This window comes from Girardinichthys multiradiatus, chromosome 2, assembly GCF_021462225.1.
Source record: "Girardinichthys multiradiatus isolate DD_20200921_A chromosome 2, DD_fGirMul_XY1, whole genome shotgun sequence".
NCBI lineage: Eukaryota > Metazoa > Chordata > Actinopteri > Cyprinodontiformes > Goodeidae > Girardinichthys > Girardinichthys multiradiatus.
This window is the reverse complement of record NC_061795.1, coordinates 46167260-46239348: the sequence shown is the minus strand read 5'-3', so window position 1 is coordinate 46239348 and position 72089 is coordinate 46167260. Positions and strand designations below refer to the sequence as shown.

The 72089-nt window shown below is 41.2% G+C and overlaps 1 protein-coding gene across 1 annotated transcript; it reads left to right on the top strand.

The window, feature by feature from the left end:
* The first annotated feature begins 21766 nt into the window (after positions 1 to 21766).
* Positions 21767 to 54660, top strand: cbln1 (cerebellin 1 precursor). The gene is made up of 3 exons (XM_047355282.1): positions 21767 to 22387; positions 23367 to 23486; positions 50557 to 54660. Exons 1-3 carry the CDS (start codon positions 22130 to 22132, stop codon positions 50752 to 50754), a joined length of 576 nt encoding a protein of 191 aa, XP_047211238.1. The 5' UTR covers positions 21767 to 22129; the 3' UTR covers positions 50755 to 54660.
* Positions 54661 to 72089: the final 17429 nt, after the last annotated feature.

Below are 72089 nucleotides of genomic sequence, written 5' to 3'. Positions count from 1 at the left end.
GGAAGGCGGATGATATGGTCCAATGTTGAAGCTTTCATCGTGCTCAGGAGAGAAGTGGATCTCTGCTCGGTGGTTGTAGAGATCCCTGTATGGTGTCGGTCCACTCATTCTCATGATACGATTCTCAGTGTCTGTGAGCTTGCAGTTATCCCCCCGTATATATATCATAGGAAGGGGCGTGTCCTCAGAAGAGGGTTCGTTCTAAACGTAAAACAGGAAACGTCAGCGTTTTTTTCACTGACATGACATCGATCCAACTTCGTGACTTTTGGAAAAGGTCGGAAAGACGATGTCCAATTTCACTCATCTTCTCTGCCCAAGCTTCAAACGGCAGAGCCAGCATTGTTTTGAATACGCCGCAGTCTTGATTGAAAGCCTCCAACACAAACAGATCTGAGGGACTCGTCCGGTTGTTCCTGCGTCTGCTTGCCCGAAAAGACCAGCGGCCATTTGCTGTGGTTTTTGACCCCCACACTGCGCTAAAGAGAGGTTCTCTCTCAGCTATTTCAACATCGGATGGTATATGAAACATTCTCGCCCGTTTTACAGGTTGAGGAGACAGTTAATTTTCTTCTTCTTCTTCTTCCTCTCTCTCCTGCCTTGAGACTGTTTCAGGGCTATCATTAAGGTGCGGGATTGCAAGCATTAACACAGCCCAGTCGCTGTGGGTGAGTGTACACAGAGCCAGTGATCCATTAAATACCTCATCTTGATCCAATTGATACAGGCAAAGCTCTCCTATTTCATACATGAAAATATAACCCCAGCTGCCAACCAGGCCATATGGCTCCAAAGACCATTCTTCCTGCAGAGTGTCGAACGGGGGTCTTTGTACCCTGCAGATGTAGTATGTTGATTTCTTAGGAGCATTCAATTCACGGGATGAATACTGGTAGACGGTCACTGGGGTTTCGCACAGAACTGACATACCTCTTGGCCGAACCGAGGTCTGATTTTCAACCATGGTTGTTGAAGTTGATGTTGGATCCTCATCATCGGTAGAGTATGTCACGACGGGAATTCCGATAGGTATCTCCGTTGAGGAAGTATATGATGCAGTTGCTTGTTCATCATCATCATCTTGGCACGCGTTGCGTTTCTCCTCCGCTTGACGATAAACTCTCTTAACTCTAGCCATTGTTGAACGGGTGTTCTTTTTTTCCAACGAATGCTGCATGTAAAGTGCAGAGTTTTATCTCTGTATTTAAAGTAAACACTAAGGCACGCCCTATTGTTTTCATTGGGTTATTCAAGGTTTAACGATGCTTACAAACACACCCCCTCTATTTTTAATTGGTGCTGATGCCAAACAGTTTCCGATAATACCATATTTGTCTTGTTCTATTTATAACAAACACACCCCTGTGTTTTAATTGACTCATTTAAGGTATTGCCCCTAATGACGACAACCAATCAGCATCCACTGTTACGCCCCCTTGGACACACCACCTGCTTGACCACGTGACCTCCTGCCCACATGGCAACCACATGGCACCCATATGGCGCCCACCGGAAATCCCGCCCTCACCGGAAGTCCCACCCACCTGTCAAAAAGTTTGATGAAAGGGTGTACTTAAATTCTCTATCGGGATTTAAAGCTTCATGCAGTAGATAGGAAGTTGGGTTTAACTGTGTTTCATTTAACTTTTTCTATGGGTTTTACATTATAATGACATCATCGTACTGTTGCTGATTCCCATAAACATTGTATTTTATTTCTACTTGACAATTAAAAAAATTAAAAAACGTTGATTAAATTTAAACTGTGTAAAAAGCCTGAAAATTAATCTTTTACTGCTGCAACATAAAAATCAAACCTTTACTATGAATAAACGTACATTCAACAAATACCATGTTAACAAATTGCTATTGACAAAATAATTCATGCTTTAAGTTGAGCTGAGTTTGTAGAAAACCTTAACTAGTAATCCATGATTTCCTGTTTCCATGGGATATAAATATGTAACATAGACGGTGGCTTCTGCCTGGATTAGCAGAAGCACTGAGACTTTGCAGCTCAAGTCACAGTGCAAAGAGACTTGAGCTACACAATATCAGATTATTGTGCATCTTGCGATTGCGATAATATTGGTAAGTATTGTTATGATGATATCAGTTGCGATATCTGCCTATTTTCTTCTCTCCTCTCTTTCCATCACTCTGTGACCTTCAGCATTTTAATCATTAGTATCTAGGGTAAGCATCTGCTGCCCTGAGGCTCTGTTGCCCTGGCTAAATATGACATTATCATGTAAAATGCGAGTTTATGACACTTATGCCCTCCAAACAGTCCTTTCGATATGAATATTGCACACACTGATGTTGCGATGACGATATATTCACAATGTATTGTGCAGCTCTAAATGAACCGCTGTTGCCCTAGCTTCTATAAATTTCTCTGTAAAACCCTTTGAAAAAGGATCAAGATTATTCCATCCATCCATCTGTTTTCTATACCCACTTCTAACGTACAGGGTTGCTGGGGCGTTGGTCTATCTCCAGAGGTGGGTACACCCTGGACAGGTCGCTAGTCCATCTCAGGGCACCACAGAGACACACAGGACAAACATGCAAAGTCCATGCACTGCAGGCCAGGAGTCAAACCCAGGACCTTATTGCTGCAATATACCAACTGCACCACCGGGCAGCCCTCAAGATCAATATATATTACTATATTTAAATTGTATTTGCTTTGCAGTTAAATTTAAGGAACAGAGTTGTATTTCTATGTTGGGGTTTTAGAACAGTGAAAATTCAACTTTTACAATAAGCAGATCCATCAGATCTCTACTAAGCCCCCAACTCCGGCTGTTAAAATGCTGAACTGGTGTTAAGACCTTGGCTTGTTATATAAACCTTTTTTATTCAACTATTTTGTGTTTATTTTCACTTAAATCTAAGATCCAAGTGAAACAAGTTTGTTTCTGTTGTTTAACATCAATATCACAACAAAACAAACATTCATTTTATTGAACGAAATTTTTGTCTTTATGGAAATGAAGAAAAGCATGTGGTCTGCAGCCTAATAAAAAAAGAAATTTTTTTCTGCCATTATTCTCATTCTGTTGTTGAGTTTCTATGCAGGTATTGACCCGAACCACAAAGAAAACCTGCTATAAATGTGCTTTTATTAGGATGGCACTAGTGGCCTTTTTAGGTGTGGCCAAATCATTAAGAGCCAAATGGGGTTCTGGAGCCCCAGGTTGAAGACCCCGGTCTCAGCCTCTGGCCTCTAGAGAAGACAAGGATCAAAGTTAATTTTACTGAGTCTTTACCTGGAAACGTAGGCTTTGGTCCCATGAGACTAATGCCCTGTGCCACACCCCTGCATGTCTGGCATGGCATGATTACCGGGAAAATAACACTCCAGCATTGCTATACAATACATTTAACACTACTGTAAATAACATGTAATCACCAGATGTCACCAAATCACCATAATTCATGTAGCCTTCAAATTAGTTCAAGAACAATGAAGGGAAACAATGAAGAGCTTTATAGGATGGGTTTCCAGCAGCTGCATCCCAGCCTTATGTCACCAAGTGCAATGAGTTAGTTCCAGTGGTATAAAGGATGACGCCACTAGTGACACGTTCTCTGGAGTGACGAATCATGCCTCTCTGCCTGGCAATCTGTTGGATTAATTTGGGTTTGGCAGTTGCCAAAAGAATGGCACTGCATCAGTGGTAAAGTTTGGTGAAAGGAAGATTATGATGTGAAAGCTTTTTGGTTCTTGTGAAAGAAACTCTTAATGCCTCGACTTACCAAGACATTTTGGATAATTCCATGCTCCCAGCTCTGTGTGGCAGATTGGGAATGACCCCTTCTTGTTCCTATATGACTGGTTACCAGTGCACTAAACAAGGTTTATAAAGACATCCAACATCAGTGTCTGATTCTGCCTTTGGAAGAATGGCCAAAAACCCCTATAAACACACCTTGTGGAAAGCCTTCATAGAAGAGCAGAAGCTGTTGTAGCTGCAAACGGTTTGTCTTTTTGGACCTGATGTCTTGGATAAATGGATGGAGATGGATGGTTGGATGGATGTTTGCTCTGCTGATTGCTGGCTGGTCATAAATATTTACTCTGAATACCTGTGAATTCCTGCGCTAAGCAGACCTACTCACAGCTGTACACTTGTCTGAGGTCTGAACAGATTCATATTGCAGCTCCTTTGGGGGGTGAAAACCAACAGGAGCAGCAATGATCCAGTAAGTCTGACACTTTGAAGTAAGGAGGAAGGAGTAGCTGCAGAGGTGAGGAGGAGGACAGTCAGGGAGGAGACAGAGAGGGAATGAAGTGATGACAGGTTATTTTTCACCTCGTCCCTCCTGACAGCTGATGTTATTTCCCATCCTCCTCGGACACATGGCAGATTCAATCTAAGGCTTTCCTGGAAGGCCCTTCTGACGCCGTGTAACCAAATGAAAACCTTTATTGCATACAGCGAACACAGACACACACACACACACACACACACACACACACACACACAGGGAGACAGTGGACTCTCTATGAGATAAAAATAAAACCACACTGCATGAATGCAAAGCATTCATCAGGCACCTTATCACGTGGACATCTTTTAAATGTGCCCCACAACTGAAACACTGAGCATTTTCACTTTTTATCTCGTTTTTACCCCAGAGTTTGATGTGTTTTATTGGGATTTTATGTGAGAGAACAGCACAAAGCAGTGCTCCGTTTAAAGTGTAAAGTGAAATGGTACAATGTTTTCAACCCCTATACTCTGATACCTTAAAATGAATTCCAGCTCAACGAAACCATCTGATTACCAAGTAGAGTCCAGCTGTGAGTAATTTAATCTCAGTATAAATCCTGCTGCTCTGTGAAAGCCTCAGAGGTTTGTTAGAGAACATTAGCGGACAAACCGCATCATGGAGACAGGTCAGGGAGAAAGTTGTGGAGAAGTTATAAGCAGGATCAGGTTCTAAAACAATATACAAAGCTTTAAACATCTTACAGAGCTCCGTTCATTTCATCATTGGAACATGAAGATAGGATGGACCAACTGAAGACCTAACAAGACATGGACATCCACCTAAATTGACAGGAGATCATTAATCAGAGAAGCCCCCAAAATGCCATGGTACCTCTGGGGGAGCTGCAGCTTAGGAGGAAGAAACTGTTGACAAGTAAACTGTTTGTCCTGCTTTCAAGAAATCTGGCCTTTATGGGGGAATGGCGGGAAGAAGATAGCAACTGCTGAAAGAAAGCAGGAAGAGGTCCTGTGTGCAGTTTTCCACAAACCATGTCGGAAAATGTGGAAGAAGATGCTCTGATCAGATGAGACCAAAACTGAACTTGAAATTATTCCAATTTTAGATTTAGATTTAAAATGTATTTCTTTGAATCAATACATTTCTGATAGGACTATTCATGTCTATTAATATTTTAACAAATTTCAAAGAAAATTATTATTTTTCTCAATATTTAATAAAAAACCGTTTTTGGCATTACAGCAATAAAACCCTTCTTATAATTGCTGAACAGCTTTTTGAATGTTCCCTTTGGTATTTTGAAGATTTATCTTTGGTGATGATAATCTTCAGCTGCCTCCACAGATTCTCCATCAGATACAAGTTGAGACTCAGGCTGGGCCATAATATTAAAACATGGTGGTGGCAGCATCATGCTATGGGGATTCTTCTCTTCAGCAGGGACACAGAAGCTGGTCGGAGTTGAAGGAAAGAAGTACAATAAGGTTTGTGGTTGTGAAGATGATGGATTGTTTTTGAGGAACTGTATTTCTGTGGGTGGAGTGCTTAGTGTAACCTGGCTGCCTGTACTCATCCTGAAAGCTGCTGGGACTCGGATCAGCTGAAAGTTTGAGTCTTTGGCTGTTTGAGATCTTTCTTACTGCAAACACATAGAAACACCCGCGACCATGAAGCTGCAGAGCCATAAAAATAAAAGCCGTACAACAGAGCTCCACCGTTGGGTCTTTAAATGATTTTTATTCATCTCTTTATCCGCCCGTTCCCCCTGCAACCTCCATTAAACCTCACAGTGTTTCAGCCAGCTCCTCAGAGAGAAACACAAAAAGGAAAACGTGACAACTTGGAGAAACGGAGATACAGACGAAGGTGAAGATGGGGTGATGACAGGTAATCAGATGAGTGTTAGGGAGGAGGGTCAAGATGAAAGTTCTTCTTAATATGATCCTGTCGGGTTATTTCAATCTATTAATGCGACAAAGGAGAAGTCTCACCCTGGGAACTGTGGGAAATTTAGTTTCTGCATGCGCCACGCTTTGGAGTGGAAATGAGAGGAAAAGGTAAAGGTCAAAATCAGATTTCCTCCTGAGACGTTTCTCTGCAGTGTCTGCTATACTTCACACCGTCTCAGATTTGGTCCAGCAATTTATCAGCGGAGGGAAAAATATTCAGTCCAGGAGATCATGTTGAGTTTCTGTATTGACTCATGTTCATCAGACTGTTATTTAAGGAAGTAAATGAGTAAGTTTCCAGAAAGTATGGGGGCTCAATCTTCTCTTCATAGCAGGAGACAAAACCTTGTGCAAGAAAATAAAAATATGCAGATTAGTAGCTAAAAGTGAGACTTTTTCTGTGCTCTTTGCATGGTGGTTGAGGAGTTTTTGCAAAAAATTGTTAAAATTATTTCTGCAGGGATTTTCAGTGAGAACAATCGATCCAGTTTCAGAGCTTCACGGCTAAGCTGTACTTTACAGCAGAAACATCTGTCAATGTTTAAAGAGCTCAAAGAAAGTAGGACATTACAGCTCCAAATAATTCGTATCCGTATCTGCAGGATCTTTCTAATACTCCGCCATGGCTGCTCGTGCAGAGTCTGCATAATTTCTGCAACTGTGTCCTTTTCAAGCAAAACATCTGAAAGTGTCACACCGTATGTACAAACTCCCTTGAGGATTTCTTCAGAAATTTTCTGGTTTGCCTCCACCAGTGAGGTTCTGTAGTTGGGATCACCTTATGTGTTATTAGAGGGACCAACACACAAAAAAATAAATGGTCTGCAGGAATTATCGACACTAGTAAAGGAATCGGTTATGGTGGGAAAATATTGTTCTGTAGCATCAGGGATTACAATTTTTTTTAATTTTAATTAAATTGAACCTTTTAATAGGACACAGCAACTCAGTAGAAATATCCCAATACAAACTAGACAGATCCGCTTTACATATGCATAGAATGAGCTACTTTTCCTTGTATGTGTGTTGGTGGGTGTAATTTAGACATTTATGTAGAAGTTAAACAATGTGCTGTTTATTTTTGCCAAACGCGTCGTCGTACTCATAGTCTTCCGCTTTATCCGGGACTGGGTTGCGGGGGCACCAGACTCAGCAGAGACAGCCAGACGTCCCTCTCCCCGGACACCTCCTCCAGCTCCTCCAGGGGGAGCCCAAGGTGTTCCTAGGCCAGCCGAGAGACATAGTCCCTCCAGCGTGTCCTGGGCCGTCCCCTAGTCCTTCTCCCGGTGGGACGTGCCTGGAACACCTCCCAAGGAAGGCGTCCAGGAGGCATCTGGTATAGATGCCCGAGCCACCTCAACTGGCTCCTCTCGATGTGGAGGAGCAGCGGCTCTACTCTGAGCTACTCCCGGATGTCCGAGCTCCTCACCCTATCTCTAAGGGAGTGCCCGGACACCTTGTTTAGGAAGCTCATTTCAGCCCATGTATCCGGGATCTCGTTCTTTCGGTCATGACCCAAAGTTCATGGCCATAGGTGATGGTAGGAACGAAGACCGACCGGTAAATTGAGAGCTTCACTTTTCAGCTCAGCTCTCTCTTCACCACAACAAACCAGCACAGCGCCCCATTACTGCGGCAGCCGCACCGATCCGTCTGTCGATCTCCCGCTCCATTCTTCCCTCACTCGTGAACAAGACCCCAAGATACTTGAACTCCTCCACTTGAGGCAGGAACTCCCCTCCAACCTGAAGAGGACAAGCCACCCTTTTCCGGTTGAGTACCTTGGTTGAGGACTTGGAGGAGCTGATCCTCATCCCAGCCGCTTCACACTCGGCTGCGAACCACCCCAGCGCATGCTGTAGGTCTTGGATAGAGGGGGCCAGCAGGACCACGTCATCTGCAAAAAGAAGAGACGAAATCCACTGGTCCCTGAACCGGACCGCCTCCGGCCCTTGGCTGCGCCTAGAAATTCTGTCCATAAAAGTTATGAACAGGACCGGTGACAAAGGGCAGCCCTGCTGGAGTCTAACATGCACCGGGAACAGGTCCGACTTAGTGCCGGCAATGCGGACCAAACTCCTGCTCCGCTTGTACAGAGACCGGAAGGCCCCTAGTAAAGGGCCCCCGATTCCATACTCCTGGAGCACCCCCCACAGGGCATCACGAGGGACACTGTCAAATGCCTTCTCCAGGTCCACAAAACATATGTGGCCAGACATATGGGCAAACTCCCATGAACCCTCGAGTACCCTGTAGAGGGTATAGAGCTGGTCCAGTGTTCCACGGCCGGAACGAAAACCATACTGCTCCTCCTGAAGCCGAGGTTAGACTATCGGCTGGACTCTCCTCTCCAATACCCTGGCATAGACCTTACCAGGGAGGCTGAGGAGTGTGATCCCCCTGTAGTTGGGACACACCCTCCGGTCACCCTTCTTATGAAGGGGGACCACCACCCCAGTCTGCCAGTCCAGAGGCACTGTCCCCGACCGCCACGCAATGTTGAAGAGGCATGTCAACCATGACAGCCATACAACATCCAGAGACTTGAGGTACTCAGGGTGGATCTCATCCACCCCCGAAGCCCTGCCACTGCAGAGCTTTTTAACCACCTCGGTGACTTCAGCCTGGGTGATGAAAGAGTGTAACCCTGAGTCTCCAGCCTCTGTTTCCACCAGGGAATGCGTGATGGCAGGATTGAGGAGATCCTCGAAGTACTCCTTCCACCGCCCGATAATGTCCCCAGTTGAGGTCAGCAGCCTCCCACCCCCACTGTAAACAGTGTTGGCGAACCACTGCTTCCCCCTCCTGAGGCGGTGGACGGCTTGCCAGAATTGCTTCGAGGCCAACCGGTAGTCCTTCTCCATGGCCTCACCGAACTTCTCCCAGGCCCGAGTTTTTGCCTCTGCCACCGCCCGGGCCGTGGCACGCTTGGCCTCACGGTACCTGTCAGCCGCCTCAGGAGTCCCACAAGCCAACCACAACTGATAGGACTCCTTCTTCAGCTTGACAGCGTCCCTTAATGCCGGTGTCCACCACCGGGTTCGGGGATTGCCGCTACAGGCCCGCAGACCTTACTGCCGAAGCTACGGGCAGCAGCATCGACAATAGATGCGGAAAACATGGTCAACTCGGACTCTATGTGTCCATCATCCCCTGGATGTGTCCATCATTCCCTGGAATCTGGTAAAAGCTCTCCCAGACGTGGTAGTTGAATACGTCCCTGGCCGTGGGGTCTACCAGACGTTCCCAGCAGACCCTCACTATGCGCTTGGGCCTGTCAAGTCTGTCCGGCTTTCTCCTCCTCCAGCGGATCCAACTCACCACTAGGTGGTGATCAGTGGACAGTTCAGCCCCTCTCTTCACCCGAGTGTCCAAAACATGCGGCCGACGGTCTGACGATACGATAACAAAGTGGATCATCGACCTCCTGCCTAGGGTGTCCTGGTGCCAAGTGCACTGATGGACACCCTTATGCTTGAACATGGTGTTCATTATGGACAATCCGTGACTAGCACAGACGTCCAATAACGAAACAATTCAATTCAGTTTATTTATATAGCGCCAATTCACAACACATTTTGTCTCAAGGCACTTCACAAAAGTCAGGTTCATACATTCCAATTAATCCTAACCATTGAACAGTGCAGTCAGATTCAGTTATTTACTCAAATTGGATAAAAAAAAATTCTGTCCAAGGAAACCCAGCAGATTGCATCCAGTCAGAGACTTGCAGCATTCACTCCTCCTGGATGAGCATGTAGAGACAGTGGACAGTCACTGGCGTTGTCTTTGCAGCAATCCCTCATACTGAGCATGCATGTAGCGACAGTGGAGAGGAAAAACTCTCTTTTAACAGGAAGAAACCTCCAGCAGAACCAGGCTCAGTGTGAGCGGCCATCTGCCACGACCGACTGGGGGTTTGAGATAACAGAGCAGAGACACAAAGAGAACAAAGAAGAACTGATCCAGGAGTACTTTCTATGGGAAGGAAAAGTAAATGTTAATGGATGTAGCTCCTTTAGTCGTTTCATCTAGAAAGAAAGAACAGATAAACTCTGAGCCAGTTGTTAAGGTTAGAGTCTGAAAAAGAGCACATAGAGTTAGTCACAGTAAAAGCTCAGTCAATGGCCATGTCTAGGAGAGAGAAAGGGTTAAACACTGAAAGACAGGGCCATGTGGGTACTCAAAACACCACTCGGGTTCAGATCGGGGAGGCCATTCCTCCCAATCATGCCCTGTCAGGTGTCACTGTTGTTTCCCACGTGGGCGTTGAAGTCCCCCATAATGGAGTCCCCAGGAGGGGCACTATCCTGCACCCCTGACAAGGATGCCAAGAAGGCCGGGTACTCCGCAATACTGCCCGGCCCATAGGCCGAAACAATAGTCAGAGACCTGTCCCCAACCTGAAAGCGCAGGGATGCGACCCTCTCATCCACTGGGGTAAACCCCAACACGAGACGGCTGAGCTGGGGGGCAACAAGCAAACCCACACCAGCCCGCCGAGATCTCCACCTTTGTCCGCCGCCCAATCCTCTTTACACCGGTCCCTCACGGTTCCTCCTGCAGGTGGTGGGCCCACAGGGGGATGGCCTCGCGTCTCTCCTTCGGGCTTGTCCCGGCCGGGTCCTGCAAGGCGCAACCCAGCCACCAGGCGCTCTCCGACGGGTCCCGACCCCAGGCCTGGCTCCAGGGTGGAACCCCGGCTCTGCCGTACCGGGCGACCTCACATGCCTCGATTGTGTAGTCCTCATTTTTGCCAAACACAATATTTAAGAATTCACTGCTAACCTTTTAGGCAGATGCTATTTACATTTTATCAGTGATCAGAAATCTTATGTTTTCTATCACAGTAAACCTGTGCAGTAAGAATCTGAAGTGAGCTGGTTGAAGCAGTAGCTTCTTTTCCTTTTTTAATATGTTAATCTAGTGATGTATAGAATTACTAATTCTTCGTGCTCAGCAGGAGGGATTGCCACAACGTTAACGGCTCAATGCCATCAACTCTCCACTGTTGGTACATGCTACATTCAGAGGAGGGATTGCTGCAAGTCGGTGACTCGATGCAATCAGCTGGGCATACTTAGATAAAAAATGTTTTACCAATGTGCACAGTAGTTGGTAGCACTGCAGGAAGAAGGTCCTGGGTTCAAATTCAGGCCTGGATTCTTTCTGCATGTAGTTTGCTTGTTCTCTCTATGCATGTGTGAGTTCTCTCTGGGTATCCCAGCTTCCTCCCACAGTTCAAAAACAGGACTGTTAGATAAATTACTCTCTCTAAATTGTCGTTACGTATGAGTGTGTGCATGGTTGTGCACTTTGTGATGGACTGGCGACCTGTCCAGGGTCCAGTCTCCTTCTCTGTGTTGTGCATGCTCTTCATCTAGTGTTTTTCAGTAGGATTACAAAAGATCTTCAAAGCTACTTATTAACACCGAAGTAAATCATTAGACTTTGCTTTGGATCTGAATCATTTATATAAAACCAGGAACATAAACCATTCATCCTCGGCTCAGGTGCTGTCCTTGAAGGGATGTTGAAAAATATTTGAAGTATTTGAAATAGGGGCTACACTGCTCTGCCCAATCTTTCTTCCCATCGCATTGGGACAGTAATGTTTAAAAGCAGTAATTCAGGTCTGCTGAAACCTTTAACCTTCGATTTCTGGTAAGTTGTTTAAATGGGTTTACTGAAAATTAAGTATTTTCTTTCTCAGAATGACAGAAATGTCGGAAAAGAAATAATAAAATTTTTTTGCAGAAACTAAATTAAACCTGCTTTTAACACTTTTGCTAAGCTCGCATCCTGTTTAGGAAACTCCAGTTTGCTGATGTTCCTCACTGACACTTACCTCTTTTGACAATTATCTTTTTAGTATTTAGAATGTGGCCTTGGTGAAATTTATAATATTTTGATTTGTGTTCACAAAAAGCATTTAAAAGATCTCTCCACAATGAAGAAAAGAAAGAAACCAAGGAAATCCTTAAGGTGTTTGGCGCAGGTGAGGTGTCCTCTACTGATACTTCCTGTTAATTTCATTTAAGTTTCAGATTTAAAAATATTCTCTTTCCAGTAGCTTTCCAGAACCTGCTCAGCCCGAATACCACTTATGATTACATACTGGGATTATTTGTGGTCAGATCCACAGTGGTGTCTGATCATCTCTAACTTCTGATCTTGAGCGATAATTTGAAACTGGGATCTCTGGGTTTTCTTTTATGAAAGACCGTCATGCAGTAATATCCGTCCCAATTATCCTCCCTTATCCCCGATACGTTGCTCCAGCTCCAAGTTCCTTGAATGTTTCTCATGTTGTTGTTTTCTGTGATGAAGATGAACCAGACGGCATAGAAACCTTTGTGCTGATACCCACTTCCTAAGTATTCAGAGAGTTTCAAGAGTTCAAACCTTAATACCAAGCAATAATACCCATGTGCCAAGCGTGCACCTTAGACAAGGCGGCATATATTGTTTTGCTATTGTTTGTTTTGTTTGCATATTTCTAGCAAGAACAGAAGTCTTTCACTTTCAGCTCTACGCAAACTTGCATTTATTGATAAATAATCAATGAAAAAGCCATTGCCATTAGGTTTCACGCATGTTTCCACTGGTATTATTGAGCATAAATGTTTTGTAATGAGCTTGTGACATGGTCTTGGTCCTACAGGGGCATTCAACTATCAACCAATGAGGACAGCGTTCTTTATGATCTAAAGTCTAAAAATAGACTTATTTTTTGGCTAGGCAATGCTTATTTTTCTTTGTTTTTCATGGATGTAATAACTGGTGTGATGCTGAGCCACATTTTAGTACACATGTCGTACCCCAAGTACAAAAAGCAGTGAAATATGTTCACCAGATCCTCTCATCTAATAACAGCAACCTGAAAGAACAAACATGCTCCTAGAACAAAGACTGGGAAAATTTCTAAAAGCTCAAACGAGAGGGAGGACAGATTTCATGGTAAGAGGAATGCAACAGAAACTTCTCAATTGTTCGGCAGGACTGTTTGAGGCAGATGTTTCAGGGTGCTTCTTAGCTGATCCTTCATACAGCTTTAAATAACTTGGGTCTGGTTTTTCATGTAAAATCTAAGCTTTAAACATAGATATGAACTAATGGTCCAGTTTCAGGCATTGCTTATGTCTGTTCCTGAGTGAGTTTACTTTGTTGCTGATAGTGGATGGAGGTCATGCAATATTTAGAGAAGATTTTCCTGAGATTTTGTAGCTTGTTCCCTCTGAGTGCTTCCTCCTAGCCAAAAGGCAGGATAGCTACAGCACACCCAAAATAACTATTTTCCATACACTGCCTGACAGGCATTTCTCTAAATCAGAAGCCCTGCATGAACATGTAGATTTGTCTGCAGCTGAGGACCTTTAAGGACCTCTTTCAGAGCTAAAAATAAGTCTTCAGGAAGCAAAATGCTTATGCAAATTTTACATCAAGGACCCTTTAAATTAAACAGAACAGTGTTGCATGTAGCAGGGGATCAAATTAAGTTATAGACAACAAGATGATGTGGTCCTGTGCAGAGACCTTCAACAGGAACGTCAGGGGTTTGCAGCCTGGTGGAAGAATCCCATTGTGAGCAGTGGTTCCTTAGGGTGAGGACTTCATCTAATCATGAGGAGCTTCGAGTAGAGTCACTGCCTCTCCTCATAGCAAGAAGCCCGTTTGGTTGGTGCGATCATCTGTAAACAATTTTGCTGGGGAGGCACCTTGTCACATGTCCCTCCAAAAGGCCTTGGGACAGACCCAGGACCGTTCGGAAATGATATGAATTCGGACTTGGAGTGGCGAGACGTCGCCTTGGAAGAGCTAAAGCTTAACTCTTAAATCTAGATCAACTTAACATCACACAAGACAGTTGCTTTTGAATTAATTTAGGGTCTCGATGAACATCTCAGTATTATTTTTTATTTATTAAGGGAAAAAAGCAGGTGGCACATGAGGTCTGTTGAAACCAAGAATGTGTTACTCCTTGTGAGGATGACCTTAGTCAGACTTTAGTAATGATGTTAGAGGCCTTCATGGGTCTTAAATAATCCTCACCTTCTTCTAACGAGGCCAAAAATCTCTGCAGCTGCAAACATTTTTTGAACGTCTAAGCTCCAACAATTGTATTTGCATGCAGCTTCAAGACAGAACACACAGAAACAGCTGTTTTGTGTTTTTTCAGACGTCTCTTTTTCACTGCATTCGGTAGGATGACTGTTATAAACAGGACATGACAACCTTGCTGTGCACTTGGCAGTCTAGAACCAGCAACCGTCACATTCACCAATATCTTGTCAACAAAATGCAATCATCTTCTGAAAAATCAGATTACAGGCCGTGCTTCACATTTCTAATTTGATTATTTCATCAGATCACTTGATCCGGTGACAGACGATAATTCACTTAATGGCAGCCACACTTCAAAAATACGCCCGTAAATGCAGGAGGATATGGTAATTAATCTTATGCCAGGAAAAGCGTTTTAAGTGACCTATTAGATTTGAGACGGCCTGTCGCATCACAACATGATGAAGCCGATACGTCAATATGAGGATTAGGAAAAATAGAGCTGCTTCTACAAGGTGTGACAAATAGGTCAAGAGGCAGGGAAAGTCAGTAACTCCTTCATTATGGTCTAATTTTCCATAAAAACATAAACACAAGATGCTGAAATATTATAAAGAATTACGACAGTCCATTTTAAGTAATACATGCATGAACTTTTTAAAGAGAAATGTTGCTGTTATCCAGACATGGTTGCCTGTAGCCTCTTTGGCGGCACAAAGTTTATAGCAATCACAAACATACCTTTATTATCTTTATTTTTTTGTAGTTTTTATACTGTTCTTGTATGTCTTTATTTTTAATTATAAGTTTTTTATAGCCTCTTTCCCCTTCTCCCTTAAGACACTGTGCCTTTTGCAAAACTGCAGTTGTAAATAAGAATTGTTCTTAATCTGTCTTGCCTTTTAAATAAAGGCTGAGTGATGAAATAAACAGTCAATAACAAACAGGACAGCAAACACCTGAAAGATTTGGTGACTGCTTCTAGGTCTGCTCCACTGGCATCTGGAAAATTTGTCGCAAATATCCAGAGAGGATTTGTTTTCTTCTAGTTTTCTTAGTGATGCAATACAAAAATCAGAGCACAGTAATGGATAGAACACTGTAGACAGAAAACAGAGGTGTGGCTTCATTATTCTGCGCTATTTTGTTCTATTGGATGAGAATCCAGCATAAAACATGCTAGCATGATCCCAGGAGGCAAGCCTCCGATCATCAGACAGCTTTACCTGCTGGTTTCTGGTCGAACCTTCTCGCTCTGTGTTTACCTGCCTCACTGTGCTCGAGTCGATCTGAGCATGCTCAGTGCATCTGTGTGGATGTGTGGTGATAATGCGGGTTCTGAAATTTCTCCTCTGAGATGTTCTGTTAAGCCAAAAGAAAAATCTGAATATAACAGGAAAAATAAACAGTTATTTGGTTTTTCATTAAAAAATGCTGTGTAATGTTTTTTTTGTTTTTTTTTTTCTGGAAAAGAAATGATTTAATTACAGGAAAACATACAAAATTAGCCTACCTGCTCATAGCTACTGATACGCCTTCTACTGAATTAATGTCAGTATAACACTTATTGTTGTCATATATGGGCTGATCAAAGCAGGATTGTTCTATTGGGTCTAAGAGCTGCAGACCCCCAAACACCAGATTAAAGCCACATGTGAACAATGGTGACAGAGGCATCATAATATGGCGGTGATTCTTATACCGCAGTGTCGGGTCCATTTAGTGCATACCATTGATCATGGACCAGACTGAATATTTAAAAGTACTTGAATATGTCATGCAGCCTTATGAGGAAATGTCCCACACACGTCAGTAAGCTAGCAACATCTTGGTTCCAGACTTATAAGATTAAAGTTATAGTTATAGAGTGGCCAGATCAATGCTTGGGCCATAATCCAATAGAAAGGTTGTGGAGTGACATCACATATGCTAAACCAGGAAGTGCAGATGAACAATGGAATCGGGCCCAACCTTCCTGGGCTGGATTACCTGTTCACAGGTGTCAGAAGAAGGTTGACTCCATGCAGCTCAGATACGAAACAATCTCATATTTGCTCAGTGATTCACAGGAAAGTTAGATCTTGAAGTATTTTCTCAGTATATACAGCAAATGTTGGGGTTTGTAAATAAAAATGCTAACATTGCTTATTTTAAAAGTCTAATAAATAGTTTTCCTCACTTTCTGTAGAATGAGAACATATTGTTTTGCAGTGTTCCCAACAGATTTGCATGGTATGAAATATAAGCTTTTATAGGTATTGAGCATAACTAACTTTTCTGAACATATTACTATTATTTTAAACACAATTGTGCGTCTTGTTGATATCAGTGACAAGGTTGATGCTGTTCATGGACATCTGGTCTCACACAGCACCCCCACCAAATGAACCCACCAAAATGACCCAATCTGTTGCTTTATGCTATATGGCCATCACCATATATTTTTGTTCCTTTCATGAAATTCAAGTCTGTACCCAGTACCGGCCACTCCAAAATCTTAATAGTACTTTCAGTAGGAAGCATGTTGGTAAAATTATAATATTACTTCAAACCTAAATCTGGCAGGGGCCTGAACAACATTGTGCTTAACTGTATAGGCCAGATATAGTTGATCTTTTTATTATTAAAAGTATATCAACTATTACAATGGTATTGGTGATATTCTCCACATGGGACAGAGACCCTGTACTCCGACTGATTCAGGCCATTCGGACACGCTGAAGGATGTCAGGGGGTCCAGATAATCCATCCTTTGTGTGGGTTGTTTTAGGCCCCCAGCTTGTGTGTAGGTGCCCTCAAGGACCCACTGATTCAGGTATCAGTTAATGGTGGCATCTCCATCCAGTGCTGGCAAAGGTGCCTACTACACTCTGTGTCTGCTGACCTTCACTCACTTCTTTGACTGAATGTTGGTTGCTCCAGTAACTGCCTGATAACGCTATCCCTCTCACTCCTGACCTGCCACTAGCCTCTGACTGCTGTTTCAGACAAGCCAGCTACTTTTCCATCCCCACTGCTGCATGTGATCCAGATTACATCCGAATTGGACCATTCCTTCTGGGTGCTGAAGAGGTTTTGTCAGTGAGTTTCTCTTTAGTGTTGTCCATGCAGAGTCTTGATCAGTAATGGCAGAGATGTTTTACAGGTAATCAGGGGGACAGAAGGAGACACATGCAGAGCTAGGACAGCTCTTATGATTCAGAAGCAATAGATGTGATGTTCATGATGTCATCACAAGAACACTTCCATCTACAGATAATACCACACCATCCAGTTTAATTCCAGTAAGACTAGTGTCTCCATCAGTAACACTGAGCTTTGTGTAACTTTGACAACTGAGACACAGTGAAGCCATAATGCCAACAGAGCAGCATGATCCTGGGAAAGAGGAAGGAAATGGGGATTTGTGTGTCTTCTGCAGCAGAAAAGACGGACAGACGGAGAGTAGATGTGGCTCGTCCCCGGTGCCTGGCATCACACAGAAATCTTTCTGGCCTGTCACTCACCGTCAGCCTGTATTAGAAGCTGAGGGAAAACCCACTGGGATAGAGACAGGGGTGACAACAGCAGGAATTACAGCAGAGAGGAAAACCAGAGAGAGAGAAAGCAAGACAGAGACTGGAATGACATGGAAAAATGATTAAATCCCAAAAATAATGGAACAGAGTAGAAAGACGGACGGAAATATAATGAGTGAGATGACTTTAAAATATGAATGAGAAAACTGAAAACAAACTCACAAAAGCATTTTCCTGTGGTCAGAGAAGCTCTTCTATTAACAAAAAATGTACAATTACTAAAAAAATCCACCAGGATACAAAAATGATCAGTTTCCAATGCCGGATTTCATCAAGACACCAAATGTGTCTGTGAAGTGGCCATCCAGATCACCCCAGCAGGGTTCACACTGGACAGGTCCATTCCTTTCACTTGGCTATTGAAGGCTGTTTGGACATTTGAATAGGACATTCAGGACAGACGAAGAAGTTGTTGATTGGAAAATATATTAGGGATGTAACAGTGGACAGTACCTGGCTTTATAATCATGGTGTGGTCCATTTTCAGCATGTTTCAATCGAGAAAAAAAAATACTATTTATGCTACAGTGAACAAAGAATATAAAATGTTCCCAAATGTATTGTGATACATTGTGATACATCCTACTCTTTGCTTCATTTTGGTGTTGCTTTTTAAAGTTGCTCGGTAAAACTTAGAGTTCTGCACTTTAGTTCCACACATAAATGTTCTGTGTTGCTAGATTTGTTCGGTATGCATGATGGTATGCGTGAGCTGAACCAGAATCGTTGTTATTAAAATCTTTGTCAGGAATAAATGTAGAGTTGCATCCCTGATACATACCCATCAAAAAAACAAAAACTAAATATACTTATTTGGTTTCACAGCAGAGTAGCTGACTACACTGACTGTTAGGTGTTCATTGAGTTCATCAGAGAGGCAGTCTGGGTGAGGAAACTGTCTCTGTGGTGGCTAGTTTTAGCAGACAGCGCTCTGTAGTGCAGACCTGAAGGTAAACGTCTAAACAGCTTGTGTCCAGGGCTCTGGAGAGATGCTAGCCTCCCTTTTCTTGACCATAGACCTGTACATGTCCTAGATGGAGGAAAGGTCAGCCAGGGTGATCCTCTCTGAAGAACTGATTGTTTGTTGCAGTCTGGACCTGTCCTGTTTTGTGGATGAGCCAAACCTCACTTGATGGAGGAAGATAGGACAGACTAAATTATGGCAGTGTAGAAAATGACCATCAGCTCCTGTGGAAGCTTGCACTAATTGAGTTGCTGCAGGACGTTCAGTTATTACTGGTTCTTCTTCTAAGCAGTGTAGCGTCTATGTGTGAGGACCATCTCAAATCAAGAGACAGGGTGTTTCCTTGGAACCGCAAGTAATCAACAGTAGACACTGTGTTGAGGATAGTGAGGGATGGGAGTGTGGGGGTGTCCTCTGGAAATCTACCATCATCTCCACTGTCTTGTTCTGGGTAAGCTCAAGGTGGTTTTGAAGGTGCCAGTGGACCAGCCATCTACCATCTGCCTATATGCAGACTAGTCACTGTCCTGGATCAGACCAGACCAGTCATCTGGGTACTTCAGGAGTTTCACAGACGGGTCGAGAGAAGAGGGCCATCAGGAGTGATGGTTCTTGTTCAGGAGAAGATGTTCCCCATCTTCACCTGCTGCTGGTTAGTCAGGAAACTGGTGATCCAATGACACTGACATCTGGAGGAGAGTGGTGTCTGGCTTTGCCTTGTTGACCTGTTACCTCCATGACCAGTTCTGAGAATGGTGTAGAAAAATAAGTTGATGGATGGGATGGATTTATCAACAGACTGATTGGGAAAATCTATGCCATCAATAGTCTTTGAATGGTGTCTCTGTGATGTAGAGTCTGCTGTGTAGCAACTATCAGCTACTTTGAGAGTCTTTCAGTGTTTAACCCTGTCTCTCCTGGACATAGCTACTGGCTGAGCTTCTGCTGTGACTGTATGTACTCTCTTTCATACACTAGACTTGAACACTATCTTAAAGTTCATCTGCTTAGATGTATTTCTCTCCTAGGTGAAGCCACTAAAAGAGCTACAACCATTAACGTTTTACTTTTCTTTCCCATAGAGGGTACTCCTGGATCAGTGCTTCATGTTCTTTTTGGGTCTCTTCCCTGTCTTCTTTAACCCCCAGTTCGTTGTGGCAGATGGCCGCTCACACTGAGCCTGGTTCTGGTTCTGCTGGAGGTTTCATCCTGTTAAAAGGGAGTTTTTCCTCTCCACTGTCACTACATGCATGCTCAGTATGAGGGATTTATGCAGTCAATGCCAGCGGACTGTATCCAACTTGAAATCTGTATGATTGAATTGACTTTGTAAAGTGCCTTGAGACCACGTGTTGTGAATTGGAGCTATATAAATAAAACTGAATTGAATTGAATTGAATTGAATTGAGAGAACTTGATTGGTTAAGATAAGATAAGATAAGATAAGATGGAGAAATTCACTTGTCATAACATCTCTTTGTAACACACAAGTGGGGTGAAGATAGTCAGGAAAATGTGGAATCAAAGGAGAACAAGGTAATTGTACAAAAGCAAGTAGTAATAATAGAATAGAATAAAATTAAATGAAAATAAAATAATAAGTTCACCATCAGTGTTATAACTCATCGGTACCATGAATGCCATCTGAAACACCTATTCATTGAGTTAACAACTTGATGTTTGGGTTTTTGTCAGCTGTAAACCATAGTCATCAAAATGATCAGAAATAAACACTTGATATACAGGTCTGCAAAAAGTATTAGCGCCCTTTGAGATTTCTTCTGTTTTTGCTTTTTGTCACAGTTAAATGTTTCAGATCATCAAATAATGTTTATTTCCAGACAAAGATAACCGTAATAAATGTGAAAAAAGTAATTGCCCCCTAATCCTAATAATTAGTAAGCCACCAGGTAATGAGTCTTAAATCTCTGTGGAGGAATTTTGGCACTCTCTTTTTTGCAGAATTGCTTTAATTCAACAAGATTGAAGCAACAAACTAGCACCAGACCATCACACTACCACCACCGTGTTTGACAGCATGGTGTTGCCTATGTAAAATGCTGTCTTAGCTTTATGACAGATGTTATGGGACACACATCTTCAAAAAGGTTTCCCTTTTGTCTCACTAGTCCCAAGTCTTTGAGAATCATCAAGATTGTTTTGGAAAGTGTGAGATGAGCCTTTGTGTCCTTTTTTTCACAGCAGTGGTGTTCACTCTTTCCCATTGATGTTTTCTTTGTCTACTCTTTGGCAAGTGAGTCTTTCAGTGCTTTAGGGGATGTCCTCAGTTCTTTTTTGACCTCCTGGATGAGTCGGAGGAACTTTGGAGTAACTTTGGTCGATTTTGGCCTTTTTCTGGGAAGGTTCGCTGCTGTTCTACATTTTCTCCATTTGTGAAGTACCAACGGCCAATGGGTGTCAGTTTGTTTCTGATTTGTACTAGAATTTCTTTAGACTGGGCCACGATGAGTGGCTTTTCGAGATCTTTCAGCCTACTTCCTGTTGTTATACAGGTTCTGTTTATTTGATTTCTTGATTCTGCAGTTCTGATGGTTTCATGGGGTCAGGGTATGGTTATGTCGTTAATATTATTTATTTAACTGTATCTAAGGTGGGCAATTACTTTCCCACATAGGGATAGCTTGGATAGTACCAAAATCCTCTGTTCACTCAGGTTAGATTTGTTTGTTATTAAAATGTGTTTGATGATAGATAGATAGATAGATAGATAGATAGATAGATAGATAGATAGATAGATAGATAGATAGATAGATAGATAGATAGATAGATAGATAGATAGATAGATAGATAGATAGATAGATAGATAGAACGGGGAGTCCGGGGTTGACTTAAGGGGGGTTGAAGGGCGGGAGAAGGAGCGGTCGGCACGCGGTGATTGGAAAATCTCGCAGACGCGCACGCGCCAATCCGTGATGAGTGTCGGTTACCGCGGGGAGGGAGGCTTCTGCTCTTCGCGAGCCTTTTGTGTTTCGAACTCTCACATCTCGCGTATCAATAATTGAGGCGCGCGCCAGAGAGCAGACGGAGCTTCCCCTCCCGCGCGCTGCTATGAGTGCTGCTGTCCTCCCGCTCGGCACGCGACTCTCCCTCTGTGCGTTCTGGAACAGGAGCCGCTGACAGGTGAGACAGGAGGAGGAGACCAGGTGAGACCGGGACTGGACTGGAGCGGAAACAGCGAATCCGTCCGGGTCGGGGTTTACTGTTACACCCTGAAGAACGGAGCGGCTCCCGCAGGGTTTAACTTCTACTGTTGGTTTTGGGTTTTTTTTTTTTATTAAAGAGGAACTATTCGGTTCTGTTTCTGGTTCGGTATGTTGGCGCTGTGCCTGCTGAGTGCCGCCTGGCTTGCTGCTGGCCCGGTTCGAGCTCAGAACGAGACCGAGCCAATCGTGCTGGAGGGGAAGTGCCTGGTGGTGTGCGACTCCAACCCGACCTCGGACCCAACGGGCACGGCGCTCGGCATCTCGGTGCGCTCCGGCAGCGCGAAGGTGGCTTTCTCCGCAGTTCGGAACACCAACCATGAACCGTCCGAGATGAGCAACCGGACCATGGTCATCTACTTTGACCAGGTGAGTGTAAATCATCTCCTGTGTTGGGTTTTAAAGGTCCAGAGAGTTGTTGTGACTTCGTTTTGGGTCAGTTTTATATTCATCTTACATTTGAATTCTGCAGATTAAAGAGAGATAAATGTTTAATTTGGCTCAAATACTGTAAAGAACTATTGTTATTATAATTATAAATATATATATTTTTCTGTGCCGCATCGATTTGTAATTTGTTTTCCAATTTGTCTTTTCTTTCAAAGCTCCAAGCAAAAAAAAAAAAAAACAAACTATAGTTTTAAGGACATAGCACATTTATTTGTACAGCCACGTCCATGATCGAAAATGCATAAAAAATGAAAAAGCTAAAAAAAGTTTCTGTAGATGTTATAAGTTTCAATGTAAAAAAAAAAAAAAAAACAACCTATAACTTTTGGTCAAATTAAATGAAATCAGTCTTATTCCCTTGCCTTTTGTTGCTGTTGGAAAACTGTATCCTGATTAGGAATGTTGTTAGATTTTGTCAACTTTTCCAGCATGTATTTTTGGATATTTCCCTTTAAAATAATTGACTAATTGCGGAGCTCTCGGGGCTGATCATTGTGCCATAAAAACCTGTTAATTTTTCAGCCACAGCCACTCAGTTACATGTCATTCATAAAATCAGACAACCAGCTGCAGAAATAAAGGATGTGAAATAAAAATCTGAGGATGTGGGGCTTTAGGTTCCCAGCAGAATGTTTTGGAAATAATACTGTAAAGAAAATATTAAAAATAACACTTTTTTGATGTCAGATTATGGCAAAAAAAGTTATTTCCCAAAGATAACGTAACCATGGCATGACAGGAAATCATTAATGAATATAGCACCTGAGAGTATCTAAATTTTTAGATTTAAAGTCAATTTGTTTTATTTATTTTTTATTAAAAAATGTCATGGTGATCTTAAAGAACCATTTATGTTTTATATAGAAAACCAAATAAAATAAATTTTTTTCTCTTCCAGGTTTTAGTAAATGTTGGGAGGAATTTCGACGAGGAACGAAGTAATTTCATCGCGCCCCGGAAAGGGATTTACAGTTTTAACTTTCACGTAGTCAAAGTCTACAACCGCCAAACCATACAGGTAGATGTTCAATAAGTCTGAATTAGTGTGTGTGTTAATGTGTGTGTGCATGCACAGATCACGCCGTGGACCATTTGCTGTTTATTTTCTCGTAAAGGTGGAGTTTCACTCTGATCTGCAGTTGTTCTGTTGGTGTTTAAGATGATATTTCCCTGGAGATGTGAGGCGGGCGTTGGCAGATGTGGGCTGATCGCCCGTCTCCCGCTGACCCAATCAGGATTAATCAATACATGCACAGAGAACAAATGAAGCATGTGTTCCCAGTGGGAGGCCAAGGTGGGAATCTGTTAGGAGAGCCATGATGGTTTTTCCTAATCAACACAAAACAAAATGCTGTTTTTCACATTTCTTTTAGTATTTTTTAGGTTAAACATAGGATAAACAGACCTGAACATAAAATTTTATCTCCAAACGACATTTGTTTCTCCTTAAGGAGCCCTTTTTACAACTCCATAGTTGCTGTCTTCACTCTTTTGATGTGTCAACTGACTCTAAAACCCATTTTTTGCCTTTAACATGCACGCCGCGCTGCGCTCAAAGCCACTTGGCTGTAATTACATGTATCTCTTGCAAATTATATTGTTGTGTAATTATTGTTGTCCCCCCTGAGGGTTTGGCATCATAATTTTGCTGCTTTTACTTTATTATTGGGGGCCTAAATTAATGAGCAGCAGCAACAACTGGAGGAGCAGGTGATAATCAACTGGAAGTCCACTGGTCATAGCTGCTTGACTCATAACACTGAGGTAATCAAGACAGTCCGATCATGCGGAAAATGATGATTTCTGTCCTGATGTGTCACCATTAGTGCAGATTTGTTCTAAATCAGCACTTGAAATTAATTTAGCACAACTAAAACAGCAAATTAATTTAACTTTTACTAAGTCTCCTGCCTGGAGGGCATCTTTTACTTTAGTTTTCTGCTCATTCCAGAATTTGTAAATCAGCAGAAATATGTCAGTTCTGACATGAGGCGGGCGGGCGCTCTTCATCAGCTCTGCTTCCACCATCCATCCGACGTGCCGCTCGCCCTGAAACCTGCGCTGCTCGTCCTCCATCATCTGTCCTGCACATCTGCTGGGCTGAAAGCTCCCACTGTTTAATCGCCTGAGAGGCGGCCACCGTGGCGCGTTCAGGAGACCAGAGGCAGCGGGAGGGTAAATATGGAGAAATGAGAGGGAAGAAGGAAGAGAACGATGGAGAGCAAACAGGGATTAGATGAGTTGGGTGGATTTGAGGGAGGGAGGGATGTGAACAAAGATATTGGTTGAACAAATAATTGGAGAAGATGGAAGGAGGAGGAGGAGGAGGTTCAGAGAGGTATGAAGAAGGCCAGACATCTGGAGAAACTATTGATTAGCACTTCTCAGATGTGGAGGGAAGAATGAAGAGTTTGTTTCATCCTCTACCCGAAGATGTGGATATGGATATGTAAGAGGTAATAGAAGCAGTCCTTTTTTCCTACCAATTAAACAAAAGTGTTACAAACGGACGATATTTGATCTGCCTGCAATTTGACCCTTCAGCTCAGCAAGTTCCCACTGATGGAGAACTTATTTACAACATTTCTGCATATCAAACCCACATCTTACTTTAAATGCAACTGTTATTTTCAGTGGATACAGCGGTACTTTACCAAATTGGGATAAATAAATTCAAAGATCCATTCCTATGTCCCTCGTGCTGGCTAGTGGTGAAAACTCAAGAAAATCTCAGGTTTCTGTTTGTTACATGATTTAGAAGACCAGAAGATAAAACAACTTTTTTAGGTGGATTCATTTTTGCTGCTGATATTAATTTCCCTCTTATGAACAAAAAAATAACTAAAGTTTTCTCCAAACAGCAGTTTTTCCAGATATTCTGGAAAAACTGCTACCTACTGAAGATCCACCAGTCATGTTTCCCAATTTCTTTTTAGTTCTAATCTGCTGATTCAGGTTTTTACAGATTCAGGTTATTTTTTATTTTATTGTATGAGCTGTCGCACATGAAAAATGAGCTGGCGCTTTATTGCTAGAGGTAGTAGTTTAAAATTTGACAGGAAATGAAGGAATTACAAGATTAACCCCATTCGTGTATCAAAGCATACATACATAATTTTTATCTGATGTTTCATTAAACTCAAAAGAAGGGCATCAAAGTACTTAATGCATTTATAGCCGAATATTGTGAAACTTTGTTTAATGGATTTCATGAATAGGGAAATTTGTTTTTCAGTTTTTGACCTAAGAAATACCAAACAACTGACTGATTGGTGCACTTAGACTCTACAGATTTACGAATAATTTATTTTAGTAAAGCTATAATGTTGTTTCTAAGACTCATTTTAAATCCTCACATTTTTATCTTAAATAGGTCTTAGGGTTGCTAACTGCACTTTATGTGTGTGTTTACTATAGTTCTGGTCAGATGTTTCCATCACCTCATCATGTCCTCTTAATGATGTGTTTTCCACGGTGGAATGAGACACAGAAGTTGAGTTATTTTAATAACAAGAGTTGAGTGCACAGGTCTGAATTTACTAATATTTGGTTAAATGTCTCCATTGCACCTCCACCACACTTAACATTAACACGCTTCTGGCATCATTCTACCCGAATATTTTGACCACTCTTTTTGGTTGATTTAGTGGGGTTCAATCAACTTGGTTGGTTTCATCTCCTCCAGTTGGCACACACTTACACACAGCAGCGCTGCAGACACAGATGCTTAGCCCCTCTCCTTCCCTTGTGAGTGTGAGCTGGTGCTGGGAGTTTAAAACTCTTATAACATGGCAAGTACGTCCAGAAAAGAGACGTCACAGCATCTCAATGACGCAGACGGAAAGCAAAAGCACAACAGCATTGCAACTCTGGTGAACCATCTCAAGGGACACTCTGATGCTGGTCATAACTTTTACTAGGCCAATCAAAACTTCTGTTTCTACAACAGTGAAATATTAAACATGCCAGATCGCATAGAAAAGGTTATGTTTAAATATTAGTAACTTGCTAATAGCTCCAATTTGTCTGGGTTTTCTGCTGGTACGAACTGGTGCATGGCAAACTGCTCCATTGGGTTTGAAACATCTAAAACTAAAAAGGTTTGAAATGATGAAGGGCTGAAATGACCTGCACCCCTCCTGAAATAAAAATCCACCAACTGAACCCAAGGTGTACATACTTTCAACTAGGGGTGGGTAAAAATATGGATTCCTTAATGCATTGCAATATATTTTTTTCATAATTCAATATCGATTCAGAAAATCCTCAGAATTGATTAGTTACACCCGGTCTTCCTCGCCAGTTGGTGGCGGTAATGCACCAAATTAGTTGTTTGCCAACCACCAATAAACCCAAGAAGAAGAATCACCATAGCACCCTGGCCAGCTGTGCACTCAAGAAAAAAACATAAGTCGCTGGAACTCCCACAGTATAAACTAATAATTGATGCAGCAACACATTGGAACAGTGTATTTAGCATGCTGAAGAGTGTTTTAGAGCAGCAACTAGCTGCACTTCTTGCCACTGAAGTTTGGAGGCAGGAAAAAGATCTGTGAACTTCCAGAGACAGACGTAACGGCAGCAGAGGATGCTGCAGAGGCTGTGACGCCACTAAAAAAAACCACATTGGAGATGTCTTAGGAAGACACCCCAACTCTCTCTCATTGAACCACTGAGAGCAAGACTTCTGCAGGAGATGCGACCAGCCCCAAATGACTCTGTGATGGTGAAGGAGATGAACAGGATCTCCAGAAAAGATATTTATTGTTCCACATCATCCTGACTTTGTTTTATTCATATTTCTTTCTTTTTACTATACACTATCATGTTTTATAAAATGTCATCATAAAAAAGATTTATTGTAGTTATTTTATTTTTATTTGAAGGTACATAGGCTTGAAGGATGAACTCTGGTCCTGCCTTTTCTATCTGATGAGCATGAGTAAATCTTCTGTTCATTTTTATTATTCTATATCTATAACAACTCCCACAATGGATTTGAAACTAACTGTATAACCATTAAATTATAAAGCTATTCTTTACTAACCTGTTCCATTTAATTTCAAAATGTTAATGTATACAATGTTAAAGTGATGTATACGATGGATGTTCATATGAGTAGGAAAATAAATAAATCAAAAAATTATGAGCAGGTACTCTAATGAATTATTTGCGTGCTTCTGCTTATTACTGAATCAATATCAAATCGAATCGATGTTGAATCGAATTGTGACCCAAACAATCGAAATCGAATTGAAGTGTAAAGTTCTTAACAATACACATCTCTACTTTCAACAAGGATATTAACACCTACGCAAGTGTTAGCTTGCCTCCTGCTTTATGATATCAGAAAAAATGCGTTTTAATTATTTCCTTTTACCAGATTGCCTACCACTTATTAGTTATGTGATAATTAACAAAATGAACATATTTTAGAAGTGCTGTTGATTATAATTTTCTGATCTTTACTAGAAAAAACATAATGCCTTGAAAACATTTCAGATTATGGACAATTATATTGAATATCAAGTATTCCTAATCTTTTTTCTCCACTTTGTGCCGTGCACCAAAACTGAAGCAGCCCCACAACATGATGTTGCCACCTTGACTCCTCCAAATATATCTTTTGCCAAGTGGCAGAACATCTCTTTGTCTCGTGTGACCATCAAACCTTCGTCTAGAAGAATCAATTGGCTTGAACATGTGGGCAGCTGCAGATTTCAGTCATGATTAAAGGTGTTGATCTTGGAGCAGAAGCTCCGTGGTCAGAACCCTCTCAGTCCATGGTGATGCTTCACTGTGGATAGAGACACTGGTGTTCCACCAGTTTCCAGTTCATGGCTGACTTGAGCTTTGATGGCTGATTGGTTGTCTCTTAACATCATAACTAATTTCATGTTGTTCTGGGTGTTGGTCGATCCGCAAAGTAGTGTCAAACAAATCCAGCTTCCTGTGACTTTTAAACACTTCATTTGATATATTTAAATCTGATTGAGTCTCTGTCATTCAGGCCAAACTTCCACACCATGATATACTGTTGAAAGCACTCCAAGAACTTTGCAGCTATGACCAGGGAAACAAGAAAGCCTTTTTGGGATTTTGGGCCGTCAAGCTGGCTGATTTATTACTTACCTTACAACAGGGATTTATTTAGAAAAACCTAAACTCTAACCAGCAGTGTTCAATAATCAGCCTGATCAAGTAGAGAGGATGATCTGAAACGATCTCTTCTAAAACTAAATTGAACATTTTTGCTAGAAATTGAGAAGCAGAGGGGTTTTTTGGTGTGAATTTGGGATATTTTTACAGCTCAGTTTCATAAAGGCCTAGTGTCAAAGCAGGCCTGTGGAGCTGGGAGTTGCACAAGGAGCTCCTCTAAAATGCCTCTATGCTGGGTGTATTATGAGCCTTTATGTCACGATGATATTACTAAAGGAACTGATTCAGATGGCTGATCACGCTCTGCCTTCATGATAACAGCATTTTTTGTACACATATTACCAATGAAACACTTCTTTTCCAAAAATACTAAATGTTTTTCATTCTTTTTTGTGGTTTCTACTCATTTTCACTGTGTTGCCTAAATTACACATGCTACTTTATTCTAATATGGTATCTCAATCCTCAGGAAAAACAAACAAACGTTTATTTCTGTAAAATGTAAAAACATTTGGCAATTGGATTTAGGTGTTTTAGGTCATTAAACCATTTGTTATACAAGAAGGTTTGGGTGATCATTGAAGAAGGACGTCTAACTGAAAGTGAAACAGAAGAAAATAATGGAAGCCAGCTTCACTTTTCTAAAGCCGGATTGAGAAATGAAACACTCATCAAACAGGATAAAGCGCAGCATTAAACAAATAATTACTCAGCATCTGGATGTTTTTCAACCTTGAATTTGTTACAGCTAACTTTGGATCAGGAGGAGCTGTTGCTGGGAAAGATTGCTGCCTGGTTCAAGTGGGCTGCATGGAACTGGAAGGGCTTTGAGACTCTGAACACTTTACCTAAACTTGTGATATATTTTAGGGTAGGAGATCCCAACTTTAGATTGATTCACCAAAGACTACACTAAACAGCACGTCTGTCCATCCAGGACAGGTTATCCATCCAGGTGTCTGGGTAAGGCTGTCCTCTAAACACCTAAAACTAAATCCTCAATTCATCAGCCCCTGTCCAGCCACCAAGAGGACCAGCCCAGCCAACCATGTGCTGCAGCTAATGAGCACTTTCAAAGTCCTCCACATGTCTCAACTCAAACCTCATGCCACAACAACTCTGTGGGCCCTCACCTCTACCATCCATTCACGGTGACAGGGGCCTAGCCTTCCTTGTAAGACAGATCCTGGTTTCCTGCTGTTGTGGCCTTTGGGTCCACTACCTTCAACTGGAAAAGGTTACGGCTCTGAGGATCGCTCTCAGAAACCAGCTCACTATGTCCTGGACTCATTTAGTATTGATGACAGGCACCAGAAACACCGTGTCTTCCAACCCATCTCTGCATTTGGCTCAGTCCCACCTGCTATGAGGTTGCCGTGTTTATCCGAGCTTCTTACATGCCTAACACACATTGATGGTAAACCAATGAAGAGTTTTTCTTTAGTTCTGCCTTTGCAAGAAAAATGCAGCTCTGTCTCATTAGTGAGTGCATTTAAAAGTTTGTGTTTGATTTTTCCACCATCAAGCCAAATTTTCTCTTTCTAGCATATAATCACAGGATAAACGCAATGCTCAGTGACAATTATTGTTTTCTTCACTAACAGTGCACTTTTCATCATGTCTATATTCAGAGTTTTTAGGTTCACATGAGTGTCGGGGTAAAATCTCCTAGAGGTCCTTAACACAAATCAAACCAAGCAGATTTAGATTCATGTGTCTCTACCTTTTTGAAATAACTTTGCCTTTCTTCAAGGATGGATTTATAGATCTAAAATGTTGCCTTTTATCTGTGTGATGCCAAGCATTATAATGTGGAGCCATGCTTTCTGATCTGTGCAGAAAAGGTCATCGTGATCATACATAACATGTAAATTGATATTCATCGATGGCAACACTAATAGGAATCCAGGAGTGCAGAACAGCGCTTCAGAAATTATTCCAAAAGGTCAAATATAAACTCTCACCTTTCGGTCATGTTCATTAGCTTTTCTTTTTTCTATATATAAATCTAATGGTAAATTAAACATGGCATCAGAGTTGACTGAAATTATCTTCTGACGGGACATAAATATTCAAAATATATCAGTGCAAAAGAAGGCAGCCGTTTAAATCATGTGTTGCAATTACAGACAAATAACTATGATAATGATCTTAGAAAGAATCATTTCTTTGCACGGTTTGTGATGAGCAATAACAGAGAAGAAGCTCTTTAATTTGCTTTCATCCCATTACTGGAGACAAGCTGTGCACCTAACTGCTGCTTGTCTAAATGTATCCTCGGTCAGACTTTAAACCAGAATCTCTGTTCAGAAATGAATTATTTTCCTTACAGATCATATTTTTGCTGCCAAAAGGGATGCAAGTTCCCACAATGTGGCTGCATGAACAGATTTATGTGAATTATGAATAACGTAGGCAAACAAACAAAGAGCGTAGAAGCCAGATGCTTGGTTTGACTTTTATCCAGGAGACGCGTGTTCAGAGTTTGGCAGAACATTATGATTTATGCTCATGTGTGAAAAAGATTTGATGATGGGAATGTTTCTTTTTTTGTATTTAATATCTTTAATCATATTAAGTTATATTTTCAAGCATAATGAGCCAGTGCCTCAGTCTAGGGTTAATAATTTATGTTATTGTATTGTGGATTAAAGCACATTTTTTACTATTTCGTACGTTTTTCATAATTCCTCCGTTTCCTTCAGGATTTTAGGTTCAATAGCCACGATCCATTGAAAAAACATGTAAACATGCACAGCTCAAACCAGAGTAGTGTGCTGTGATTTTTGGTTGGTATAGATACAGGTAAAATATTTACGAACCTGGCAGAAAAAAGTCCCAAACTTTCTAAAGTTTAAATGGGATTGAGAAACCCAGCCCTGTTTGGAGCTCCGTAGCTTAGCCAGATGATCCACCAGAAACACCGTAAAAACTGCAAAAAGCCCACAGAAAGTATTTTAACGGAGGATTCAAGAAATTATCTGAGAAATATTTTATGCTTAATTCTCAGTCCTCATAGTGCAATAATGGATTATTTTTCCAAACTCAATAAGTCAGTCATTATCTACCACTTATTCCATAGTGGGTTGCGGGGGAGCTGGTGCCTATCTCCAGCAGTCTATGGGCAAGATGCAGGGTACACCCTGGACAGGTCGCCAGTCCATCACAGGGCAACCGACAAACAACCATGCACACACTCATTCATACACCTAAGGGCAATTTAGAGTGACCAATTAACCTAACAGGCATGTCTTTGGACTGTGGGAGGAAGCCAGAGTACCTGGTGAGAACCCACACATGCACGGGGAGAACGTGCAAACTCCATGCAGAAAGACCCCAGGCCGGGAATTGAACCCAGGACCTTCTTGCTACAAGGCAACAGTGCTACCAACTGCGCCACCGTGCAGCCCTACTTAATAAGTAATCATTTTAAATAATCATGATTTATATATTCATCAAAATAATCCTAATTATTTAGTTTTTCCATAATCAATCTTTTCCTCCTAACTTTGTGTCTTTGTGTCTCCTGCTAGAAGATATATGATGTTGAGTCCAGCTGTTTCAGACAAAGTGAACACAGGCTCCTTTCCACAGCCAGCATATTTCTCTATAGGTTTTACCATTTGAACTGAAAGGGAAGCATCGCTTTAACATGTCAGATGAGCAACATTAAACACAGGAGACACGAAAGCTTTTGATTTGTGGCCACAAGAAGCTTCTGCTGCTCAGGATGATGCGGGCTTTCTGTCTGTAATCACCATGGCAACCACTTACTGATAGCAACCGGTGACTCAGCAAACTCTGGCGTTGTTATTACTCAGTGTTAATCCAACATCAAGTGAGTTCAAATGCAAGATTCAAAAATGTGGATGATGGACAGCTTTCTGCAGAACCTGGTGGCTGATTGCCAAAGGTTTTGTATATTGTACATATTTCTCTACCCTTTCAACAATTTAAAAAAATGACCACACCGCTGACTGATTTCTTCTCTGCTTCATTAAAATACCCACAATCCTGCACTGCATCACTGTCACACTCACATGACCATACAAATACCACATGGCCAACCCCCTTCCCCTCCCAAAACACATAAACTAACAAAACAATAACAAGATGGAAATAAACATCGATTATTAATAGTGGCCCAGTTTTACTTATTGGACCGATACTGTTATGTCAAAAAATGGCTGATACCGATGTTAATGCAGCTATATTAGGTACTCCTGCTATTTTTATTATTTTTAAGTATAAAGTAGTTTGGTATCAGTAAATTTTTATTCAAGCAAGAATTTGTCAAAAGTCATCAAGACCTTTTTTTTATTAGCTGATAGACCCAAACAGACAGTGTTCACACATTCAGTGCAAGATAAATGCAAGATTCACTGTGGTTGAGAACGTTTGAGGCTTCAGTCAAGAGTTTTTAGTTATCTTAGAAAGTATTAGTGCATTATTTCATGGTAATAGTGCTGCTTTAAATTCTGATTACTATATAATGTTATGATTACCATATTGTGCTCACAAAATGTACATTTTAGCATCGCAGCCTCTAAAGACTTACCTCAAGTGTGGGCATTGAGGGCAATAAGAATTAATCCAACTGGCAATAGTAATATTCGCAGAGCATCAATGCCTAACACTTAACATATAATATCCGACCAAATATTGCATCCAAGCAGTGGTCTGTGATTCCATTGTTGTCCACACACGCCACTGTGATTTCATATATTGTGAAGCTCTATAAGAAAGAGTCTAAGAAATGTCCTCACTACCTGCTCTAATTTCATTTTATTTATTATTTTACAATTACAATTTTTTCTTGCTTTCAAACTATTGTTGCAGATGTGGATCAGCAGGGAAGTGGTCATCTTTTATTTCATCAAAGTGTGTAAAAGAGGAAAAAGAAATACAAAGATGGTCTAAACAGTGCTCTGCAAATGTGAACCATTAAATTATCTCTGCTGGCAGAGATGAAGAGGCTCCAGCAGTCTCTGCAGCACTCGGGTATAATGAAATGCTTTGGACATTTTGTTTGCTTTATTTTGTATTTGCAGCAACTATTCTAACACTAGAATATGTGAAATGAGCAAAACCTATTTATGTTTTGATATCTGTTTCAAACAGTTTCTTTGCCTCCTCAGCATAGAGTTCTGGTAATGACCTAATTATGTGATTCTGATGACTTGAAATTAAGACGCATCTGCAAGTTGTCGGACATCAGCCCTCGAGGACTGGAGTTTGAAACCTCTGCATTAGAAGGTGAATCTGTGGTGGTGGGACCAAATTATGGTTTACCTTTTGGATAAATGCAAAAACTGCTCAGTTTAAGAAAACTACATTTGAAGTTTTTCTGTTTGAATGAAGGAAACTTGGACTTTTTTCTGGAAGCAGCTATTCACAGAACCTGAGACAAACGGTACCGTTGGATCCAGCAGGTTGTTCTGTCAGACTGATTTAAAATAAGAACAACATCTTCAGATCCTACAGAGAGTGGAGAGACTTACTTCAGAGGGACCTTATTATTAACAATGAAAGCCTCCATCCTGTGGAGTTCGTCTAAAAATTGAGAACGTGTTGTTTAATTGGGAGTCTTCACTTTGTTGAAGATAGCAGATCTACAATAAAAGATTCCTACATATCTTCCTTTTTTACACATTCCAGACTTTTCCAGCATCAGATTCCCAAAATTCTCAATCCATTTTGTATATTTTCAAAGTGGAAATGCAGAAGTTCTTCAGGTAGGAAACTAGAGAATAAAAGTAATTTTTTTGGAGATGAAGGCAAAAAGTTGTGAAAAGCGTATCCAGAAGAGCACTATTGTCATGTTAAAATCTGCACAGGAAGTCGTGATGCAAGAGGATGCCATTAAGCTTTAAGTGCTGTACTGAGATGTCAGATTTTTCTTTGTAAATATTGAATTTTTCTTTTTCTCCACATCATCTGCCCTTTAGTCAGCCTCTCCTTACATTCTCCCGATCCTCATGCCGTCTTTCTTTGTCTCTTTCTCCATTACTCAGCCTGTTAATTGGTGCCTATCCAATGACAAATGTAGATCAGGTGCAATCTGACGTCGTGCAAAGCCCCATATTCATCCTTTTTGTATTTATGGTGATAATTGTTTAGTGTTGTAGATTATTTGTGCATGTGTGTGTTGGAGAGGAGGTAAACAACCACAGTAAGGGTTTATTCATACAAGCGATGACCACAGTCTCATCCTCCACCTTCACAGTTTTATTACTGCTATACATCACTGCCATAACTTCACACACTCAGAGCAGCTGCATGTGTGTGCGTGTGTGTGTTTGTGGAGAAAGCAAAGCGAATCAGAACATTGTCGCTGTCAGAGTAGGTTATGGTTTGGGATATGATGCTACGCTGGTGGATGTTCACAGCCTGCAGTTTCTCAACCAATCACTGTGACGTTCGATGCTGGTTCTTAGCCCAACAACATCTGTCTTTCTTTGTGAAGCTGAGTTGGTACCTGTTGGCTGTATCAATTGGATCAGCAACAACTCGTTAATCTGTTCCAGAGAATGGACTAAACCAGGGGTGTCTAAAGTTCAGCCTGGGAGTCATTTGTGGCCCTCGGAATGATTTTGTGCGGCCCCTTAAAAATAGTACAAATCTCACCGACAGGCACAGGCAGTCGATAAGTTGCAGAAAACATTTTTGAAGAAAGAGTGACCCATATCCTGTCCCTTTTGCTGAGACAACCCAAAATACCAGAAATTTTATACCTTCCTTTTAATGAGGTAAAGGTGTGAGACCGTTTTTATATTTCAGATCCAACATGAATTACAGACCCTACTCATACTCGTCGTCTTCCGCTTCATCTGGGACCGGGTCGCGGGGGCAGCACACTTAGTAGAGACGCCCAGACGTCCCTCTCCCCAGGCACCTCCTCCAGCTCCTCTGGTGGAAGCCCAAGGCGTTCCCAGGCCAGCCGAGAGCCATTGTCCCTTGAGCGTGTCCTGGAATATCTTCTTTGCCAGATGTGCATATAATAGAGAAAAAGAATAACAATAAATTTGTGCGTTTATATTTAAAAAATAAATGTATTATCATCCTTAGAGATAGGGTGAGGAGCTCGGCCATCCGGGAGGGGCTCGGAATAGAGCCGCTGCTCCTCCACATCGAGAGGAGTCAGTTGAGGTGGCTCGGGCAACTATACCGGATGCCTCCTGGACGCCTTCCTCTGGAGGTGTTCCAGGCACGTCCCACCGGGGGAGGCCCAGGGGACGACCCAGGACACGCTGGAGGGACTATGTCTCTTGGCTGGCCTGGGAACGCCTTGGGCTCCCCCCGGAGGAGCTGGAGGAGGTGTCTGGGGAGAGGGGCGTCTGGGCGTCTCTGCTGAGTCTGCTGCCTCCGCAACCCGGTCTCGGATAAGCGGAAGATGAGTATGAGTATTATCATCAGTGAGTACTTTCTACTTTAATATTTCGGCTCACTGGACTAAAAGTTCAGACTGTGCTGCAGCATTGAAGATGTTCCTGTGCTTTTCAGCTTGTATAAATTGTTTAAAATTAAAATGATCCCCGCAGATGCATTATCAGAGCCACCGAATCAGCTGATTAATTCCTTGCTGCCCTGTCTCCAAATACACAGACTGGTTACTCCGTCTTCAAAAATATGAAACAACATACTTTAGGTTTTTTATTGTTTTCACTATCCTGTTTTTTTTTTTTACTCCCTGAGATCACAGATTTATTCATGCTCTAACAGATTTAAAGGTCATATTGGGTCAGAAACAGGCTCATTTCAGTGTGAGATTTTTACAGTATTATAACGGTGAGTAAAAATACCAAATTATTACTGAATTAACACGAAGGTTTGAAGTAAAATGTATAGCGTAATATAATTGCTTTTACGTAAAACAGAAAAATGACAGTTATTTCCACTGTTCCCAAATACTGATTATTATAGGTATATTCAATTCAATTCAGTTTTATTTATATAGCGCCAATTCACAACACATGTCGTCTCAAGGCACTTCACAAAGTCAGGTTCATACATTCCAATTAATCCTAACAATTGAACAGTTCAGTCAGATTCAGTTATTTATTCAAATTGGATAAAATGTTTTTCTATCTGAGGAAACCCAGCAGATTGCATCCAGTCAGTGACTTGCAGCATTCACTCCTCCTGGATGAGCATGTAGAGACAGTGAACAGTCACTGGCGTTGACTTTGCAGCAATCCCTCATACTGAGCATGCATGTAGCGACAGTGGAGAGGAAAAACTCCCTTTTAACAGGAAGAAACCTCCAGCAGAACCAGAACCAGGCTCAGTGTGAGCGGCCATCTGTCACGACCGACTGGGGGTTTGAGAGAACAGAGCAGAGACACAAAGAACAAAGAAGCACTGATCCAGGAGTCCTTTCTATGGGAAGGAAAAGTAAATGTTAATGGATGTAGCTCCTTTAGTCGTTTCACCTAGAAAGAAATAACAGATAAACTCTGAGCCAGTTTTCAAGGTTAGAGTCTGAAAAAGAGCACATATATTGCACGTATATTCATGCAATTGATAAAATAATATATTTTGATTTTACAGCGATTTATTAAAAAGTGTAGAATAAAGCCCTTGATTTAGTATTAGTCTTCAAGTGCTTATTCCTACTATACTATACTATACCTTTATGATATTTTGCTTCTCATAAAGCAACGCACGTAATACATGCTAATACTCGTACTGGTCGTCTTCCGCTTATCCGGGACCGGGTTGCGGTGGCAGTAGACTCAGCAGAGACGCCCAGACGTCCCTCTCCCCAGACACCTCCTCCAGCTCCTCCGGGGGGAGCCCAAGGTGTTCCCAGGCCAGCCGAGAGACATAGTCCCTCCAGCGTGTCCTGGGCCGTCCCCTGGGCCTCCTCCCGGTGGAACGTGCCTGGAACACCTCCCGAGGAAGGCGTCCAGGAGGCATCCGGTATAGATGCCCGAGCCACCTCAACAGGCTCCTCTCGATGTGGAGAAGCAGCGGCTCTAGTCCGAGCTCCTCCCGGATGGCCGGGCTCCTCACCCTATCTCTAAGGGAGTGCCCGGCCACCCTACGGAGGAAGCTCATTTCAGCCGCTTGTATCCGGGATCTCGTTCTTTCGGTCATGACCCAAAGTTCATGCTAATATTACCTAGTGAATTACTGCAGCTCTATGTGGCTTGTAAAAGAAAGTGGTAACTAAGACGTAAGAGTAATGGGTGGCGAGCCTTTAGTTTCTACTGCATGGCTGTCCGTGTTAAATCCTACTAAAAATATTTCCCAACGGTAAAATTTGTCTGTCTTATAAGCGAGTGAGACGTAATTTTGTGTTCTTTCAGTCACCTGACTGGAGGTGTGCAGCAACAGGTGAGGCAGAAGCAGTGCCGTGTTATGCTGTGCTCCTGCAACTTTGGTCCATAGTAAGAAGACAGCTTACCCTTTATTTCATGGTCTGCAGTTTACCCCGTAATCTTTGTCAAATAGGTGGGAGTGTTAGGGTCACTTGGAGGAAAGAAATGACTAAGTCCAAATATTGACAGTAGATTGGAAATATCTTGAAGAAAAGGTGGAATGCTAAAACTGCTGCGGTCTTCCCAAACAGCTGTTATATACGCTAAAACCGAAAGCATTTCTATTGTGGCAAGAGTTGTCCGAAGGTTCTTGGTTCGATTCAAGCTTCCTCCTGTCACATTCCAATGTGCCCCTAGGCAAGGCACTTAATCCCAAATTGCCTACCGATCTGCGTATTGGTGTGTGAATGTTTAGTGAGCGCGACTAGGTAAATGTGGCTCTAGTGCAAACGTCTGTGAGTGGTTGGTATGACTCGGAAAACGCTGCATAAATTCTCTTTATTAAATCTTGTTCTAAAGTATAAAGTTTCAGGCTCATTTACATAAGGCACCAGGGTCATTTTAACTTTATTGTTAAGGTACTTTTCAACTTTGTTTCTCATCATTTTGAGTTTTTCTTATGCTTTCCAGGTTAACATCGAGAAAATACTTTCTCCTAATTTTTTCCACCAAGTGACTCTAATGCTAGTAGTAGTAGTAGTCAAATAAGCTTTTCCTGTCAGCAGTCAGATTCCCCTGATAAATGTCATGTTGTACAGAAAGAGAAGTCTGTTGGTTTGCAGATATTACGAATGAGAGAAACATGGACATTTTTATTTGCCTAAAATAAACATTTGTCTTTTACTTGAGACATCAGGTTCCAGTTTAGCCTTAAATCACACAATATTTTGGCTCTGTTAGGAAGTGTTTAAAATCACTGTTTTCCCAGGGCTTGAATCGCTGCTCTGAGACTCACACCTTTTGTATAAAAGCCAGAAAGCCATTAATTCAGGGTGACTCTGGCAGTTTTAAATATTTAAGGCCTGAACAGGAAGCACGTTAAAATGATCTATTGAAATAAAGAAGTGGTGTTTGAGTGTTTGAGTAGTTGTGGCTGAACATTGAGGGTGTTCACGTAGTGATGCAGGGAAGTTTGTTGTCGTCTGCCATCCCTGTTTGGAAGCAGTTCATGCACTCTGGACAGAAACCATGTCTCCATCTCCCTGAGCCGGTTTTATTTTATTGCTGCATTTTTTTAACCTCTGCTTTCTTTTTTAGCTGCTTCAGTATCACCTGTTCCAGTCATTTACACCGAGGGTTTTATAAACCACTACTGGTCATCAATGAAGAGCAGATCAAAAGTCCTGCAGAGATTAAGCATTCTTGGAAAACGTTAAATGTTAGTATTTAATCAAAAAACCTCTGCGGTCACAAATAATTCACAGATCAGATTAGTCCTACATGAAGATGTCGGAAAGGTTTTCATAGTGAGTAGGGATGGGTAATTATCATACAATTTATTGGGAAAAACAATTATTGTGCCAGTATGGTTGCTATTGTTGCTGTTTGAAGTATCTTTTTTTCCCATGTAGGTTTCATAACAGCATCTATTAATCAGTGTGTTTGACCTAAGGCAATGTGTAAGGTCAGCAGTGCAACTGCACCATGTTCTTGTATCATGTTCTTTAGGTGGTGTACTTAAGCAGCCTATTCGATGTGTATGTTTTCCTTTTAGAGCAGTGTTTGTGTTTGTAAGGCTTAGCATCACTTTTATGCCACAAATTAATGCCATAACATTTTAAAGTGCATTTTGCCCATCCATAAAAGTAAGATGAAGTCAGGTTTGGAACGTCAAATTCGTGCATCAATGTGCAACAGAGTGTAGCCAAGAAAATCTTAGTACTAAAAAACCCACAGTTGAAGTATGAATTCATTAAGTGAAGATTTACATGATTTGTCCAGTGAGAAGGAGAAAGTCTGAAGAAATGTCTTCTGACTGCATTAACTTAGATAGCTAACAAACTAGAACCCTATAGAGAGAGTTAAAGCTCTCTGTGATGAGCCCAGACTGCCTACAATTCATAAAAGTTGAGAATGACTGCTTGTAACAATAACTGCAATTACAAATGTTTGACTCTTGATGGCTAAGCGCCTTTACGGTGATGTAGTTGTCAAAACTTTATTTTAGATGCCAGCGAAGACTGAGAAATGCATTCTGCTTACATGCTCTTTCATTGTCATTGTTGGCACTATGCAATTTCTTTTTTTCAATCGGTTCTCCATTTACAGCCTCAGAGGGCGACACACTTAAAGATGTTGCTGTAGCAATCTCAATGTCTCCATCTGTAATTGGAAGTAACTTCCTGGTTTAGATTGAGATACTCAAATTGATATATAATTTTTAAAATGTTTGAACCACTTTGAATGTTGATTGTGGTTTATTTATATTTCATATTCTAATTTTTTAGGTTTTTTGGTTCTGAATATGACGTTTGCACTTTTTCAGTAAAGCAGGCTGAGAGAGCGTCAGTACTGGCCTAATCTAGCTTTGCCTTTGCGGTGAAAAACAGAGCTAAGTAGATCAACCAGAATCTTACCTTTGGTTCTAAGCATAAATTGCAAAAAATAGCTTCTTTCAGAGGGTATATAATGTGAAGAGCCCAAACCACCTTCAACAGTTTGTAGTTTGGACACCAGGTTGGAACATCTTGTTCCAAATATTTCCTCTTTGATGAAACCTCTGTGCAGATAAAGAAGAGATTAAATTACCTTCGCCTGGGAATACACTGGTGAGACGTGGGTAGAGTAGCCAAAACATTTACTCAAGTAACAATAGCAGCATTACTTCTAAATATTTTCAGTCAAGTCATAGTAAAATGTATATGTAGGCATCCAAAGAATTATTCAAACAAAACTAAAAAGGAATTTGGTAAAAAAAACAACAACAAAAAAACAAAAACTAACCTAAGTACTGAACAACTGGTTGGTCATAACATCTAATTTAATTTGTAAATAATGTAGATGTGATCAGAAAGGTGCTTTTAAAAAAAAAAAGCAAAATCACATTTACTTAAGTAAATGTAACTAATTAAATGTAATTAGTTGCTACCCGCTTTAGGCATTGGTGTAAATTTGGAAATGCTGGATTAGGGACCTTGTGACTGGGACGTATGGGGATTGCTCAGATTAACCTCTTTTCCTACGAAAGCCCCAGGATTTAAAGCCCCAAGATTTGTTTTACCCAGGTAAAGAAATCCCAGGAAAGTTTTTTGCCTTCTCTTTCCATTACCCAGAAAAGGACTTGTTACATTTATTTAATTCATCTTAATGATGTATGGGGAAGTTGTGAAGACAATGTCAATACACGTCCAGTCCGGCGAGTGGCGGTAATAAGAAACCAAAGGCCAAACAACCAAAGTCCAACTAAGAAGCTGTATCTTTTCTTCTTTAAACTTTAAAAAATAAAACAGAACATGCCGCGCATTAAAATGACAAAGAATATAGAAAGGAATGGTAAGAAAAAAAAGAACAAAAATGATATTTGTTGGACTTATGATGATTGATTAATTAAACCTTATCAATAATTATAATTAAAAATCATAATTTGACAAAATTTATTTCTTAACCAAAATCCTCATTTATGAATCGAGACCAGAGATGTCTTCTGGTGTTGTAATTGTGGCTCATCGCCTTTGATAATTACAACCGTTAAATACTCAGTAATAATTGATAACTATTACCAGAGATGTCACTGTTTAATCGACCGTTTCTGCCGAAACGTGTGGAACTTTTAACCTTATCTTGACTGACGAATCACTCTTGGACAAAATAACCCAGAAACGCTTTCTCTTTATCTATGTGAATATTTATTAAATCACAGCCTGATACAATCCGTTCTTCTGATTTAATAATCTTCACCTACTCAAACATGCAACGTTCTACACAAAAGGGGTAAAATATCTGACTAAACAAAAATAAAGCGAAACAGCAGTGGGTGTGTATGGGATCAAACCAGCAGTTATGGCAAAATTGATAATATGACGAAAGGGATGTGGTGGTGAGGATGTTGGGGCGCAGTTCCACTGTAACTCAGTTATACTCAGTCATAAAACTTCCCCCAACTCTGCGAGGTGAGCAGACAAAGGGTTATAAAACTTTTGGCAGCAAGCGAGCAAGCAGTAAGGTTGAAGACAAAGAAAATGGGGTATTTCACCATGAGATTATTTTAACAGTCCATTCTCACAGCGCACCTGCGCTTGCTCTCAGATGTTCAATAACCCCGCAAACACACAAAGATGGGGAGCGCAGCGGCTTCCCAACATCCAGCACGGCACATCAAAGTTTCAATAACAAGGTTACATGCACATATCATTCAGAACACATTAGATTAAATAGCGAATCTCATCGCACTAAAACCTCCTACCCTGCTCAGGCTTTCTAAGAAAGAAAGAAAAATAAAGGATGGGTATAACTTGTTGTCGGCTTTCTTCTGAGCGGGGTTGAGAGAGGAAGGGGAAAGTTGGAAGTTACTGTGCGTCCACAGTTAACTTCAGGAAAAGCGGTCAATCTTCGTCCTCTGGCCTCCTTGGCGAAAGGGAAAATTATGATCTGACCATCAAAGTTGACTAGGACAAAACAAGGTGGCTCCTTGAAACTCCGTGTTTTTAGTTACGTGTTAAACTCATGTCTGCGATCGGCAAAGTGAAATTTCTGGCCTTCTTAGTCCAGAAACCTCAGTTATGAATTGTTCGTTGGCCAACGAGAGAGAATAAATGAGATCCACTCTGGACTCTTCTCCAGGTGATGCTTCAGATGTTGGTAACCGGACCCGGTCTCCAGCTGAAGTCGAGTGTTCAAAATGGAGGCCTCCCTATATAGCGTCTTGTGACGTCAGACTTGGGACGCCCCGTCATAGCAGTCGTAGCGTCCGACGGAATTTGTAGGAGCGGACTGTCCTGGATACAAAATGGCCGACAACGCCAGGAGGCCTGGTGGCGTCCAGCAACGTGCAAATGGTCCAATATTCAGCCGACAAATGGTCCAACATTCTCCCCTAGGTTCAAAGGGTGAGATGAATCGCAGTCTTTGAAGCTACTGGGACCTGTCCTTTGCTGAACAATCAGTGATCCGTGGCGAAGCAGAATAAAACAAAACTGTCTCTATGTTCCTCAAAACCTATGACTGGGCAGAGTAGAGGTTAGCCTGGGCAGGACTAAACTCTGACTAACTCACCTTTCTACGTTGTTCAATGAGAAAATACAGGACAATACATTCATATCATCATTACATTCTTTTGGTCATCAGCTTTGGTAACCCTGAGACAAACTGAAACAACAATAAAAGATACCGTACATATATATATATATATATATATATATATATATATATATATATATATATAAGAAAACAAAATCATGGTTCATAGCTTATTCGTCCAACTTCTATTAGGCACTGGAACCTGGCTGTGTCATTGGCAAAGGCGGTGCTGTGAACCGTGGGGGAATGAATGTGAGGGAATCAATCCTGACCTGTAAACGCTTAACCTGCCTGTATGCGGTGTGTGCCATTACTGCCGTCACGACCCATCCGATTACAAGGAGAACTACCGTAACGGTCATAGTGTGGGTTTCTGTCCATTCTGTTCGCCGGGGGAACTGAGGGAGAGGTGTGAAGCTTAACTCTGCAGGGGTGAGGCTGAACTTAATCTGTTTGGTACCTTCCACTATCAGTTGCTTTTCAATACTAGCATCAATGCTGAAATTATATCCCTTGAAGGCCTCCATAATTTAAATTTCTGTATCATATCGATCGAGATTAAGGTGATGAAGGATTATGTCTCCGAGATGTAGGAGTGCGCCTTGGGGTACGGAGATGAACATCGTTTGGTTGGGTAATTTTATTCTGGTAACTGTGTCATGCTAATCATAGGATAGCAAGGCTTCTGTTACTGGTGTGCTTACAAGCCATCGGTTACTCGCACGTTCGACCTTGGTTTCTAACCCTACATCCTTCAGAGTTACTTTTCCTGACAGTTTTGTTCAAGAGATCCCTCCCTTAAACCACACATATAATCGGTGACGTCTCTAATAAACGGGTTACTTGGGCACACCCAATGGAGGTCCTTGGTTTTGGTACACAGGTCTAAATTGGTTGCCAAGTTTGTGTCACTGGGTTTTCGTCCAAGGTGGAGAATCTCCCCGGAGCTTTGGGGGTCTTCACGCCTCTCCTTTGTCTGTCGCCGAATAACGGCACAGATGGCATGGGTATGACAGGGAGGAAGCCGTTCTTTTTGGAAACTCCATGGGGTTCCACTTTCAGCGCCCAATCGGGCTAGGCGGTCTGCCTCATCGTTTCCGTCCTTGTCTGGGCCCAGCGTCCGGGAATGACCTTTCACCTTTTTCCAATACACTACCATCCCCTGTTCTGTGGTGAGATGGTCACATGCCAGGAAGAGTTCAGAGTGTTTTACCTCTTTATTCCTGGCATTCTTCATTCCATTCTCTTTCCACACCAGGAGGTGGGAGATGAAACTGTGCCGAGCATAGTTGGAGTCGGAGCAGATCACCAGTTGTTTAATGTCCAGGGCTGTAGCCTGCTGGAGGGTGATGGGTACTGCTGCGATCTCTGCATACTGACTTGTTTTCGGCCCCAGTTGGTAGTGGTTTGGTTCGGTGACGTGGTGTCCAACCCAGATGATGCCCACACCAGCCTGTAGTCGGCCCACCCAGGTACGCCATATGTTGGACTTATGATTATTGATTAATTAAACCTTATCAATAATTATAATTAAAAATCATAATTTGACAAAATTAATTTCTTAACCAAAATCCTCATTTATGAATCGAGACCAGAGATGTCTTCTGGTGTTGTAATTGTGGCTCAACGCCTTTGATAATTACAACCGTTAATAATTAATAACTATTACCAGAGATGTCACTGTTTAATCGACCGTTTCTGCCGAAATGTGTGGAACTTTTAACCTTATCTTGACTGACGAATCACTCTTGCACAAAATAACCCAGAAACGCCTTCTCTTTATGTGAATATTTATTAAATCACAGCTTGATACAATCCGTTCTTCTGATTTAATAATCTTCACCTACTCAAACATGCAACGTTCTACACAAAAGGGGTAAAATATCTAACTAAACAAAAATAAAGCGAAACAGCAGTGGGATCAAACCAGCAGTTATGGCAAAATTGATAATATGATGAAAGGGATGTGGTGGTGAGGATGTTGGGGCGCAGTTCCACTGTAACTCAGTTATACTCAGTCATAAAACTTCCCCCAACTCTGCGAGGTGAGCAGACAAAGGGTTATAAAACTTTTGGCGGCAAGCGAGCAAGCAGTAAGGTTGAAGACAAAGAAAATGGGGTATTTCACCATGAGATTATTTTAACAGTCCATTCTCACAGCGCACCTGCGCTTGCTCTCAGATGTACAATAACCCCGCAAACACACACAAAGTTGGGGAGCGCAGCGGCTTCCCAACATCCAGCACGGCACATCAAAGTTTCAATAACAAGGTTACATGCACATATCATTCAGAACACATTAGATTAAATAGCGAATCTCATCGCACTAAAACCTCCTACCCTGCCCAGGCTTTCTAAGAAAGAAATAAAAATAAAGGATGGGTATAACTTGTTGTCGGCTTTCTTCTGAGGGGGGTTGAGAGAGGAAGGGGAAAGTTGGAAGTTAATGTGCGTCTGGTGGCGTCCAGCAACGTGCAAATGGTCCAATATTCAGCCAACAAATGGTCCAACATATTATAAACATAAAATGCCAGGGATTTTAAAACTTTCAGACACAAATATTAAAGAATATTAAAATGTTAACAAAGGTACATGGTTTAAAGGTTATTTTATTCTTGCTGTCCATTATTGAGAATATATAGTGCTTCATATACAAAAGTAAGTTAGTGAAATTTGGCGTACATTTGGAGAACTTGGACTTAAGGATATAAAATTTGGCAGTATAATTAGCAGTTTAATAACACCAGAGAGAATTGAGTTTAATGTCAACATATCTGTAACCAACAAGACATTCCACAATAAAGAAAAATTAGATTAAATGTCACTAGAAATGAAATGTGAATGTCTAGCCCAGAGCTTTTAAAAAGCAATGGCTAATGGGCTATTGTTGTCCCTCACCCCAGTTCAGGATAAAAAGTAAAAGATAATGGCTTGATTACCTTTATCAAATATTTAATAGTAGGAGTCCAAGCTTATTTTCTTGACACAATGAAACAAGTGAGATTGGGATTGGGTTGGGCGTCAACATTAGGAAAGGCTGTGCCTGATACATCTTTATGAGATTAAAATACATAGATACCAAGTCTTCCAGTGCTCTCAAATCAACGCAGCTTTGACTCAAATACTGCAGAAATGACAACATAATTGCATCACCTAATCTCATGGTACGCTATACAGGTGATTCACTCACATCGGCATGATGGAAGCTTGAAACTGAAAGTGAAAATTGATGTCATGAACTACTTTCTGATGGATTAATTATCGGAATACCTGGGGACGCTAATAGAGCATAAACATTTTAGTATAGTATAATGAGTCATTTAGACTCCAGTAACAATTTTTCATTACGCCAGCATAAATGCCAAGATTGGAAACAATATCAGACAGCAGCATCAGAAACATTCTTTGCATACTGTGGTATGGTCTGTTAGTGGACATAAAAAGCTACATGACATTACGTGCAAATCATCTACTATTGTACAATTAAAGTTAACATATGCACTGTAACCATTGTTATTTGGTGAATTTACATGCTAAATATGTTTCAGACTTAACTCAATACATTTTCAAGATTTTGAAGTGTTCTTTTTTGGCCCTGACCTTCTCTGCGATTCTGTTCTGACAATTGGAAAAAAAAAAGAATTAAGTGTAGGCTGAGTGTTTTCATCAGATTCATACATAATCTGTTTGAAGCAACACATACACACACACACACACTCACAAACACACGCACGCTCATCCAGCCAGAGTGAGTTGCCAAGTTCAGTTTTCTATTAAGAGGAGTGCCAGACCAAGAGGGCTTTTGACTCTGACAGGCTCTCCATCTCCTGCCCACACACACACACAGTCCTGACCATCAGGACAAATGACCTTGATAAGTGTATAATTATGGGATGTTTATGACATCGCCCCATCAGTTAGTGACAGTTTCACAATTACATACTTTCGGGGTGAGTAGAAATATTCTGACTAATTTAGCGCTCAGGTGTAAATTTGAGGAAAATTGTCTCTTCTGCTATAAAAACCATCATGTCTTCATTGATATAAAGAAGCACAGTAAGCTGTCTGGCAAAGCATCTTCTCCATCCCATGTTCTCCACCCTTCATCAAGTCCTGTGCCTAAAACAACACCATGCTTCCACAAGGAACATCAAAGTCAATGTTTTTAATGCTAGTACATATAAGGACTTAAGAGAAGTCAGCCAATCAGCTTATTGGGCGTTTTTCAATAAAATATATACAAATAAAGAATGTTTTTAGTGTAGTCACATGTACACAGTCACCACAGTATTTAAGCTGTCTGGGCTGCTTTCAAGCCAAACCTAACTGAACTATTTTCTAAACATTTAGACCACATTAAAAATGTTGTATTTTTTATTATATAGACACAAAATAACCTAAGAAATGTCTCTAAAACCAACAAAGCTTCAAAGATGTATGTCAAATTCCCACAAAACACAATCTCCTGCTTTGTAGCTTTTTGTACAATAATATTATTTGGTTTATAATAAAGACAAAAAGACAAAAACTGATCCAGTGTTCATTGTTTTTTTTTTTTGCTGCACAGCTCCTTGATGGTCCCCCACAGCATTTTAATCAAGCTGTGGTCTGTGCTTTGACTAAGCCATCGCAACACCCAGATTTTATTTTTTTTCAGCCATTCTGTTGTAGAATTGCTGCTCTGTTTTAGATCGTTGTCCTGTTGGTTAGCCAGTTTGGGCCAAACGTCAGCCGTCAAACAGATGGCCTCGCTTTTTCCTCCCGTTTATGTGCAAAAAGGAGTTAAGGGGTTGTTTTTAATTGTTGTACAGGTCTTTGAGACAACATTTATTGTGAATCTACACTACAGTATATAATTCGACTAAACTAGACTCGATGACTGCCAGGTGCTCAGGTTCTTGGACTGACCCAAACCCAAACCATTAGTCCTTCACCACCGTGTTTAGTTGATATATTGGTGCTGATATTGCTGTGTCAACTGAATGATAAAGCCTTTCAGATGCAGCTTTGCAAACCCAAGTCTTTCAACCAACCTGAATTTGTTCAGTCTTTTCCAGATTTTTCTGTAATACAAATTTTACATTTAACATGCTAACAGATGCCTATGGAGTCAGAGATGGAGTTTTTTGTAGCAGCTGTGTTAAATGTTTTCCATTTGTGGATAATCTTTCACCCTGTAGAATGATGCTCTTTAAATAGTTTGGAAATGGCCTTATAACTCTTTTCAGATACATGACCAGCAGCAGTTGTTTCTGTAAGGTAATTGTTGATGTCTTTCTGCCTTGGCATCATGTTAACACACACCTCTATCCTCCAAATCAGCAAACTGCCTAAACCCCTACTTTTATAGAGGTGCTCAGACTAAAACTGATTCAGTTACTGATGTACCTAATCAGCAGGACCTGGGTGCAGCATTTCCCCTTTGGACTGTGGTTGGACTCTGTTTTTTCATGCACATATTTAATATTTTTGATTTTGAACCCATCATCTATACCCGATTGTCCTTGCAGGGTGGCACACCCCTGGACAGCTTGGCAGTCCATCACAGGGCAACACAGAGACATACAGCACAAACACACATACAGTTTAGAATAATCAATTAACAAAGCAATCATGTTTTTGGACTGTGGGGGAAAGCTGGAGTACCTGGAGAGAACCCACACATGCATGAGGAGAACATCCAAAGCCCCTGCAGAAAAACCCTGGGCCAGGATTGGAACCCAGGACCTTCTTGCTGCAAGGCAACTGCTCCACCGTGCAGACCGTTTTTGCTCAGTTTTTGTTAGATAATGATGTGGTGAATTATGTGACGTGTTTTCGTTTATTTAATGTTATATTTGACTTTTTTTTTAAGTCCTTACCTTTTATTTTATGTTCTTCTAGGCAAATCATTACAAATAACAGGAACTACTGTCTTTTGTTATTCCTGTACCTCACTTTGAAAATATTGAATATGTTCTGTCCATTAACAGCAATGTATTTATTTCTTTGTTTCATGTAAAACATCTCTTTGATTCTTGGTGCTGGAGATTTTTCTTTGTATCACAGTTCACCAATCAGACATGAACGAATATCAGAAAATCTGAGCTAGAGATTAAAAATACAGCAGCTTCTTCTACGTCTGTATTTTCTCACAGAAACATGATTTATACAAACGGCTCTAGAAATTAAATACAAGGAAAACCGTGTTGATTCTCATTTCCTATCAGTAGGCTCTGCTTTTTCTCACAGGACAGCCTGTAATCCCACGCGTCTTATAAAATGTATTCCTGCATGAAAACAAACGTTTCAGTTTGTTTTACTACTGTGCTGTTACCAAAGCCAGCACAGAACAATGTTGTTATTTAAAGTGAAGCATGAGACGGGAATCAAATCCCAGGAGTGGTCGCATTTCTGTTGTAGCTCCAAAGAGGAGGGATGAAAGCTGCTGTCTGCTGGGTGTGCTGCCTGTTTTAAAGAAGAGAGGAGAAACATCTCTGACAGACACTTCTTTCCGTAAGAAGATGTTATTCCCTATTGAAATATTTGTCGAGTCAGACACATTGTAAGTCTTTTTCTTTTTCTCTGCCGTTGCTTTGGTGGGGTTTTGTTGAATTCTCGTCAAGAGGAAGAAAAGACGCTCTATCTTGGCAAATCCACTGCAGATAAATTCTCAGTTCAAGCATTATTACCACATAATTACTGGATGTGATGCATAAAAGGAAAGTTAATTTATTTGATCCTGATGTTTATATTCTACAATCATGTTGTTTACTACCAACCCATTGGTCTAAACCCGACCATTTTACTGTGAGCTAAACTGTTTTCATTAGACAAAACTTTTCTTGTTTTTGTGCTACAGCCTCTCCATCAACACCTACCATCATGGAAAAAAGAAAGGACACCCTGTTTTAGGCACAGGTTAAAAATGACAGAGCTGCACAGTACTATGAGAACAAAAACAGCAAAATAGTTGTTTAAAATTGTGATGACAGCTTTTTGCCCAATCTGCTTTTCCATCATCACAATTTCTCCACCGTTTTCTGCAAGCTTTCAGCATTTTCTTGACTTTAATCGATAAAGAAAGACCCCATGGAAAATGTTTTTTTAATAAACTTCAAAGTGGTCATTGAGTCATTTTACAACCTAAACACCAAATAATTTCTGTTAGGTTCTGGTACATAAAACTCTAGAAGTAAAGGGTGTACTTTCTTTTTACAAAGGTTGCTCATGTAGTTAGTGCTCCTGTCATTGCATAAAGATTATATTTAAACATAAATATAAAACTTTATGCTGAGAGCTTTTTAAAATCAAGAACTGCTCCTTTAACACATGTTTAAGGTCAGAATTTAATTCTGTGACCTGACCCGGTTTGTGTTCTACCTGATCCAGGTGAGCCTGATGCACAACGGATGGGCGGTGATCTCGGCATTTGCCGGCGACCAGGATGTGACACGCGAGGCTGCCAGCAACGGGGTTCTGATCCAGATGGAGAAGGGGGACCGGGTCTACCTCAAACTGGAAAGAGGAAACCTGATGGGAGGATGGAAATTCTCCACCTTCTCTGGCTTCCTGGTGTTCCCATTGTAGAGAGGAACGAGATCAGGAGGAGAAGGAGCTGGGGATGGAAACAAAGGAGGAGGCACTGTTTGAAGATGGAAAGTTCAGAAGAAAAATGGACACAAATGAGTTGGAGGAAGAGAAGAGGAAGAAAAGACTGGGCGTGACAACAGACTTCTGTTTGCAGCGGGAAGGAGGAGATGAGATGTTAGGAAGATTTAAGATGAAGTTTGGTTTCAGGAATAAGAAAAGCCGGTACATGAGAGTACGGCCACCCTCTTCACTTCAGTCCCTCCTTTCATCCATCCATCCCTTCATCCATCCTTTTCCTCTCTCTGTTTTCTTTGTGGCTTGACTGCAGCCTTGGACAGCCAAAACCTTTTTTATTCTCCGCTGAAAAACGCAGCTGATTATTTTATTGTGTTGGAGTGTTCTGAAGTGTAAGAATCCCTCCTTTCCTCCTCACTCCTTCATCCAGCCGTCAGTTTATCAAATCCCCTCATTCACTGATCACCTTCAACATCAGCTTGGAAGAATGTTTCTCAAGGAACTGCTCCTCCAATCCTTCGTTTTATGTAACCATATTTGATACCTTTGACAAGATTTACTGGTTTCTGATCATTTTCATTTACGAAACCAAACTAAAATTTCATTTAAAATGGGAAAGACAAACCTCTGATCACACAATGACAGCCTGAGGATGTTTCCCCTCCCTGAAGATGCTGGTTTATATTTTTTAAGATGATTTATCACTGTAATTATACAGTTAAAGTGCAGTGAAATAGATACCTTTTTTGTCATTTTAAATCTATTTCTGCAGTCAGAGTGGTGCATATTTTTCTGCACATCACAGAAATCCACTTTTAGAATAGTTACAATGCTGTGAAAAAGTTTAGCCTCCTTACAGATTTCTTCTGTCTTTTATGTCACTTTCAGATCATCGAACAAATTCTAAAATCATTCAGATAACCTAAAAAAAAAAACTGTTTTTAAAATGATGATTTTATTTATTAAGGAAAAAAACCATCCAAACCAACCTGGCCTTAATAATCGATAAATCATGAATAACTGTGAACTACATAAGGCTGAATTTGATTTCACCATCCACATCCACACTTGATTTCTGCCAGACCTGTAGATCACTTCAACAGGACCTGTCTAACAACGTGAAGTAGGCTAAAAGGCCTCAGAAGCTAACACATGTTGCCGAAACCTAAACAAGAGATGGGAACAAAACGTCTAGAAGAGTTACAAAGCCATTTCGAAGAGAATAATGGCTGTTCAGGGAAAACACATCAATGACTCGTCCATTAGATCAAAAAAGAATACAGAACAACATCTAAAGGTCTGCCTCAGTTAAGGTCAGAGTTCATGATTCAACAATAAGAAAGAGAAACTGGGCAAAAGTGACCTCCATGAGTTCCACGGCCAGAACCCAAAAGAACACAAATACCTGTCACAAATACTTATTAATGATCCCCAGGAATTCCAGGACAATATTCTTTGGACTGATGAGTCAAACTTTTTGGAAGGATTTCAGATAAAAATTATAACTACAGTCAAACACGGTAGTGGTAGTGTGATGGTGTGGGACTGCATGCTGCTTCAAAAACCTGGATGTTGATGGCGGTTGTTGCCATAATAGGGTGGCACAGCAAGTTATTCGGTTTCTGGGGCAAAGGACTGGGTAGGTAATAAATGAAATTATTATTTAAAAGCTGCATTTTGTTCTATGCATTAGTTTGATGACCTGACACATTTCAGTTAAAAAAGGCTAAACCAGAAGAAATCTATAAGGGAGAAAATACTTTTTTACAACTCTGTATATCAAGGCGTTTATTCCTGGTAATTTTTATGATTATAGTTTACAGCTGATGAAAACCCCAAATTTTAATATTACATAAAAACATTCTTGCTAATTTAAGCTAAATATTAATGCCCTTTTATTTGATTTTAGATATCAACAAATTTTTTTATTTTACTTCAAATTAATAATAAATAATTTCACTTAAAAGCTTTATGAATTATATTTAATTTATATTTAAGAAGATTAAGTTATCTTGTCAAATTAATATTTTTCATCTCCGTTTTTCCTTAGTGCGGTGTTACAGCACACAATAAACCTTAAAACAATTATTTACCCACTTTTTCAAATCACTGTTAAATACATTATTTCATATGAGCTAGTTGTGGATAAACCAACAGGAACATTTTCACTGTAAACTGCTTGAACACACTTTAAACCAGTTTCAGCCAAACCTAAATTATTGTAAAGAAAGTATGAAAGTAAATATACTCTGTGTGGAAGGTTCAGTCATATTTAAGATTTTGTTTTTAGGTTTAAAACTGGAATAAATAAATGTTCGACCTTTAAAAACCCTGCAGAAACCCTGAGACTTCGAGAGGCTTTACTCTGTAAATGGGGCTAAAGCTGGGGTCACACTACATTAAATTTTTCCTGATTTTGTCTCTAATTCCCAGTTGGTGAAAATTTTGTGCCAGTATGCATTAGTTGTGGTCAGTGGGCAGGGCGGGCCAGAACAAAAACCTGTCAGGACTGGGGAAGGAGTGAAGTGTATCCCCGCCATAAATCTATCTATTTGAAGAGAAAGAAAAAGGTCTCCATGCCTAATCTGTTGGTACCAAATTCAGCCCGGCTTTAACTTTAAAGTTTAATGTTTTCTAAATGTGTTTCACTGTAAAAATGCTCGGTGAGTAAATACAACATTAATTTACAAAGGGAAAAAGTAATTTCACTCTAAGAGGACAAGATGACAAAATTTTAAAACATTTACATTACAATAAAAAATATAGTTATGGCTTTGCACATTAGATACATATGTACATGTGTATACAATGTATGAAAAGCAGGTTACCAGGTGAGCAAAACTTTTAATAATTAAATGGGTAAATTAATAACAAGTGTATTACAAAACTATTTGAAGCATTCATGAGAATTGACTTTATCAGACTTATCTAACCCAACGTTTTTAGACTCTTGTGACAAATTAACCAAATATTTTTTGTTTTTATTTAAACAAACTGTAGAGTTCTGCTTTTCTCCTTTAAATTAGATCATTTCTGTTCTCCACTCATATTTCCTCATGCTCAGTAACTTCATTCCTGCTTTTGTTCTTTAAATACAGAACCTTCTCTTTCTGACCTTTCTCTCCTTTGCTCTATGCTGCTTTCCCTCAAGTGCATATATTTATTTCCTTCTCCTTTGGTTTATTTGCAAACATTAATTTTTTACCTCACATCTTCCTCCTCCTCCTCCTCCTTTCCCTACAGTCCGCCATCTTTTCCCTCCACCCATCACCGTAAGGTAATCGTTTGCCTCCAAGCACGGACTGTCCTTCACTGTTCTTCATGTTGGACTGTGGACTCTGAACCCTGCTATATATTTATATATATATATATATATATATATGTGTGTATATATATACACACATATATATATATATATATATATATATGTGTGTATATATATATATATATACACACACACACATTTAAATATATCAAACTAAGCCACTGTTTTTATTTTCCTGGTATTATGATGATGATAATGGTACTACTAGTTAATGAATTCGACTAATGACTATATTATCTGTATTTCTGTACTTGAGTGTCATAAAAGAGAAACAGAAACCTAATATCGATTGTGTGGAAAAATCTGAAGCTGCCATTCTGCTGATTAAAAACATGCTTCTTGTTTTTGTTTTGTGTCGAACAAATTGTGGCTAAAAAGCTAAAAGTAATACTTCTATAGAAAATGATAGCTGAAAAGGACTATTATTATTTGACTGTATAAAGCTGAGAATATTTAGACTTTGCCATAATTATTTATCAATTGAATCAATTTATCAATTTTTTTTAATTTGCTTTAAAGAAATCAATAAAATGAAATTGTACTTTTATTTTTCTTAAACCGAACTTACGGCTGTCCTGGTAGTTTGTTGAAACTAGAACAAGTTGTGAGAAACACCTGGAAACCTGCATGCAAACGGATGTTTTGTGTCGCTTGTGCTTTGTGTCTGTAAATCTAGTCAGTTTAGCTGCGGTCTTCTAAGGTACCTCTGGCCTCTTTTTGGCTTTCCCCTGGCCCTCCTCAGCTCTTTGTCTCACTCTCTTTCTGTTCATTTCTTAGCTTTCTGCGTTTTTTGGATGCTCACACACCCACCTGCTCCATGTTCCTCTCTCACTGTCTCCACTCTGTTGGTTTTTAAGGTTTTGTGGATCGTTTCTCTCCAGACTTTAATGAGCTCCGGGGGGAAAATTATTGCTGGAATAACAAGCACACGTTAGCTCCCACTCCACTTCTGCTTGTCATCTTCTGTTTTTTTTTTTATTGGATTTTATTTTTTCTCTTTTCACTTTCTTGTCCTTTCTGTACTTCCCCTTTGAAACATCTGACCTCCTTCTTTTCCAGGTCCTGTCAGCAATAGTTCCCAATATGTCCCATCTCAAATACCAGACAAGGCCAACATATACATGCTTAACTTGTCTGTGTCAGATACTTCACAAAACAGATTTGTTTGCTTATTTCATGCTTTATTGCCCAAAACACCCTTAAAGTTGAACTGACCCCCATTCAAACCTTTAGGTCCACATTCCCCCCAAAAGGGGGGTGGCCAATATAAAAGGGCTAAAAACCTGGAAGTTTGAACCCATCTATGATGAAAATTATGACATTTCTGTCATCTAATAAAAACCAAATGAAAATATTGGAGGGAGGAGACATCCGATCAGATTTGGTTTCGGTGGTTTGGAAAGGTGAGAGAGTTAAATATAAAGCCACTGACATTTGATCTTTGCATACAGTGCACATCCAAGTTATGTCATGCTATTTATTGGTTCAGTCCTACAGTAAATATTTCACCTATGTGTAAAAAAAAAACAATTTTCTTTAAAGATGTAAGAGTCCCTAAAAGCCTAGATGACTGAAACTAAACCCCATTTTTGTCAGAAGACTGAAACTAAATTGCTTAATACAAATCTTTAAAAAGTTTTAAATCATGCAGCACTCAGTGTAGCGTTGAGGGTGTATCGGCTGTAGAGACATAAGACACTTTATGCTGATGACCATTGGCTTTTCATCTTTTTTTTGCCAGTGTTCAGGTCAAGACTTAATTTCCTTGAAAGTGAGCTCTTTACAATAAAGCCATATCCTGGACTTTTCTAATGTCCTTTTTAAAGTTGTGAAAGTCAGGTTCTCCATTTGTGTTTGCAAAACCAGACTAAACAAACATTGCAGAGTTTACCTTTGTTCGTGTCTCATGTGGGCTGCATAAACTTAAGATGTCATTGTTGCTCAAGCTTTTCTACATTACGTATAACCTATTGGTCCTATTTTTTATGTATTTTCTAACCTTGTCCTATGAAGGTTTCACCTATTTGTCACGGTTTGTGGTGGTGAAAGACCAAATGTCAAAGGACATTGGCAAGCGCAAGGTGGCTAGATATATTTTAATATAGACTTGCAGACACAATGGAAACACCCGAACCAGGAAGACAGCACTGGGGACAACAGTGATGGCAACCCGGCAATGAAGAAACAGAAAGCAGGAACTTAAGTACACTGAGGTGATTAGAACCACATGAAAAACAGGTAAGTGCAATCAACAAAAAAATACAAACTGGTGCAGATCATGACATTAAACAAGTACAAGTACCAGCCAAAGTGGATACCAGACGTACTTCATCGATCATCGTCATCTCTGGTTTTCAGCCTTGGCCTCCATGTTAGCATACAGATTTGGCTATTTATTGCAAACTGTTGAATCCATGTTTTGAACTCTTTTTTTTAAGTAAGAAAGGAAATAGCTTTGTTATGTTGATAGTTTGCAGCACTTTAGGCACTTGGTGGAAAATAAATTGGTAACAGAGTGACAAACTGGATATGAAGGATTAGCAGCTGGCTAACTGTTAGCTGCCAATGACGTTAAAGTTAGCTTTCCAAAGCTTCTTATTTGAAATACACTAAAGGGCTATTTAACAGTTTTTAATTAAATAAGACTGGATTTGATCCTTTCTTAGTCATAATCTAAATAAATGATAAAACACAAATTAGTGTACATCAAATCCTTTCTGGCATTAGGATGGCTATAGACTGAGAAAAGCATAAAAACTTCAATATATTGACTGGAAAAAAATATTTTACACTGATTACAGAATAATTTAAATAGTTTTGGATTTGTGAAACCTTTAGTCTTTTAGTGAAACACAAACAGAAACAATACAGATGTTGCTAAAACCTTGTCTTGTCTCTTGAGCTGGATGTGTTGTCACACCCATACTCAGTTTAGTTCAAAGTGGTGCACAGGGCTTATATCTGTATAAGCCCTGTGCTGCATGTTGTCTAACGTTCACCTCAACTGTAGTAAATATAAAATCAATAAATTCACCCCATTGTCATGTGTTCTGGACAGGTTCTAGTCATTTCACTCCTTCATTTTGTACCTTGTTGTTTTGGTCATTTCATAAGCAACTTTTTGTGGTCGGAAATGTCACCTACTGAAGGAGTATCTGTCCTGACCATGTGTCAATTCGTACCCACCAGGGAGACATTTTTAGATTTGTTTGATATTTTGCTCGACTGTCAGATAAAGTGGATTTATGACAAAAAAAGAAATATCAACCTGCAGGAGGTCAGTCTGGTTTATTAAGTGGAAATAATCAGTTATATTTTATTTCAGAAGTCAACAGACCTGATGGGGGACAACAACCTAAACAAATGGGAATAAAGTGTATTATAAAGTTAACTGTACAAAAATTTGACAATTTTTACAACAATTTATCCCTGTAGATGATGGAAATACTACACTACATTAAAAAAGAAACTGACATACCATTATTTATGTACATACATGCAAAATGGTTTGTCTACACAAAGCATATGAGAAGTAGGAAGGGACAAAATGGGAACTCAAAGTGACGAACTGACCTAGACCTGAACCCTGATCCTGTCCCAGCCTTAAGTGGGTTCTAGTCAGAATTTCCTTCACATCTTTGACCAAATGTTATATGCTGCCCTGCCCACACACTCACAATAGTTGACCAAGCAATAAGAGATTTATAGTACATTTCTACACATTTGGTTCTTATTTATGAATACATTCAACTCCACTGTGATGCACACTTCTGTACTTGACTGTTTGTTATGACTGGCCTCCATCTGCAGACCTCCGCTGTTAAAGGGTAGCAGGTAGGGTGTGTGGAGGCCCATCTAGAAAGAAGTAAAGCAGTTGCCGTCTTTGGTGTATTTTATTACGCTACAGCCGGTTACAGATTCCACAGAGGTCTAACATCTGTGGGAGTGGCAACAGTGGGAAACAACATTCATCAGACAGTTCCTCCTCATATTATCACCCTAATTACATCAGAGCGCTCAGATCTTTAATCTGTACTTGTAGCTACAAGCAGAAGGGTCAGAGGATAACTGTCAGATAAAAGTCTGATGTTATGCTCATAAAATGTCATAACAATCTCCAACCGGGTCAGAGGTCAGGTCATTTTCTACCTGTGTATCCAGTAAAGACTGTGAGGCTTAATTCAGTAAATAAATTTCAGCTTTCATTTACAGATGTTATATTTGTTTTTTTTTGTAAAGGCATTCCTATGGTGTACTTGATTCCTATAAAGATTAAAACAAATATGCAAAAAAAGATTTTGATAAAAAAAAAAGAAAATTTTATTAAAATTAGCTACTTGCAGGCTGTCAGTTTCCCAAACCTTGTTTCCAGCTCTTCTGTCGGCTTTAAACTGTATTTCTCTGAGATTTTTTTAAAGAGTGATAGTGAAACAAAGACCAAACTCCTCAAATCTTGTTCCCAGTAAACAATAGCTGAGTTGTTTGAGTTTTCCTTGTGTTAAAATGTGTGCAGCAGAATGCATCTTTTCCAAGCTGTTGTATTTATGTCGGTGTAAACGTGTTATATTTCCTTGTCCTCCAACAGTAATTTGATTGGGGCTGAGTGAGGGGGATGTAAATGTCTGCTGAGGGTCGTGGCGTGCCAGGCAAAGTGTGCAGATGTGTGGGTGTTGTTTGTATTCAGTGTTCGTTTCATCCTCGTCTTCTCTCAATGTCAGGAGGAAGCTGACAGTTGGACCTGATGCAGCATTATATTTTCTGCTCTATGGAAATGCACAGGCCCTTTTTCACAGTTTCCAGCAGCACACACTTCTAACCCCCATGCCCCCTCGTTGCTGCCAGATGGGTTGTAGACGCATAAACAGTGGAAAACAGAGACAATGAACTCAGACTGACGAGGAAAAGAACAAATCAGCAGTTTTTTTTCCCGATCAGACTGACAGATGACCTTTGACTTCTGCTCAAATTCACGCCTTCCTCAGGACACACAGCCACAGGAGCTTATTCTCTACCCTTTTCACATCATATGACATCTGTTCCCAAAGGCACTTACTTATATCCAGCAGTTTGTCTGTCAAAAAACATGCAGTCATGCAAAAACTGAATTCGTCATCTTCCAAATGCTATTGGAGATTAGAACATGAAAACCGACTATCCCTATTGCTTCAACAGGGTTTAAGAGGGAAATAAGCAGCTGCTGCCTCAGATGCATTGATTAGAACAACTCTATAAAAGTAGGTGTTTTAGCAGTTTGACAGGGTTATAGGATCATTACCAAACTATTTAAAGTTAATCATTCTACTGAGAGATTATTCACCAGTGGAAACATTTTAATATAACTGCCAATGTTTCCATGGAGATATTCAATTCAATTCAATTCAGTTTATTTATATAGCGCCAATTCACAACACATGTTGTCTCAAGGCACTTCACAACAGTCAGGTACATACATTCCAATTAATACTAACCATTGAACAGTGCAGTCGGAGTTAGCTTTTTATTCAAATTGGATAAAAGGTTTTTCTATCTAAGGAAACCCAGCAGATTGCATCCAGTCAGTGACTTGCAGCATTCCCTCCTCCTGGATGAGCATGTAGAGACAGTGGAGAGGAAAGACTCCCTTTTAACAAGAAGAAACCTCCAGCAGAACCAGAACCAGGCTCAGTGTGAGCGGCCATCTGCCACGACCGACTGGGGGTTTGAGAGAACAGAGCAGAGACACAAAAAGAATGCAGAAGCACTGACACTGATCCAGGAGTACTTTCTATGGGAAGGAAAAGTCAATGTTAATGGATGTAGCTCCTTTAGTCGTTTCACCTAGAAAGAAAGAACAGATAAACTCTGACCCAGTTTTCAAGGTTAGAGTCTGAAAGAGAGCACATATAATTAGTTACAATTAAGCTCAGTCAATCGCCATGTCTAGGAGAGAGAAAGGGTTAAACACTAAAAGACAGGGCTATGTGGATCATTGGTAGAGGGTGAGCATTAAGTTGTTGCCAGCAGAAGCTTGGATGATGCCACCCTCCAGAAAGGTGTCACAGGTAGACACAGAGTCAGGCCAGGTGTAGCTTCTAGGAAGAGAATAGAGAGAGAACATAAAGTTAAAAGCTGAAATCACAGCAAATAATGCAAAATTGGAGAGTAGTGTGAGAATGTAGCGAAGAGGGTGAAAGTGGTCGTTATGTCCTTCAGCAGCCTAAGCCTATAGCAGCATAACTAGAGATAGTTTCAGTTCAGATAATTTAGTTAAACGGCGCTTATTTACAACAATGTTGTTTCAAGACACCCCACAAAGGGTCCCACTGATGGTCATTGTTATACTAAAAACCACAAGGATTGGGATACCTCTCTGTCAGACTGATTATAACCATTGGAAAAGAGAAGGGGTCACACAGGTAGCAGAAATGGAGGGTGTGTTTGCACCTCAACCATAACTGAGCCGGGATATCAGCACATTCATTCCAGCAGAGCATACAATGCTCAGAGATATGACCAAACATTAAAGATTTCAAAGCTGCTTCTGAATGAGCAACAATACTTCTGGAACAATGTAATTTGGACAGATGAGAAGTTCTGAGAAATCCAAACTCAGCATATCATAATAAACTGGCTCACCTACTGTCAGGCATGGTGGTGGAGGGCTGGTGATGTGGGCTTATTTTGTAAAATATGAATGCAAGTCAAACTTATATATATATAATAATAAAGGATCTTCTAAATGGTAAATAGGCCCAATAGACTCATAGAGTTTACTCGAGAGCCTCGCGCACACATTCCTGAGCATGGCATTCCTTTAATGGAATCAAACCCACAAATTTCAGATTGAAATATGACTGCTGTTCCCACGGAGCCAAAGTGTCCCTATAATTAAAAGGGGGAGGGATATTTGATGCAAACAGTAGGTAACAACAATCAAAATTTCCAACCTGATGTTGAAGTTGTCAGGATTTGGAGTTCTGCTGCCTGCTGCTTACACCTTTTCGACACTAGGTGCCACCAGTAGGAGTGTACCTGAGGCGACAGGTGTTGTGCATCTACTCATCAGCTGGGAAGCATATAGAGGAAGGTTGCCAACACCTCGGCGCCTGAGTGTTTTTGCCTCCATGGTAATTTCTGGCCAGCTCTGAAATCTTTGCATGATTTTTACCATGGGTATCTTTTGAAGGATCTGTTGTTGCGAACTCTAACTTGCTTTGTTACCTGTTCCAGGTGTGAATCCTACCTGATCTGTTCCAGTCCTCTGTAGTGGCTAAGGCTACTTCCTGATCTAGTCTGTGCATGAACTCCTTTCCTGACATTTATTCTCTCCCTGGCGGGTTATTCCAGAATATCCAGTAAGATACGTTTATGTTGGTTCATGTTTATGAGGTTAAGCTATTTATCTTTTCTCTTTGTGTTTTCACAGTAAGGAAGATTAGACTCGTCGCTCTTGTTGTTCCTGATCAATCTTTCAATAAAAATGTATTCCTTTTACATAGTTCTCTGAGAGTCTCTGCATGTGGGTTAAGTTGGCTGTAAAATTCATGACAGAACACTCAGGCCTGCCTAACCCAGCGGAGAACCTTCAGAGAACTTTAGCTGAACATAGTCAGCAAATTCATACGCACAGTTCTACTCTCCAAACCCTCCTAGATAGACAGCTGCAAACAAACCAGCAGCTGGAGCATTTGGCATCACTGTTTCAAGGTGCTTGTAGTTCTTAGTCTGCCGCACCCATTGGGGATGCTGCTGAGCCACTGGAGGCCCAACATCCACCACCTTTTCGAGATGTTTCTTCTCCTCATCCTGAGAGGTTTTGAGGAGAGATGGGTGGATGTCATGGTTTTTTACTTCAGTGTAGGTTGGTGTTTAACCGGTCACCTCAAGCTTTTTCGCATGATGAGGGTAAGATTTCTTATGTTTTGAGTTTGTTAACTGGAAGGGCGCTCCGATGGGCGGAGGCAAGGTTTTCCAACTGCACTGGTTTCGGGTTGTCATATGAGGATTTCATTAAGGAGTTTAAACAGACGTTTGATGTAGCTTCAGATCAGTCCTGTATTGCCCACAAATTGTGGGCGTTGAAACAGCAGAATCGTCCTTTAGCGGACTTTTCTATCGATTTTCGTACATTAGCTGTATCCTCAGGCTGGAACGCAAGCGCGTTAAAGGCGCCGTTTTTCCAGTCTTTGAACGAGCCCATAAAGGACGAACTAGTCCTTGTAGATGAACCAGAAGAATTAGATAAGTACATTGATTTAGCTATCCGCATTGATTCTCGCCTACGGGAAAGGAGGAGGAATCGCTCCGAGAGAGCGTTGGAGCGAACCTCTCCATTTCCTCCGTCCCCGTTACCAGTGTCATTAAGGCCTCAAATCAGCCACCCCGAGACCGAACCTATGCAGATTGGGAGAGCTAGCTTTCCGCCTGGAGAACAACAACGACGTCGAGAGGCCAACCAATGCTTTTATTGTGGTGCTTCCGATCATTTCATTTCCGGTTGTCCGGTTCGGCCAAAATGGTGGGTCCGTCGGCTGTGATGGGGCAACCGACGGATCGATCCTCCAGTAGTAAGACCCCACGCTTCACATTACCGGCTACTTTGTTTGTTAACCATCACTCTGAGGTTTTATCTGCCCTAGTTGACTCAGGTTGTGATCTGAACTTGCTTGATTTTGATTTTGTTTCAAAGAAAGGGATTTCCACAGAAAGATTGACCCAGCCACGTCGGGTTTTGGCCTTGGATGGTTTATCTCTTCATGAGATCACCCATCAAACACTGCCTCTAGAGCTTGTTTTGTCCGGTAATCACCGAGAAGAGGTATCTTTTTTTGTTTTTCCCATAGCTCAGAGTATGTTAGTACTTGGTTTTCCCTGGCTCCAGCGCCATAATCCCCAAATAAATTGGGCAGAATTATGGGTAGAAGCGTGGTCTGAGGGATGTCTCAATTCATGTTTACAGTCAGCCATCTGTCCTACAACCCCTGGTGAGGAAGGTATGGAGGAGGAACTCTCAGACTTAAGCAGAGTTCCTCCCGAGTATCATGATCTTAAGATGGTCTTTAGCAAGTCTCGGGCCCTGTCTCTACTGCCTCATCGACCATACGACTGTGCCATTAATCTTCTTCCTGGTGCCCCTTTACCCTCCAGCCGACTCTACAGCATCTCCGGGCCGGAAAGAAAAGTAATGGAAAAATATATTGCTGAGTCTTTAGCTGCTGGGGTTATTCGTCCCTCTTTGTCTCCTTTAGGGGCAGGTTTCTTCTTTGTGGGGAAGAAAGATGGAGGTTTACGCCCTTGTATAGATTACAGGGGTTTGAACGCAATTACTGTGAAAAACAAAAATCCTCTTCCTCTGCTAGCTTTTGCGTTTGAGCCTGTACATGGCGCTGTTGTTTTCTCTAAGCTGGACCTCAGAAATGCCTACCACTTAGTCAGAATCCGCCAGAGAGACGAGTGGAAGACAGCATTTAAGACTCCTCTGGTGCATTTCGAGTACTTGGTGATGCCTTTTGGCCTAAGTAATGCCCCAGCAGTTTTTCAAGCTCTCGTCAACGACGTGTTGAGGGATTTTTTGAATATTTTTGTATTTGTGTACCTGGATGATATTTTTATTTTTTTGAGGAGTCTAGAGGAACACCGCCACCATGTGAGACAGATTATACAGCATTTCCTTGAAAACAGACTGTTTGTTAAGATGGAAAAGTGCGACTTCCATCAGTCAACCATCAGTTTCCTGGGTTTTGTTCTGGAGGAGGGACAGGTTCGTGCCGACCCAGGAAAGGTCCAAGTAGTAATGGACTGGCCAGTACCTGACTCGAGGAAGAAGTTGCAGCAGTTCTTGGGGTTTGCCAACTTCTACCGAAGATTTATTAGGAATTACAGCCAGGTGGCGGCCCCATTGAATACGCTAACTTCCACAAAGACGACCTTCAGCTGGGGTTCGGAGGCTGAGACTGCCTTCACCCGGCTGAAAAACTGTTCTCCCAAACGCCTGTTCTGATCCATCCAGATTCTACGAAACAGTTTACCCTGTAAGTAGATGCCTCGGATACTGGGGTGGGAGCGGTGCTTTCCCAGCTTTCTGATCAGGATGGAAGGCTTCATCCATGCGCCTTTTTCTCCCATCGATTGACCCCTGCTGAACGAAACTACCAGGTTGGAGACAGAGAGTTGCTGGCCATTAAGTTGGCCCTAGAGGAGTGGAGGCATTGGCTGGAGGGCGCTGAACATCCTGTGTTGGTCTGGACAGACCATAAAAATCTGTCATACATTCAGTCAGCTAAGCGTCTCAATGCACGTCAATCACGTTGGTCTCTTTTCTTTTCTCGATTTAATCTGTTTATTTCTTTTAGACCAGGTTCCAAGAACATCAAACCATACGCTCTATGCCGCCAATTTGAACCTGAAGATACAGAGAAACATACCGAGTCTATCCTGCCGCCTAGCTGTACCGTGGGCTCTTTAACCTGGGAGATAGAGGACTTGGTGCGGCGAGCTCTCCCTGATGAGCCCGGGCCAGGAACTGGACCTCCTGGAAGGACCTGTGTTCCAGCATCAGTGCGATCCAGAGTGATTGGCTGGTTTCATTCGTCCAACTTCTTCGCTCACCCTGGTGTCAGTAGGACTATTGCCGCAATCACCAGACGCTATTGGTGGCCGTCCCTTCACAAAGACGTCAAGGAGTACGTGACGGCCTGTGCCATATGCGCTAGAAGTAAGTCTTCTAATCAACCCTATGCAGGCTTACTTCAACCTCTCAGCATCCCTGGTCGACCCTGGTCCCATGTGGCCTTGGACTTCGTCACGGGTCTACCATGTTCTCACGGAATGACTGTTATGATGACCATTATTGACCGATTCTCCAAGGCCTGCCACCTGGTTCCTCTCAGAAAGCTGCCATCGGCCCTCCAAACTGCTAAATTGATGGTCAAACATGTTTTTCGCCTGCATGGCATCCCCTGTTACTTGTTGTCCGACAGGGGCCCTCAGTTTACTTCCCGTGTCTGGAGACATTTCTGTGAAGCCCTAGGGGCGAAGGTGGCGCTAACCTCCGGTCATCATCCCCAAACTAACGGCCAGGTGGAGCACGTTAACCAGGAATTGGAGGTGGCCCTGCGGTGCGTGACGTCCACCTGCCCCACTGAATGGAGTGACCACTTGGGGTGGATCAAATACGCCCACAACTCTCATGTCTCCTCAGCCACCGGTTATTCACCTTTTGAGCTTTTGTTGGGATACCAACCTCCGTTGTTCCCATCGGAGGAGAAGGACATCACGGTTCCTACTGTACAACACCACATACGGAGATGTAAACGGGTTTGGAATGCCGCCAGCCGGGCGCTTCACCAGACAGCTGCCCGAAACAAGCGCTATGCTGACCGTCGAAGACTGCCTGCTCCTAGTTACCTCCCTGGTCAGAAGGTTTGGCTCGCCGCACGGGACATTCCACTCAAGTCCCTGTCCAGAAAGCTCTCTCCCAGGTTCATCGGACCCTATGTAATTGATTATCTCGTGGGTCGTGCATCTGTTCGCCTTCGTCTGCCTCCTAGTCTCCGTGTTCACCCTGTTTTTCACGTTTCTCAGTTGAAACCTGTTCAGACCAGCACGATCTGCCCTCCGGCCTTGCCCCATCCGCCCGCCCGGGACTTTCAGGGTCACCCTGTCTACTCTGTTCGCCGCATTGTGGCCTCTCGACGACGGGTACGTGGACATCAGTACCTCGTTGACTGGGAGGGGTATGGTCCGGAGGATAGCTCCTGGGTTCCGGGTTGCTTCATTGTTGATCCCTCTTTGATCCGGGATTTCCGGGCCCACCAAGCAGCATCTTCTGGGCCGCCAGGAGGCGGCCGTTGAGGGGGAGGTGGTGTCAGGATTTGGAGTTCTGCTGCCTGCTGCTTACACCTTTTCGACACTAGGTGCCGCCAGTAGGAGTGTACCTGAGGCGACAGGTGTTGTGCATCTACTCATCAGCTGGGAAGCATATAGAGGAAGGTTGCCGACACCTCGGCGCCTGAGTGTTTTTGCCTCCGTGGTAATTTCTGGCCAGCTCTGAAATCTTTGCATGATTTTTACCATGGATATCTTTTGAAGGATCTGTTGTTGCGAACTCTAACTTGCTTTTTTACCTGTTCCAGGTGTGAATCCTACCTGATCTGTTCCAGTCCTCCGTAGTGGCTAAGGCTACTTCCTGATCTAGTCTGTGCATGAACTCCTTTCCTGACATTTATTCTCTCCCTGGCGGGTTATTCCGGAATCTCCAGTAAGATACGTTTATGTTGGTTCATGTTTCTGAGGTTCAGCTATCTATCTTTTCTCTTTGTGTTTTCACAGTAAGGAAGATTAGACTCGTCGCTCCTGTTATTCCTGATCAATCTTTCAATAAAAATGTATTCCTTTTACAAAGTTCTCTGAGAGTCTCTGCATGTGGGTTAAGTCGGCTGTAAAAATCATGACAGAAGTCAGCTGTTAAACCTTGCTGAAGCTGGGATGTCCCTGTTCTATCCGGGCTTTTAATAACACAACTCAGAGATCACACAGCCGATAGACCTGTACTGTCTTTACACAAAGACACTATTTAGAACATAATTTATTTCTGACTGTTTAAATGTCCAATAAATAACTGGAGGTTTTTGTTCTTTGCTTGTGAAGATGATGCACTTACCTGCACAACACCAGTACGAAGCGAAGAATGTAGAATATAGTTATGTAAACTACCGTTTTCTTGTGGCAGAAGTATCAGAAGTGCACAGATAACTTGTCCTCCTTATTCAAAAGTCACGGAGGCCATCAAGGCTGGTTCCGATCCAACAAATAATTTGCAAAGATACAAGACTGATAACCTGTCCAGGGTGTACCCCGCCTCTCGCCCATAGACTGCTGGAGATAGGCACCAGCTTCCCCGCGACCCACTATGGAATAAGTGGTAGAAAATGACCGACTGACTGACAAGACTGATAAATCCTGGCAGCAGTATACAATGAAAGGATTGAAAGAACCTGCAGAACAACATGAAACCCTCAGGAAACCTCCAGGTCAAAGTTTCTTATAAATCGTGTTGAAGTCAATAAGATCAATATACACATGTTCTTGTACATATTAAGAAAGAGCTGTCTGGTAGATAGAAAGGGTTTGTTCATGGACATTAGATACAACATTACATCTCCAGCTTACATCAGAATGACTCTGATTAACCAAATAATATTGACCCTGTGTGTTCATCTAGTGACCTACTTAATATTTCAGCCAGTACAATATATTAGCTAAGCTGGTTCATCTGCTTGACACTAATTGATGTCTGTTTCTGAGATCACAGAAACAGACATGAAGCAACTTTATGTTGCCTTCAACAACGTGTCTTATTGTGCTTTATGAAATGACTCGTAGGCTGCATTAAAAAGCCAGACAGACCTCTGAGATTAGATGGATGTGATATCTTTGACTCCTCTGAAGCACATTGTAGGTGTAATGTCACGAGCAGTTCCTGACTGTGTTGATTCTGTGTTATAAGCCGAGTTGATGGAGGAGCAAAGGACCAGAACACAGAGTGACAACCACACAAAACTCCAAAAAGGAGAATATAATGAAATCTCTCAGCATATATTCAGCTGCAATGTTCAGAGGGGAACATGTTCTGAATGTACTTCATATTTGGTAAAACTAATGCAAATATGTTCTGTGAAGGCGTGAGTTGCTTTCAGACTTAGTTTCCGTTTTCTTTCTGTAACTTCGGGTTGTTTGAAAGACCAAAATGGATGAAGGTAGAAAGCAGTTTAGAACCTCCTAATAACCTTAGATGTTTTTGGGCTGATAAAGAAATCACAATGCACACAAATGAAATTTGGGGACTGGGGTTTCTAGCATTGAGAAGCAAAAGTCAGCATGATATTAACAGTTTTTAAACATTCAACACTTTCACTGACTGTTGATTGGATTTTTGCCTTCACAGAGTCTCATAAGGAGACCTCCATCTATATAGAATCCCACAGGGGGCATTATTGTAGGGTTGCTTCTAGAACATCCGATGTTGGGTTTTGCTGAAACTTCAACCAAAAAAATCTGTCTGCATCCTCCTTTCAGCCTTCAGCTTGTTTTTTGGTGATCTTAAATTACAGATCATCAACACATTATTCCTGTATTGTTAGAAGTTGTTCAAGTGTTCAAGGAAGCCCACTCCGTTGGATGAAAAGCCTCGGATTGGATCGGGATGCTGACCAATGTTAGTTAGTAGCTTTCAGCTTCTCCTCTGCAATGTGCCAAACAATAAGAAGGAGAATTATTTAGGGAAATACCTTCCATTATCCATTCTCTTACATCCTGCATAATTTCAGTCTGTCCTTGATGTTTTTCTTGGACCGTAATGTTTTTTTTTGCTGCTGTTCCTGTCATAAAGAATGAAGATGGACTCACACAGCAGCTCCTAGAGACAAATGGGTTCTCTAGTAACCTCTCCAGGACATAGTCCTAGAGCTGTTAGGGTCTTCTTGGACATCCTGAAACTTTCTTCTCAGCAGGTTAAAGTTCTTAATAGCCCAGAATACTGATCCTTCAGCTACAATATTCTCAGCAGCAGCTTCCTGCATATGAGCACATTTTAATCCAAAATGATGGTGACTGCTCACTTTTCTTTGCAGCTTTCTATCCATTGATGACAATAATACAAGATACATTGACAGAGTGCATCCTGCTGCATGATAAACCTCAGCTTTACATCCTTATGCAGATAAAATTACAGTAGCTGTGTGTGTGTGCATGTGTGTGTGTGCATCTATTCTGTAGACTGAAATTTGCTCCAATAACTGCTGATCCATGAATAGTCCTGCGAGCTGCTTCACCACATGTTCTGTCATTGGGTTCCTAATTGGCAAAAAACACACACAGGGAGATGAATAACTATGCTTCCAATGTGCATATACACTTTTCTTATTTTCTAATGTGCTGCACACACAAACACACAAACTAGCAAAAACACAGCAGCAATCCAAGGCAGATAAAGAAGAAAACACAATTAGAGGAGAAAGATGTCCAATCGGCTTCAGTGGATGGACTTCTTGAGTGAACCCCTCATTGTGCTGAAATGGGAATTATTGGGGACTGTTCTGCCAGGAAAGCTGGTCAACAAACTTCCCATTGGAGATGGTTTAAATCCGAAAAGTTTATCAAAGCTATGAACAATAGCCGATACATCTGCATTTAATATAGTTCTGTTCTTGTAGTGGGTCTTGTAAAGGTGAACTTGGTAAACTGTGTTGTTGCCTTCCTTTAGATATCCATCATCAGTTGTGTTACAAGGCAAAAATGACTCAAAGTTTAAAACATTGTAAATTTGGACCTGTGGTCAGGAAACTTCCAAGATCAGAACAATATGGAGCCGGCAAGTGTCAGCGGGTAAAACAATAAAGCCGGTGGAAATCTGTGCTCACACTTCACTAAACTGTGCGCTCAGTTTTGTAATTACTCAGTGACATCTGTTGAGAGTAAATGTAACAAAAATAAAGTCATATGACAAGCTGTGAAGTGTGCTGATTAAAGCATGGCAATGCTTTAAGTCTATATATGACAACTGACAACAGTCAGTTCTAAAAAAGGCAGGTGGAAAAACAAGAAACAAAAAACTAACTGGTATCATCTCCAAGCTCTAAGAAGACGAGAGATTACCATAAATTAGGATTTGGTCCACAAATTGAGCCAAATATATTGAGGCAAATTTGTAGAATGACTGAATGAATGAATTATTTATAAATCGCTATAGTAACAGAGCGATAAACAAAATGATAAACAAATTATGAAAATATAAATCACAATGCACAAGAAAAGCTACAAGAGACAACGAAACTAGACAAACATGCAGATGATTTAAATGAATCTCTCCACTTTCCATGTCTTGTCTGAGGTCAGGGGTGACAAGTCCAGTAGGTGAACCTAGACATGCCTCCCACCATTGACACATTCCGACTCATTCTACAGGTTTTCAAGGCCTTCCCAGGCCAGAAAGCAAATAAAGTCTCTCCATCGAGCTCTGGGTCTGTCTGCAGGTCTCCTCCAAGTGGGATGTAACTAGAAGACCTACTTAGAAAGGTACCCAGTAGGCATCCTGATCAGAGGCATGTATCACCTCAACAGGCGACTGTGGCTCAGTAGGAAGAGTAGTCGTCTTGCAATCAGAAGGTGGGTTCGATTCCAGCTTTCTCCTGCCATATGTCAATGTGCCCCTGGGCAAGGCACTTAACCTCAAGTTGCCTACCGATCTGCGTATCGGTGTAGGAATGTGTGAGCGTTAGTGAGTGCGATTGGGTGTGGCTCTAGTGTAAATGCTTTGAGTGGTCTGCATGACTGGAAAAGCACTATATAAGTTCAGTCCATTTACCATTTAACAGTGTCCTCTGGAGCGGATTGCTTCCAAATGTAAAGCAGCTGTGATGAGAGTCAGTTCCTCCGGGCGTGAAGACATGGTTCTCAACCACAAATAGGTGGAATGATTGAGGTTGGGGTCAAGCTTATAGGTATCTTGTTCACAACAGACTGCACGATGAAGCAGGATTGACTGAGTCCAGTCTGTTATGATGAAACCTCGAGTGACCGATCCTGTCTACATTACAACCCTCACTCATAGCATGACATGTAAATGACGGCTGAAACAAGGCCCTGGATAAAAGCAGCTGAAATTAGCTTCCTTTGCCTTCTTAACTCAGCTTTAGAGACAAGGTGAGAAACTTTATCCTGGGGACTTGAAGTAATGACGCTGCTCCTCTGCATCATAAGGAATCAATTGAGGTGATTTTGACATTAATCAAGGTGCCTCTTGAGCACCTCAATTTGAAAAGAGATCCTGAGGCAGATCTAGAACACACGGGTTGGACTTTCTATATCCCTTCTGGTCTGGGAACGCCTTGGGAATTGCCAGAAAATGCTGGAGACCCAATTCGTATGAACAGGGGGCAACAACAAATTGATGGATGTTTTCCAGTCCATTATCAATGTGAGACAGTGGATCAAGGTGGATAGCCCTGTAGAACTGATGTAGTTTAAAAGACACATACAACTGAATTTAATCTCTGTGAAAACAGTAAGAAATTGAATTTAAAGACTAAATAACACCAGTTAGGGGAAGTTTATGAAATGAAAATAATGGACCGAATATCAAGCCTTGGGGAACCCCACAAGTTAAAAAAGCTGTTACAGGAGAGTGATCACAAGGATTTACAGAGAAACATGTTTCCAACGCAGTGCCAAAAATACCAACCATTCAGTCATTTAACTTTGGCACACAGTATCTAATGAATTTACAGCACTGATGGCCAGCCAGAGGTTGTTGTATACATTTAAAATGCTCTTTTTAAAAGCCAGATTGACAATGATCAGAACTCTGCAGCCTGGCTAGCAAAAGTTTGAAGTGGCCTTCCACCAATATTTTCAAAACGTAACAAATTTTGCTGGAAATAAATGAATAAATGGCTGAAACTGCTGCTTTGACATCAATTGAATTAGTAGAGAAATAATTGTGGAACAAGTGTACAAGCAAAGATGATTAAATCATCTGTTCCCTGTGTTTATGTTCTGTAATCGTTCTCATGTGATTTGAAAGCATGTGTAAGACTCTGATAAAGTCTGTTTCACTTTTATTAAGCTGCTTTAAATAATTAAGTGATAATGAGGCTCATGTCTGCTGATCCCACCACAGAAATGTTCCTCCACATACATAAAATGACCCGTAACTCTGGGGAAGTCGCTGCATCTCGATCCCCTCTCTCTGAGTGACTATCATAGCCGATTTTACAGTAAATTACACCCTAAACAAGCTGAAGAGAGACGAGCTCAACATCCTGGGACCTGGCGCTAGTGTGTAAACATGATTATATCGAGGAAGTGGCTTCACATTTTCAAGCGTGCACTGACAGCCAATTAGGGCCAACGTTAGCGCTGATTATTCTTCAAATGCAACAAAGTGAGGAGCGACAGGAGGAGATGGAGGGAGGAGGAGGAGGAGCAATTAAAAGAAAAAACAGCCATAACGCCA

Bases quoted from the DNA above. Each gene is read 5' to 3' on its own strand.
- cbln1 (XM_047355282.1), top strand. From the start codon at position 22,130: ATGTTGGCGCTGTGCCTGCTGAGTGCCGCCTGGCTTGCTGCTGGCCCG. The intron at 22,388-23,366 runs GTGAGTGTAAAT...TTTCTCTTCCAG, and splicing joins TGGTCATCTACTTTGACCAG to GTTTTAGTAAATGTTGGGAG. The intron at 23,487-50,556 runs GTAGATGTTCAA...TACCTGATCCAG, and splicing joins ACAACCGCCAAACCATACAG to GTGAGCCTGATGCACAACGG.